This window comes from Rhinoraja longicauda, chromosome 5 (assembly GCF_053455715.1).
Source record: "Rhinoraja longicauda isolate Sanriku21f chromosome 5, sRhiLon1.1, whole genome shotgun sequence".
In the NCBI taxonomy this organism is placed as follows: domain Eukaryota; kingdom Metazoa; phylum Chordata; class Chondrichthyes; order Rajiformes; family Arhynchobatidae; genus Rhinoraja; species Rhinoraja longicauda.
This window is the reverse complement of record NC_135957.1, coordinates 26,288,153-26,360,241: the sequence shown is the minus strand read 5'-3', so window position 1 is coordinate 26,360,241 and position 72,089 is coordinate 26,288,153. Positions and strand designations below refer to the sequence as shown.

Here is a 72,089-nt window from a genome sequence, read left to right as displayed (position 1 = left end):
ATGAGGCGCTTGTCTCTTGGGGGCGGGTTTGCCGGCTCTGTAGCGGCGTGAGAGCCAGGCCTGGTGCCGGGGGAAGCAGCCGGAACCAGGGCCTGTACAAGACCGGCTAACCGTGAGCCTGAGGTGGGCCAGGGGGAAAGGCGGCAGCAGCAGCGGGGGTGAGGCCGGGCGTTGGTGGAGGCCTGGCGCTGGGCCTGCCCTCGGCTCCCCCACCCCCCTCCTCTCCCCGGCCTGCTCAGCACCTTCCCCACACCACCCAGAGTTGAGCAGCATTGGCGCAGCAACATGCTCTGGCCCCCCGAGGGCCATCAGTGGGAGAGCCACCGCTGTCTATCCACCGCGCTGAACATCCCAGAAACCAGGACGGGACAGGACTCTTCCTTTCCCCCCCCCCCCCCCCCTCCCCTCCCCCCGCCCACTCCCGCTCCACCAATGGCGGCCGCCCGGGCTGGGAGGCGGGTTGTTATGCAACCTCCGTTAGGCGGTGTCCGGGCCTACAGCGCCCAACCCCCCACCCCCCGGGCCTAATACGGGATATGGGCGGTCCAGTACAGGACAAGCCAAGTTAGCCCAAAATACGGGAGGTCCCAGCTAATATAATAATAATAATAATAATAATAATAATGCATTACATTTATATAGCGCTTTTCAAACACTCAAAGACGCTTTACAGGGATTTCTAGAACATAGAGAAGTGAATAAATAGATAAATAAGTAAACGAACAGAAAAAGGACAGAAGGTGAGGTGACCTTCAGTGGTTGAAGGCAGTGCTGAACAGGTGAGACTTCAGTGATGTTTTGAATGTGGTGAGTGAGTCTCTGATGGTTTGGGGTAGTGAGTTCCATAGGGTGGGAGCAGCGATGGAGAAAGCCCTGTCCCCCCAGGATCTGAGTTTGGTCCGGATGGGGGGGGGGACAGGAGATTGGCAGCAGCAGAGCGTGCAGGTGGGAGTGTGCCTGTGGAGGAGGTCAGTCAGGTAGGATGGGGCCAGGTTATGGAGGGCTTTGTAGGTCATGAGGAGGATTTTGTACTGGATTCTCTGGGGGATGGGGAGCCAGTGGAGTTTGTAAAGGACGGGGGTGATATGGTCACGGATCGGGGAGTGGGTGAGTAGACGGGCAGCGGAGTTTTGAATGTATTGAAGTTTACTGATGATTTTTGAGGGTGAGCCATAGAGGAGGCTGTTGCAGTAGTCCAGACGGGAGGTGATGAAGGCGTGGATGAGGGTTTCTGCAGCTGTGGAGGAGAGGGATGGACGGAGACGGGCAATGTTTTTGGGGTGGATGTTTTTATGTGGCAGTTGGCAAACCTAGTTAGCCTACACTGTCCAGGCCTACAGTGTCGGGACCTACAGTGGATAAACGTTTCTCTTATTATAATATTGCTTGTTCGGTTGGGTGTTTCCAGCATTTTTTACATTTTTATTTCATATTTCAAGCATCTTAGCTTTTAATGCATTTCAATCTCAAATTTGAATCAGTGTACAAAAAGTGACAAAGTTACAAAGCACGACGGTTCATCCTTTTGTCCCCCCCCCCCCCCCCACAGCAATTCCCCCACACCGGGTCCTCCATTGTTCTTACCCTCCCTTCCCTCACGGCGATCCTCCACGCTCTCATTGTCCGTCGACCACGGGTCGACCTGCGAGGCATCGCAGCCGCCGTGGCCCCATCTTCGCGGGGCTTCACCGCTGCCGCCACCGAGGCCTCACCGCTGACAACGCCCCATTTAATGCCTCTGCGGTGTCGACGCGCGATTGGGCTCTGTCGGCCTCTTTGCCCGACCCGGGCTTCTACGCGCGAGGCCCTGGCCCGGCCCCGACCTGGGCCGTGATCTGGGAGGCATCGATACTGCAGCGTCGCGATAAAGGCCTCCGACCACGTTCCCAGTCCACAGCCGCGGCCGGTCGGGAAGTTATGTGTTGGAAGAAGCTGCAGATGCTGATTTACACTGGAGACACAGAATGCTGGAGAAACTCGGCAGCATCTCTGGAGCGAAGGAATGGGTGATGTTTTGGATCAAGACCTTTCTTCAAACCAGAGGTGCCAGAGCTCCAGCAGCACTGCACCCCTGGTGTGGTGTGGGGGGTGAGGGTCTGTGTCTCAGGATTGGCAGTTGGTCGGCGACGTGCCAGCTGCCCTTTGGTCCGCGCAGTACCACCGCTAACACATTCTAACAGCGGCGGTTGGGATGCGGCGCACGTAACACAGCACGTGGCCCTCAAAAGCGCGGGGCCCGTAGCAAATGCTACTTTTGCTACTATGTTAATCAGGCCCTGGTTATGGGGAGGAGGCAGGAGAATGGGGTTGTCAGCCACGATTGAATGATGGAGTAGATTTGATGGGCCAAATAGTCTAATTCTGCTCCTATCACTTAAGAACTTATCAACTTATATAAAGTTATATCAGGAGTGTAGATGGTTGGTGCAGACTTGGTGGGCAGAGGGGCCGGTTTCCATGCTTTATGAGTATGTGAGTTCTAAGTGTAAAGAGTGTTTGCTGGTGACCTTTACATGGTCTCTTACACTACTCTTTCTCTCTTAGTTTTGATGATTCATGCCGCGTTTGAAATCCAGCTAGTTAATTAATCCCTGCGGTTTCTGATTTGCCAAGCAGTTTTGTTCTGTTCCTGCCTGTTTCTACCTGTCCCTCTCAATAAATGTGTTCTAAATTTTGCTATTAATTTCGACCTTTCCTGCCTCTGGCATAAATATCAACCTTTGCAAAACCTATCCCAACTTTTATTTGATGTTTCAAGTATTTCAGGGAGCCTGGGTGACTTTCAATCAGTCGTAGAAGCAGCTGCCACCAGAAACAGGCAGGAGGCTTGTAGTGTACACAAGTAAAGGATGACTGGTGCAGGTATAGCCCATGATGCCTAATTCACTGAAGATAGACACAAGAAACTGGAGTAACTCAGCGGGACAGACAGCATCTATGGAGAGGAGGAATGGGTGACGTTTTGGGTCGAGATGTCTCAACCCGAACGTCACCCATTCCTTCTCTCCAGAGATGCTGCCTATCCCCCTAAGTTACTCCTGCTTTTTGTGTCTATCTTCGGTTTAAACCAGCATCTGCAGTTCCTTTCTACACATTTCTAATGCACCTTTGCATCTACCCTGGGACTACCCTGGGAGAGGGGTGATATGGGTCACCATTTCCAGCCATATGCAAAGAACATCCGCATTATTCATTTGATTAGAATCCAGAAGCTACAGAAAAACTTGAGTTTGAGTTTAGTTTACTGTTAACTTTCTTGTGCAGAGTATAAAGCGTTTGTTGCCTGCTCACCAGTCAGCAGAAAGACAATATATGATTACGATCGAGCCATCCACAGCATACAGATACATGATAAAGGGAATAATGTGAATAACGTTTCGTGCTAGATAAAGGTGCGTAAAGTCCAATCAAAGACGTTGATAATCAATTAAAATAAAACAAGTCCATCATGCTGCAAGAGATAGACACAAAAAGCTGGAGTAACTCAGCGGGTCAGACAGCATCTCTGGAGAAAAGAAGTAGGTGACGTATCAGGTTGAGATCTTTCTTCAGTTTAAACCAGCATCTGCCGTTCCTTCCTACACATTTCGTGCTGCAAGAGGTGGTCGATTGTGTTCCTGTGATGAGGTAGGATTAGGATTGTGCGAGTCGATTCACGAATCTGGTAGTCGTAGGAGATTATCATGTTTCTGAACCTGGTGGTGGGAGACTTCAGGCTCAGCGACAAGAAGAGGCCCTTATCCGGATGGTGGGGATCCCTGAGGATGGATGCTGCCTTGTTGAGGAAGCATTGAGTGTGGATGCTTTCGATGGTGGGGAGGGCTGCGGTCATGATGCACAGAGCTGAGTCCACCGCTCACTGCAGCCTCATGCATCATTGCGCATTATAGTTGCCATATCAGGCCATGACTCAATTAGCCAGAATACCTTCCACACTGCATCCATTACATTATGTACTCCGTGTTTTGCAATCACATTTTGGGCGGCAGTCCTATTCCTCTCTTGTGCGCGAACCCATCACCATTCATGATTCGGCCAACAACAGTGATGTCGTCGGCGAATTTATTGAGGTCATTTGAGCAATGCTTAGCTATATAGTCTTTACTTTACTATAGACTTTAGAGATACAGCACGCAAACAGGGTCAGCCTACAGAGGTGCGTGCCAACCAAAGATCAACCCATACACTAACACTATTTAGTGAACAATTTTACCGAAGCCAATTAACCTACAAACCGATACATCTTTGGAGTGTAGGAGGAAACCAGAGCACCCGGAGAAAACCCACATGTTCACAGGGAGAACGTACAAGATTCATACATACAGCACCCGTAGTCAGGATTGAACCCGGATCTCTGCCGCTGTAAGACAGCGACTCTACCATTGCCCCACCATACCTCCCCACCCTGTGTTCCTGTTATCCAGATAGATCAGAGCAGACTGGAGAACCAGTGAGATAGCATCGACGGTGGACTTGTTGTGGTGAGAGGCAAATTGAGGCGAATCCAGGTAATTTTTAAAGCAGGAGTTGACTCATGCCAGAACCAGCCTCTCAAAGCACTTCATTACAGCGGATGTCAGAACACACATGGTTTTCCCACAAGAAAAATCACCCAAACAATGCACAGACATGCACATAGCACATGCAATATAGCATAATACAAAATTCAGATGTACACACATACACACTTCACACACATGTACAAAACCTGCACCTCGCAATGTAGTTACATAATAACAAAATTCTCATACGGAGTTAACTTGTGCATGTATATGCTCTAGACGAAAATGCTCAGAGGTTTTGACAAAGTAAGTGTGGAAAGAAACCGAGTTGATACAAAACGCTAGAACAGTTGTCACAGGCATGAACTTGAGGATTTGTTCCTTGAACTGAAGTTGGGCATCATTGGAGGAATGTGGGAGGTTAAACTCATTAGAGTAAGAGAGGACGGAGAATTAAAATTGCAACTTTAAGCAACTGGAGGCTCAGGGTCGGAGTAGGGAGCGGAACACCTCATTTGCCTTTGATTAATCCAGTGCAGAGAGGACCACACTGCGAGCATAGGGTGCACAATGCTGTATTAGAAGAAGTGCAAGTAAATTGTTGCCTCAGCTGGAAGAACTGTTTAGGTCAATGAATAGTCATAAGGTCATAAGGAATAGGACTATAATTAGGCCATTCGGCTCATCGTCTATTCCGCCATTCAATCATGGCTGATCTATCTCTCCCTCCTAACCCCATTCTCCTGCCTTCTCCCCATAACCTCTGACACCTGTACTAATCAATAATCTATCAATCTCTACCTTAAAAATATCCACTGACTTGGTCTTCACAGCCTTCTGTGGCAAATAATTCCACAGATTCACCACCCTCTGACTAAAGAAATTTCTCCTCATCTCCTTCCTAAAAGAACATCCTTTAATTCTGAGGCTATGACCTCTAGTCCTAGACTCTCCCACTAGTGGAAACATCCTCTCCACATCCACTCTATCCAAGCCTTTCACTGTTCTCTATGTTTCAATGAGGTCCCCCCTCATTCTTCTAAACTCCAGCGATTACAGGTCCAGTGCCGACAAACACTCATCGTAGATTAACCCACTCATCCCTGGGATCATTCTTGTAAACCTCCTCTGGAACCTCTCCAGAGCCAGCACATCCTTCCTCAGATATGGGGCCCAAAATTGCTCACAATTGCTCATAGGAAGGAAAATGGAAACAGGCAGTTGGTGCTCCTCTGGTGGCTTAGCTGTAGAATCATTGCCTGGAGACATGGGCTCGATCCTGACTATGGGTGTTGCCTGTACAGTGTTTGTATGTGTTCCCTGTGACCGCGTGAGTTTTCTCCAGGTGCTCCGGTTTCCTCCCACACTCCAAAGACTTACAAATTTATAGGTTAATTGGCTTCAGTAAAAAATTTAGGTTGCCCCTCGTGTGTAGGATAGTGCTAGTGTACGGCGTGATGGCAGGTCGGTGTGGACTTGGTGGGTCGAAGTGCCTATTTCTGCGCTGTACCTTTAAAGTCTAAAGTCCTATGGTTGGACAGGGAAAATGCTATCAGAAGTGTAGCTGGTGGAAATGAGAGAGTGGATAGGTATAGGCGCCAGCATGATTAAAGAAGGCCAATGATTGAATTGTGTAGGAAAATAACTGCAGATGCTGGTACAAATCGAAGGTATCACAAAAAGCTGGAGTAACTCAGCGGGTCAGGCAGCGTTTCAGGGAAGAAGGAATGGGTGACGTTTCGGGTCGACACCCTTCTTCAGACTGAAGGGTCTTGACCCGAAACGTCACCCATTCCTTCTCTCGTGAGATACTGCCTGACCCGCTGAGTTACTCCAGCTTTTTGTGATACCAATGATTGAATTGATCAAATGATACAGCACGGATGCAGGCCCTTCAGCCCATCGAAACCATGTTGATCATCTATCACCAACTGATACTAGTTCTATGTTATCCCACTTTCGTATCCACTCCTTATATGACAGGGGCATTTTACAGAGGCTAATTAACCTACAAATATGCACGTGTTTGTGAGGAAACAGTGGTGAGAGGAAGAATGTGCAAACTCCACATTGAGAGCACCCAAGGTCAGGATCAAACCCCGGTCTCTGATGCTGTAAGGCAGCAACTCTATCAGCTGTGTCACTGTGCACAAATTCTTTCCCAGGTAATGGTATGAAGAGCACTGACAATAAGTCACAAAACGTTAAAAATCTTGAGGCAGTACGCAACTGATTTCAGTGGATGTTTCTTCTATACATTCCCTGCCGACTCGCACTTAAAAACTTTTTACCCTCAACCATTCTGAGCAGCTCATTAACTTAACACTACACTTCTAATTAAAAGCTAGTGACAGGCAAAACTCGGGAAGGAATCCAATTACACCCCAGGGAAGGTGAATCATTATATGTTATGTTATGTTATGTTATGTAATGATGCTTCGTTATTTCTCGTAACTGGACAAAACAAATGCCGAGAGTTACCCAATGATGCTATTTTCCACAGGCGCAGTGTAAATATAACTACTTGTGCAGGGCTTGATGATAAAGTGGAATTAAATATTCCTTTTCTGTTAACAACATTGAGCCACAACACCGGTGATTCAGATTTGCTCTGTCGTTTACTGTAGAATAAAGCTCCAAGCATGGGGATGCACAATCCACTTTCTCTGTTACTTCCCGTCCACTTCTAAGTCTCTAGAGTTTATGCTGAACCTCTTTCTGATTAATTCATCTGTGGCTTTACTCCAAGGGCATCTTTTTGTCTCTCAAGAGTGAATTGATGGGATAATTCTTAATAAAAGACACACCAAAGAAATTGACAATGTAAATTCTGAACCTGTTAATCAATAATTATGGAGGTGACATTGTGACTAATAATGACCTGTTTTATATGGGGAGAGTTACCAACAGTTTATTGAGCAATATTTAATTATATTATACTTGGCAGGTTTCACAACCTGACTGGTTGTGAAATTTTCTGCAGTCTCAAACCTGTTCTCAGTAGATTTAGACAAGACACATTAGATAATGCAACAATATGTTCATGTATTCCCAATCATAATTCAGAATTTGTACATTTCTTTACGGGAAGTTATAGAGTTACACAGCATGGAAACAGGCACTTCGGCCCAACTTATTCACGTAGACCAAGGTCTCCAACTAAGCTAGTCCCATTTGCCTGCATTTGGTCCATGTTTCTCTCAACCTTTCCTGCCTATTGTAATTGTACCAACCTCTACCACTTCCCCTGACAGCTTGTACCACCACCCTCTGAGCGATACACATGTCCCTCTGGTCCCCTTTACATATTTTGCTTCTCACTTTAAACCAATGCTCACTATCCCACTATGTTTCAGAACTGAGGGCAAGACAATCAGAGGGAGGCAAAGGGGAGAAGAACTTTCCCCCAATGTGATGCTAGTTTTGGATGGGATTAACAAGGAATAAATATTCCATGGGATTACACTCTCATCTCAATCTACCAGTTTAGAAGTGAATCGACTTCAGGAAGCAGTATGGAATACATGTCCCAATCTGCATCAAGGGTGTCAATGTAGAAATGGTTGAGAGCTTCAAATTCCTTGGCATTAACACTGAACAATAGTTTAATTTAAGCTTTGAGAATCCAAACACTTGGTAAACACTCCTCAGTTCCTGGTTGATAGACATTTAATGGACATAACAGCATTTAAAAGACATCTGGACAAGTGCATCGATAGGAAAGATGTAAAGGGAATGTAGGAACAAGGAACAATGAAGAAGGGTCTCAAACCGAATCGTCACCCATTCCTTCTCTCCAGAGATGCTGCCTGTCTCGTAGAGTTACTCCAGCATTTTGTGCCTATCTTTGGAACTGCAGATATACACAAAAGGAAACAAAAATGCCGGAGTAACTCAGCAGGTCAGGTAGCATCCCTGAAGAACATGGATAGGTGACCTTTCAGGTTGGGTCTGGAGAAGAGTCCTATCCTTTTCATCTATCCACATTCTCCAGGGATGCTGCCTCACCCACTGAGTTACACAAACTTCTTGCACCTTTTCTTCAGTTCCTTGTTTCTACTTCTTCATTGAAAAATTGGTCTAGGTTGTGGGACCCTTGCGATGCACATTTGAATAGGTCAATATTAACATTTCAGTGACATTTTAATCAGCTGAGATGTTTGCTTGGGCATCCTAATGAAATGAGAATGTGTTTCTGAAGATAACTGTAAATGTGTTTTCCCAATCTTGCATCTCTGCTTCATGTTCCAAGGTTCAATTTACTTTGAATAATTATTCTGTCAGCTCTTTGTGGAACAAACTGTCAAATAACAAGTCCGCAGTTTTACTTGGAAATCTGAATTCTAGGAAGAAGCACTGATCATTTGACTCCGTTTGATTGGATAACTCACAGTAATCTGCAAGGATGTCATTTGAAGGCAAACAGCCAGCATGTAATCTCATTTTTATTAGGTGGAATCCACTTATCTTAACTCGGATCGCATTTGCAGGTCAGAAAATGTAGTAATGTTACTTGATATCATGTGATGATTGACTTTCAGTCATGTTGATCTGATCATATTTCATGTTATTTTACTTTTTGTTTATTAATGTCGCTTCCTCTTAACTTCAACTGCCCAGTGGTGCTACCAGTTGAGTCGCTGCCTCCCAGTTCCAGGGAATCCAGTTCAATCCTGACTTCAGGTGCTGTCTGTGCGGAGTTTACATGCTCGCCCTGGAACCGTGTGGGTTTCCATCGAGTACCCCAGTTTTCTCTCTTATCCCAAAGACGTGTGGGTTGGTAAGTTATTTGGCAGCTGTAAAAGTTGTCTCCAGTGTGGGTGAGTGGTGGAATCTGGGGGGGGATGGTTGATGGGGAGAATAAAATACATTGGTTAAAAAGGTGCTTGGTGCTTGGGGTGGACTTGATGGGCTGTATTCCATGCCGTATGAGAATCTATGATGTCTGTGTAACTAATTATGTACAAGCCACCAAAAGTCATGAGTTAGGAGAGTTTAATTGTTATCTGCACTGAGAATGTTACAATGAAATTCTGACTTCTGCAGCTTTCCAGGCACATTTAACACCACAAATAAATATGTAATAATCAATAATATTATAAATGATCAGTAATACGAGGTAATCAGATCATAATAGTGCAAACCAAGGTACATAGTTCAACCTTAACAAAGTCCATAGCTTGTTACTAAGGTAAGATCATAGAGTCATTGAGTCATAGAGTGATACATTGTGGAAACAGGCCCTTCGGTCCACCTCTCTGCATCGACCAGCGATCCCTGCACATTAACACTACCCTACACGCACTGGGATACCATGCCAATTAACCTGCAAACCTGTACGTCTTTGGAATGTGGGAGGAAACCGAAGATCTCAGAGAAAACCCACGCAGGTTACGGGGAGAATGTACAAACTCCGTGCAGACAAGCAAGACATCCGTGCAGGATCGAACCCAGGTCTCTGGCACAGTAAGGCAGTAGCTCTACCGCTTCGCCACCGTACCACCACATTATTACATGGAATTATACTATATTGGGATCCTGTGGCTATTTGAACTCTCTGCCATCTGTCTGACAATGATTTGAGTACCACTCACATCTTGTTAGCAATGCCATAAGTATTAACCTCACCTGCCACATAAACTGGTGTTCCTGGCTCCTCCACATCAGCCTGAATGTACGTTATGTGAGGGTAATTTGTCTCCTGACCATTTCTTTGCAGAATGATTTCTCCTTCTGTACTTGTAGTTTGTACATTACCAAGAACACAATTCTGACCAGTGTTCCACTCATATTCCCAATGCTATCCTGTCCTCAGGCTTTCTTTAGCCCTAGCATGTAGTTCTTAATCTGACACTTACATCCTGGCTTGCTGACGTGTTAATTACTTTAAATTCACCATCCACATTTTCTTATGCATGACAAATCTCTGCTGTTTTCTCTGAGATCAGGTTAGTTTCTCGGGGCAATTTTTCTTGATCTTGAGCTCTGAAATTGCACACACACACCCCTACCACCGACTATTGAGCAAACCGCGAGATACAGCATGTCAGTCAGCTTCTGTGAGGGAAAGGTACCGACAATGGTTTGGTTTACTCTGACTTCAGATACCACCCCACCTCAGACTAATTTCCTTTTATGAAGTTAAATAAAACTCACAACCTGTGGTGGATTTTTGCAATGTTGTTCTCTGCTGATGCCGCAAGCATCCTGCTACATTTATATTATGGAAGGAATTTTTTTTTGTTTTGCAGTTGGTAGTACTCAATGAATTTCTTCAATGCAAACACATTTACATTAGGGGTTCTAGACAAGGCTTTAGGCTAATTAGAGGGAGTTTATGTGTTTTTTCTGTAACCACGTGGGTTTTCTCTGCATGCTCCGATTTCATCCAATACCCCCAAAGACGTACAGCTTTGTAGGTTAATTGGCTTCTGTAAATTGTAAGAATTGTCTTTAGTGTATTGGATAGTGTTAGTGTATGAGGTGATTGCTGGTCGGCGTGGACACAGTGCGCCAAAGGGTCTATTTCTGTGCGGTATTGGTAAAATCTAAAGTATACTCTTCACCCCTGGGTTTTAAAGGAAGTGTGTCCTGTTGTGATATTCCAATGGCAACGTGTGCTTTGGAAATGACCTTGAATACAGGAACAGGCTTTGAGCCTGACGTGGTTACAACTTGTTGCATGAGGTGTAAGTGAGATTTTAATAGCACGCTGAGCCATAATTATTGTTCGGCAAACATTAACGTTAAAAATCTTGATGTTATTTACCTTGATTTTAATTTGTCCAAGTAAACCTAAATCTAATAGGGTGACGTCCACCTTTTTAGACTTTTAGAGAATTTTTTATGCCCTTGTGGGTTCTATTGCAGACATTGAGCATTCTCTGCTGTGTTAGAGCTTCAGTGGACATTACTGGTAACAGTTGATTAGTAGAGCAGCTGCCTCTCAGAGCAAGTGACCCAGGTTCAACCCCTGACCTCCAGTGCTGTCTGTGGCAATTCACACATTCACATGGATTTCCTTCGGGTGCTCCAGTTTCTTCCCACATCTCAATGATGTGCCGGTTTGTAGGTTAATTGGCCACTGCAAATTGACCCTTGTTTGTAACTGACGGGCAGAATCTGTGGGAAGATGATGGGAATGTGTGCAGAGTAGATAACAGAGAAAACGAAGTGGGATTGGGATTGCTCTGAGAGCTAGCATATTCTCGATGGGCCAAACATATGTTATAAAGCGATATGGAGCGCTGCCAGTCAAACATAATGCCTGCCTCTTTGTAGGATATGTTGAACAATTGCTGTTCCAGGCATACACTGGCCCTATCCCCGAACTCTATCTCCGTTACATTGATGACTGCATCGGCGCTGCCTCCTGCACCCATGCAGAATACATGGACTTCATCAACTTCACCACCAATTTCCATCCTGCACCCAAATTTACTTGGGCCATCTTCGACACATCCCTCCCATTTCTTGATCTCAAAGTCTCCATCACAAGAAATAGACTATCGACTGACATCTATTACAAACATACTGACTCCAACAACTATCTCGACTACACTTCCCGCACTATTTCCTGCAAAGACTCTATCCTCTACGCCCAATTCATCCATCTATGCCGCCCAAGATGAGGTGTTCCATACTAGGACATCTGAGATGGGAATGGGGGGTTCCCCCTGCCATCGTAGATGAGGCCCTCACTCGTGTCTCCTCGTACAGTGCAGCTTCGTCCTTGCTTACCCTCCCCCTAGTCGCAACAGAGACAGAGTCCCCCTAGTCTTTACCTTTCACCCCATCAGCCATCACATACAACACATAATCCTCCAAATTGGGATCCTCCAACGGGATCCTAACACCAGTCACATCTCCCCATCTCCACCACTTTCCGCCTTCCGCAGAGACCGTTCCCTCCGCAACTCCCTGGTTAACTCATCCCATCCCACCCAAACCACCTCCTCCCCAGGTACCTTCTCCTGCAACCGCAGAAGATGCAGCACCTGTCCCTGTACCTCCTCCCTTGACTCCGTCCAGAGACCTCGAAAGTCCTTTCAGGTTAGGCAGAGGTTCACTTGCACCTCCTCCAACCTCATCTAATGTATCCATTGTTCAAGATATGGACATCGGTGAGACCATTGGGTGATCGTTTCGTTGAACACCTTCACTCAGTCTGCCTGAACCTACCTGATCTCCCGATTGTTAAACACTTTCATTCTCCTTCCCATTCCCACACAGACCTTTCTGTCCTCAGTCTCCTGCTTTGTCAGAGTGAGGCTAAACGCAAATTGGAGGAACTCATATTTTACTTGGGTAGCCCAGTGGTATGAATATTGATGTCTCTAACTTCAAGTAATCCCGGCATACCCTCTCGCTCTATCTCTCCAAACCAGAGTCGCACCAGCTTCTCGTTTTCACCCAGCAAACAGCTAACAACGGCCTGTTTCCTTTATCATTGTTACTTTTTTCCATATCTTTCATTCATTGTTGTTTATCTCTCTACATTATCGTCTATATCTCTCGTTTCCCTTATCCCAAACTAGTCTGCAGAAGGGTCTCGACCCAAAACGTCACCCATTCCTTCTCTCCAGAGATGCTGCCTGTCCCGCTGAGTTACTCCAGTTTTTTGTGTCGATCTTTGGTTTAAACCAGCATCTGCAGTTCCTTCCTAAACATAATAAATCTGTTTGCTTTCCAATGAGGGGAACTGAGCTGGCAGAAACATCTGATTGCAGAGCAAACAAGGTTACTGGGTTCTGAAAACAGGGTGCACTTAAAGCGTGAGGAATCTGTGTTTACTTACAGTAGAAACTCCAGCTTCTTCCAGTGAGTGAATAACAATTCCATGTAAGTCACATGTTTCAAATCAATCAGCACCATTACAGCAATGTCATCAACCAGCTTGACTGATAGTGGAATTTCACAATCATCTGCCTTGGAATAGCATTGTTAATAACCTAAAATAATAAGCACTTTCAACGGTGCTTTTATTGTCACATATGTGAATTACAAACACACAATGAAGTTCTTTTCTTACAAACAGTTCAGTAGAGTATTGCCATACTCAAGCACATCCCCGATCAGCCAATTGTACAGAAATAGTCTACTGCCTACCTTAGCTATAAACCGTCTCTCGCGGTTCCTGGTTTATTGTTCTTGAACACTCTGCACTAGCACGCGTGACTGTGCTGGATGCGAGAGATACCACTGACCTGATCCCACACAGCAAAAGAGATGTCTCATCACTGAGATCATTAGGTGTTTGCGGTGGTTTCCCATGAGGTCAAAAGTGAGCACTGCTGCTTTGCTGCTCACCATTAAGTCCAGGCCAATGCATCTTTGGTGGACTTGGATGAGTGAACAAGATTTGGGAATTTGTTATTGGGCAGCACAGTGGCAGAGCTGGTAGAGCCACTGCCTCACAACACCAGAGACCTGGGTTTGATCCTGACTTTGTTCTTATATTCTCCCTGTTTCCTCCAGGTGCTCCAGTTTCCTCCCATATCCTAAAGATGTGCGAGCTCGTAGGTTAATTGTTTGTCTGTAAATTGTCCCTCGTGTTTAGGGAGTGGATGCGAAAATGGGATAACATAGAACTGGTGCCAACAAGTGATCAATAGTCAGTGTGGACTTGGTATGAGTGGACTCTACCAGCTGTGCCACTGCGCCACCCAATAACTAATTTTCAGATATTCTTCTCTCGTCCGAGTCCACAAAATATGTATTGACCTAGACTCAATGGCAAGTAACAAAGCAACAAACCTGCATGCCTTTTGGATGCATATGGATTATGTTTCCATGCTATCTTTTTCAATCAATCACTTTTCAAAATAACACTGCCGCTACAAAACGGACTTAGAAAGTAAGAAATGCTCAGCAATTGGGCAGTAGTTCTGCATCTCTCTATGGAGAGAGAAGCAGAACTAATGTTACAGATTGATGATTGGAGAGATCGTTTGATGAGAGACCATTTGAGTTAATGTGTGAGAAGGATCTGCTGCTTTATACCGAAGATAGACACAAAATGCTGGAGTAACTCAGCAGGACAGGCAGCATCTCTGGAGAGAAGGAATGGGTGATGTTTCGGCTTGAGGTGGACATCCCATTAGATCAGATGCAACTTGTGGTGTTATTTGTGGTCTGAGAATAGTCTGAAGAAGTACAAAATGCCACCAAGCTGAACTTGCACATTCTTGTTCTGGGCATCTAGGCTGATACTTCAATGCAAGGAGATATATCCTAGCCGGACAATATTTAAACATGATACGTCCCAGGACATTATTGTAGAAGTATGTGAGATAGGGTAGACAGTCAGAACTTTTTCCCCAGGGTAGAAATGTCCAACACTAAGGGACATAGCTACAAGGCGAGAGGAGGAAAGTTTAATGGAGACATGTGTGTTTTTTTACATAGTGAGTATTGGGGGCTGGAATGTTTTGCCAGGAGTGGTGGTGGGGGCCGGTACAATAGTGGCGTTTAAGAGGCTTTTATATAGGCGATAGGAATCGAGGGTTCTCTGGTTCTCTATTCCCCTACTCTGGGCAAGAGTTGGGGAATAGAGAACCCGATCTATTCCTCTCATAATTGTGTACACCTCTACAAGATCAACCCTCATCCTCCTGCACTCCATGGAATAAAGTCCTAACCTGGTCAACCTTACCCTACAGCTCAGGCCCTTGAATCCTGGCAACATCCTTTAAAATTCTTTTTATTTCTTTATTCCCTAATAATCCATCTATCTATTACTAAATATTACTAAAACTCTGTGTCGCTGTGAGGGATCATGTTTGTTTGGCTGAGGTTAGTTAGTTTGGCCGTTAACCGTATTTGTGCCCCCATCACACGTAGCGTCTCACGTAACGTGACATTTTTAGGACAACCTTACTCACCCTCATGTGCCCCGTGCCTGACCGTCCTCCCGTGGTGCAGTGTGGCGGCTGAGGGTCCAACAAGATGGCTGTCGCCGCCGTTCACTGAGGTGTGTGTGTGTTTGCGTGTGTCTGTGTGTGTGTGTCCGCTGGGAGGTGTAGTCCCCGCTCCCGCCCAGCGCCCCGGACCATCACCGGATTACAACCCGCAGCGGGCAGCGCGGCACACACACACACACACACACACTGCCGCCACTCTCCTTCTTCTAACTTTAAAAATATAAAAACAATTTGAATGAAATTTGAATGAAACTTGGACAACGGTGAGTAAGGTGGTCTTAAAATTGGCGCGTTATCGTGTGACAGGGGCACAAAGATGCGGTTTGATGGAACATGACTCGAAATAACAAACAGAGAGTTTTAGCAATATGTAGATAGATGGAAAACCAGACCCGTATCATTGTTAGACTGCTGCTTCATCAGCATTCCCAACAGTGTGACAGGCATAACATTAGGTTCGCAACCCAGAGTATCTATAAGAAGAAAAACATGAATGGAAGGGAAAACTAATTTCTGTTACTCCGCAGGAGCTAATAAGGCAACTTGGAACTGCACGAGATAAATAAATGATTTGGGTTTGTCAGTGTTCCCGTGCATGCGCCTGTTCCCCGACATTATTTGGAACTTGTTGGGTTCATACACTAATGATCAATTAAACCCAGCACAAAAAGTTAAGTCTATCTATTCACAGTAACTTTTTATGACTTGATAAATGTTAATGGAGGCCAGTCAATGTCTTCAGTTCAGGAATCAACCAATTTAAACTATTGAGTCGTATTCTTTCAGGCAGTGAATTGTTCTCAGTAATTTTAGGAATTTCAGATCTTAATCTCTTCCTTCCAGGCACTCTCATTCATTTTTAGTCCATGTTTCTTTCTTACTCCCTTTACTTCTTTGATTAAACTCTCATTCGTCTTATCCCTCAGCTATTCGAAGAGTTGAAGAATCATAGACCGACCGAGACCAGGCAGAAACAGGCCCTTCAGCCCACCGAGTCCACACTGATCAACAGTCACTCATTTACATGAATCCTTTGTTTTGATTCTACCCAATTATTCTTATCAACATTCCCCAGATTCTACTGAAACTGCACGAGATAGCAGGAAATTGAAAAGAGTTGTTATCGCAGCCCCAGTCCATCATAAAAATCAGCAACCCCCGCCATCGACTCCATCTATACTTCATGCTTCCTTGAGAAAGCAGCCAATATAATCAAGGACCACTCACACATCAGTCATTATTTTATTTGCTCTTTTCCATGGGGAGTATGTAATACCAGACTCAGGAGCAACTTCTCACCTGCTGTTATCAGACTCTTGAAAGGTCATGTCTTATATTAAGGTTGTAGCTCCGATCTGCCAATCTATCTTGTTTCAGCCCTTGCACCTTTGCTTATCTGTACTTTCCCTGTAGCTGTATTTAGTAATATAGAGTCATAAAGTCATGCAGGGTGGTTGCTGGACCTTTGACCCAACTTATCCACGCCAACCAGTATGCCCCACTTACACTAGTCCCACCTGCCTGCGTTTGGGCCATGGCCCTCTAAACCTCGATGGTTGACAGGCTACTTCAAATCAGCCCTTAGTGTAGGTAGGTATACAAGAATACAAGGAGCAATGCAGGCCATGTAAGAGAGAGCAGGGCAGCAGGGAAATAAGAAGATGGGGCATGGGATAATGATGTTGTTCTGCTAGCAGCCGGCATGGATCTGATGGACTGAATGGCCTCCATAGGTATCATAACAAGTAGAATATGTAAATAAATAAGACGTGTTTTGACTGTTATCAGGCAACTGAACCATCGTCTCATCGACTAGAGTGCAGTGCTGACCTCCCATCTACCTCATTGGCGATTTTCAGAAAGCCTTTGATAAGGTGCCACACGGGAGGCTGCCAAGGAAGATGAGAGCCCATGGTATCAAAGGGCAGATACTAGAAGGGATAGCAGGTTGACTAGATGGCAGAAGTCAAAGAGTGGCAATAAAGGGGGCTTTTTCTGGTTGGCTGCCAGTGACTAGTGGAGTTCCGCAAGGGTCGGTACTGGGGCCGCTACTCCTCACGTTGTATATTAATGATTTGGATGAGGGGATTGGAGGCTTTGTGGCCAAGTTTGCGGATGATATGAAAATAGATGGAGGGGCAGGTAGTGCAGAAAAAGCAGGGACTCTACAGAAGGACTTGGACAGGTTGGGAGAGTGGGCCAAGAAGTGGCAGATGGAATATAGTCCAGCAAAGTGTGGAGTCATGCATTTTAGTGGTAGACTATTTTCTAAATGGGGAGAGATGCCAGGAATCGGTTGTGCAAAAGGACTTGGGAGTTGGCTGGTGCAGGATTCCCAAAATGTTAATCTGCAAGTTGAATCAGGTGCAAAGAAGGCAAACGCAATGCTAGCTTTTATTTCGATAGGGCTAGAATACAAAAACAGGGATGTAATGCTGAGGTTCTACAAGATGCTGGGCAGGCCGCATTTGGAGCGTTGTTTAGTAAATTTGGGCACCATATATGAGGAAGGATGTGCTGGCCCTGGAGAGAGTCCAGAAGAGGTTTACAAGAATGGAGAGAGAAGCAGAACTAATGTTACAGATTGATGATTGGAGAGATCGTTTGATGAGAGACCATTTGAGTTAATGTGTGAGAAGGATCTGCTGCTTTATACCGAAGATAGACACAAAATGCTGGAGTAACTCAGCAGGACAGGCAGCATCTCTGGAGAGAAGGAATGGGTGATGTTTCGGCTTGAGGTGGACATCCCATTAGATCAGATGCAACTTGTGGTGTTATTTGTGGTCTGAGAATAGTCTGAAGAAGTACAAAATGCCACCAAGCTGAACTTGCACATTCTTGTTCTGGGCATCTAGGCTGATACTTCAATGCAAGGAGATATATCCTAGCCGGACAATATTTAAACATGATACGTCCCAGGACATTATTGTAGAAGTATGTGAGATAGGGTAGACAGTCAGAACTTTTTCCCCAGGGTAGAAATGTCCAACACTAAGGGACATAGCTACAAGGCGAGAGGAGGAAAGTTTAATGGAGACATGTGTGTTTTTTTACATAGTGAGTATTGGGGGCTGGAATGTTTTGCCAGGAGTGGTGGTGGGGGCCGGTACAATAGTGGCGTTTAAGAGGCTTTTATATAGGCGATAGGAATCGAGGGTTCTCTGGTTCTCTATTCCCCTACTCTGGGCAAGAGTTGGGGAATAGAGAACCCGATCTATTCCTCTCATAATTGTGTACACCTCTACAAGATCAACCCTCATCCTCCTGCACTCCATGGAATAAAGTCCTAACCTGGTCAACCTTACCCTACAGCTCAGGCCCTTGAATCCTGGCAACATCCTTTAAAATTCTTTTTATTTCTTTATTCCCTAATAATCCATCTATCTATTACTAAATATTACTAAAACTCTGTGTCGCTGTGAGGGATCATGTTTGTTTGGCTGAGGTTAGTTAGTTTGGCCGTTAACCGTATTTGTGCCCCCATCACACGTAGCGTCTCACGTAACGTGACATTTTTAGGACAACCTTACTCACCCTCATGTGCCCCGTGCCTGACCGTCCTCCCGTGGTGCAGTGTGGCGGCTGAGGGTCCAACAAGATGGCTGTCGCCGCCGTTCACTGAGGTGTGTGTGTGTTTGCGTGTGTCTGTGTGTGTGTGTCCGCTGGGAGGTGTAGTCCCCGCTCCCGCCCAGCGCCCCGGACCATCACCGGATTACAACCCGCAGCGGGCAGCGCGGCACACACACACACACACACACACACACACACACACTGCCGCCACTCTCCTTCTTCTAACTTTAAAAATATAAAAACAATTTGAATGAAATTTGAATGAAACTTGGACAACGGTGAGTAAGGTGGTCTTAAAATTGGCGCGTTATCGTGTGACAGGGGCACAAAGATGCGGTTTGATGGAACATGACTCGAAATAACAAACAGAGAGTTTTAGCAATATGTAGATAGATGGAAAACCAGACCCGTATCATTGTTAGACTGCTGCTTCATCAGCATTCCCAACAGTGTGACAGGCATAACATTAGGTTCGCAACCCAGAGTATCTATAAGAAGAAAAACATGAATGGAAGGGAAAACTAATTTCTGTTACTCCGCAGGAGCTAATAAGGCAACTTGGAACTGCACGAGATAAAGAAATGATTTGGGTTTGTCAGTGTTCCCGTGCATGCGCCTGTTCCCCGACATTATTTGGAACTTGTTGGGTTCATACACTAATGATCAATTAAACCCAGCACAAAAAGTTAAGTCTATCTATTCACAGTAACTTTTTATGACTTGATAAATGTTAATGGAGGCCAGTCAATGTCTTCAGTTCAGGAATCAACCAATTTAAACTATTGAGTCGTATTCTTTCAGGCAGTGAATTGTTCTCAGTAATTTTAGGAATTTCAGATCTTAATCTCTTCCTTCCAGGCACTCTCATTCATTTTTAGTCCATGTTTCTTTCTTACTCCCTTTACTTCTTTGATTAAACTCTCATTCGTCTTATCCCTCAGCTATTCGAAGAGTTGAAGAATCATAGACCGACCGAGACCAGGCAGAAACAGGCCCTTCAGCCCACCGAGTCCACACTGATCAACAGTCACTCATTTACATGAATCCTTTGTTTTGATTCTACCCAATTATTCTTATCAACATTCCCCAGATTCTACTGAAACTGCACGAGATAGCAGGAAATTGAAAAGAGTTGTTATCGCAGCCCCAGTCCATCATAAAAATCAGCAACCCCCGCCATCGACTCCATCTATACTTCATGCTTCCTTGAGAAAGCAGCCAATATAATCAAGGACCACTCACACATCAGTCATTATTTTATTTGCTCTTTTCCATGGGGAGTATGTAATACCAGACTCAGGAGCAACTTCTCACCTGCTGTTATCAGACTCTTGAAAGGTCATGTCTTATATTAAGGTTGTAGCTCCGATCTGCCAATCTATCTTGTTTCAGCCCTTGCACCTTTGCTTATCTGTACTTTCCCTGTAGCTGTATTTAGTAATATAGAGTCATAAAGTCATGCAGGGTGGTTGCTGGACCTTTGACCCAACTTATCCACGCCAACCAGTATGCCCCACTTACACTAGTCCCACCTGCCTGCGTTTGGGCCATGGCCCTCTAAACCTCGATGGTTGACAGGCTACTTCAAATCAGCCCTTAGTGTAGGTAGGTATACAAGAATACAAGGAGCAATGCAGGCCATGTAAGAGAGAGCAGGGCAGCAGGGAAATAAGAAGATGGGGCATGGGATAATGATGTTGTTCTGCTAGCAGCCGGCATGGATCTGATGGACTGAATGGCCTCCATAGGTATCATAACAAGTAGAATATGTAAATAAATAAGACGTGTTTTGACTGTTATCAGGCAACTGAACCATCGTCTCATCGACTAGAGTGCAGTGCTGACCTCCCATCTACCTCATTGGCGATTTTCAGAAAGCCTTTGATAAGGTGCCACACGGGAGGCTGCCAAGGAAGATGAGAGCCCATGGTATCAAAGGGCAGATACTAGAAGGGATAGCAGGTTGACTAGATGGCAGAAGTCAAAGAGTGGCAATAAAGGGGGCTTTTTCTGGTTGGCTGCCAGTGACTAGTGGAGTTCCGCAAGGGTCGGTACTGGGGCCGCTACTCCTCACGTTGTATATTAATGATTTGGATGAGGGGATTGGAGGCTTTGTGGCCAAGTTTGCGGATGATATGAAAATAGATGGAGGGGCAGGTAGTGCAGAAAAAGCAGGGACTCTACAGAAGGACTTGGACAGGTTGGGAGAGTGGGCCAAGAAGTGGCAGATGGAATATAGTCCAGCAAAGTGTGGAGTCATGCATTTTAGTGGTAGACTATTTTCTAAATGGGGAGAGATGCCAGGAATCGGTTGTGCAAAAGGACTTGGGAGTTGGCTGGTGCAGGATTCCCAAAATGTTAATCTGCAAGTTGAATCAGGTGCAAAGAAGGCAAACGCAATGCTAGCTTTTATTTCGATAGGGCTAGAATACAAAAACAGGGATGTAATGCTGAGGTTCTACAAGATGCTGGGCAGGCCGCATTTGGAGCGTTGTTTAGTAAATTTGGGCACCATATATGAGGAAGGATGTGCTGGCCCTGGAGAGAGTCCAGAAGAGGTTTACAAGAATGATCTCAGGAATGAATGGGTTAACATATGATGAAGATTTGACGGCACTAGGCCTGTACTCGCTACAGTTTAGAAGAATGAGGGGGGGGGGCGGGACCTCATTGAAACGTACCGAATAGTGAAAGGCTTGGAATAGAGTGGATGTGGAAAGGATGTTCCCACGAGTGGGGGAGTCTAGGAGTAGAGGTCATAGCCTCAGTACTAAAGGACGTTCCTTTAGGAAGGAGATGAGGAGAAATTTCTTTAGTCAGAGGGTGGTGAATCTGTGGAATTCTTTGCCACAGAAGGCTGTGAAGGCCGTCTATGGATATTTTGTAAGGCAGAGATAGATAGGTTCTTGATTAGTACTGGTGTCAAGGGTTACGGGGAAAAGGCAGGAGAATGGGGTGAGGAGGGAAAGATAGATCAGCCATTATTGAATGGCAGATGGGCCAAATGGCCAAATTCTGCTCATATCACTTATGACCTTTGAACCTTCCTTAATCGGACTTTATCAGATTTCAATGTTGCATTTTTGCACTGAATGTTGTACCTTTTATCCTTTTTCACTGTGGATGACTGGATTGTAATCGTGTATAATCTTTCATTAACTGGACAGCATGCAAACAAAACCTTTTCACTGTACCTCGGTACACATGACAATTTTTTAAAAACATTCATAGATGGACACAAAGTGCTGGAGTAACTCCGCGGGTCAAGCAACATCTCTGGAGAACATGGATTGGTGACGTTTCAGGTTGAGACCCTTCTTCAGACAGATAAAATATTCCACAGACAGAGAACTGGGAAGTTAAAAGATCTAATGTTATTAATTATTGTTCCGCAGCCAAGTAAGGATTGGGAAGGAGTATTTGTAACAGATGCTGAAATGATTTCAAACTTTAAAAAAAAAGTGTAACTCAAAATTGTAAGATATACTCCAGGGAAATTAAAGTTCTCTAATACTTTAGGGGAGCATCGTCGCACAGATATTGTGGCACAGTGATGCAGCTGGTGGAGCTGATGTTTCACAGCGCTGGAGACCCGGGTTCGATCCTGACCCTGGGTGCTGTCTGTGTGAAGTATGCACGTTCTCCATTTGATTGCATGGGTTTCCTCCAGGTACTCCAATTTCCCAAAGATGTGTGAGTTTGTAGGTTAATTGACCTCAAATTGCCCCAAATCTGTAGTGAGTGGATGCAAAATTGGAATAACATAGCACTAGTGTGAATGAGTAATCGATGGTGGGCCAAAAGACCTATTGCCATGCCAAGTTCCTAAATTGGTTGATAACTTCTCCAGTCTCACTCATAACCAGACCTCATCACAGCCTTGGTCCAAACTTGGACCAAAGGGCTGAATCGCAGAGGTTAGGTGAGATTGTCTGGTCTTGCATTAAGGCAGCATTTGACCAGATTATGCATGCCTGGTGACACTAAAGTCAACGAGTATCAAGGAGATGATGCTCCTGTGTTTGGAACCACGCCTCGTATAAAGGAAGAGGTGTTGCGATTGTTGAAGGTTCATTATTCCAGCAATAAGGCAGTGTCCTTAGACAGTCCCTAAGGCCCGACCATCTTCGGCTACTACATCAATGATCTCCCTTCCAATGTAAGGCTGGGGGCAGCGCGGTGGCACATGGGGCGGCACGGTAGTGTAGCAGTAGAGCTGCTGGCTTACAGTGCCAGAGATCCAAGTTCAATCCTGACTACGGGAGCAGTCTGTACGGAGTTTATACATTCTCCCCGTGACCACATTGGTTTCCCTCGGGTGCTCTGGTTTCCTCCCACACTCCAAAAACTTGCAGGTTTGAAGGTTAATTGGCTTTCGTAAAAATTGGAAATTGTCCCTCGTGTGTAGAATAGTGCTAGTGCCCGGGGATCGCTAGTCAGTGGATACTGAATGGGCCGAAGGTCCTGTTTCTGCGCTGCATCTCGAAAACCAAAAAACTTTAAAAAACAAACTAAATGGACGGTTGTTATTTGTAACTCATTCAGCGATTCCACTCCTCAGCAAGTGAAACCGTCTAGACAATAGACAATAGACAATAGGTGCAGGAGGAGGCCATTCGGCCCTTCGAGCCAGCACCGCCATTCAATGTGATCATGGCTGATCATTCTCAATCAGTACCCCGTTCCTGCCTTCTCCCCATACCCCCTGACTCCGCTATCCTTAAGAGCTCTACTCTATCCAGCTCTCTCTTGAATGCATTCAGAGAATTGGCCTCCACTGCCTTCTGAGGCAGAGAATTCCACAGATTCACAACTCTCTGACTGAAAAAGTTTTTCCTAATCTCAGTTCTAAATGGCCTACCCCTTATTCTTAAACTGTGGCCCCCTTGTTCTGGACTCCCCAACATTGGGAACATGTTTCCTGCCTCTAACGTGTCCAACCCCTTAATAATCTTATACGTTTCGATAAGATCTCCTCTCATCCTTCTAAACCTTCCATCCGTCTATACCTGCACGCAGCTCTTTTGCAGTGTGAATGTTGCTTACCCGGACTTGCTGCATGCAGGTATAGACGGCTTCACTTGCTGAGGCATTGACTGCTTGCAACAAGAGAGGGTCTAGCCCACTCCTTGACATTCAACGGTATTGCGGTTGAAAGTTTTCTACAATCAACAATTCGGGGTCATTACTGAGCAGAAGCCCTTTTAAACCTGTAACATAAATATAGTGGCTGCAAGAATGAGTCTCAAGCTACATACCCTGCAGTGATAACCCCGCCTATTGAAGCTCCAATCATCTACAGAAATATGAGACACTAAAAGCTGGAGTAACTCAGCGGGACAGGCAGCATCTCTGGAGAGAAGAAATGGGCGGCGTTTCGGGTTGAGACCCTTCTTCAGACTGATTTAACCCACCATTCCTTCTCTCCAAAGATGCTGCCTGTCCCGCTGAATTACTCCAGCATTTTGTGTCTATCTTTGGTTTAAACCAGCATCTGCAGTTCCTTCCTACACATCCACAGAAATTATGTTGGAACACTCACTGCTTGCCTGGATGAATGTAGTACTGACAACACTTAAGAAGCTGGTAAAAGCCAGGACAAAACAGCCCGCATGTTTGGTATCCCATCCGCCACCCTGATCATCCATTACCTTCCATTATCAGCACACGGTGGCCATGGCTAGCTACAGAATGCACTACGACCACTGGCTAAACCTCCCAAACACATGACCTCTATCATCAAGAGGGACAAGGGCAGCAGACACACAGGCACAGCATTACCACAAAAAAACCCACATGGTCCCTGCCCCATCAATATGTCTTGGAAATTAGGGTCTCGTCACATATTACATCTCTCTAGAGATGCTGCCTGTCCCGCTGAATTCCTCCAGCATTTCGTGTCTATCTTAGATTAGTGCCCTCGCAGACTCCTTCACATCAGGTGGCAGGACAAAATTCCCGACCCAGAGGTCTTGGAACGGGCCGGAATCCCCAGCGTCCACGCCCTCCTACGGAAAGCCCAAGCCAGATGGGCAGGCCATGTCGTCAGAATGCCCGAGAGTCGACTGCCAAAACAGCTTCTGTATGGAGAACTGTGTCAGGGCAAGCGCTCAGTTGGAGGACAGAAGAAACGGTTTAAGGACTGCCTCAAAGTGTCCCTCAAAGACTTGGACATCAACCTCAGCACTTGGGAGTCTCTTGCTCTGGACCGTCCAACTTGGCGTAGCAAGCTCACCACAGGAGCCCGTGCAGCAGAGAACAGAGGCCCAGAGGAAACGCACCGCGCGCAAGGCCCGGGCTACCTCCACTTCCACTGCAGCACCCATCCACTTGTGTCCTATGTGTGGGCATGCCTTCCGGGCTCGGATTGGCTTCACCAGTCACTTCCGGACCCACAGTCACCAATCCTCTAACTGAAAGTGAAGTTATGGTCATCTTCGAACCCGAAGGACAAACAACAACAACAGATTAGTTTAGTTTAGAGATACAGCATAGAGAAACAGGCCCTTCAGCCCACTGGGTTCGCGCCTACTAACGATCACCCACACACTAGTTCTATCCTGCACACTACGGACAAATTAAAAATTAACCGACAAACCTGTGTATCTTTGGGAGCACCCAGGAAAAACCCACGTGGTCACAGGAAGAACGTACACGCTCCTTACAGCCAGCACCCATAGACAGGATCGAACCTAAATCTCTGGCTCTGTGAGACAGCACCTTTACTGCGACGACACCGTACCAACTGTGATGGAGCGTCTTTCCTTCCTTGATGACTCAAAATCCAGGCAGACTCTCCCCAACACCACATGATGAGAGCATCTTCACTGGAAGGACTGCAACACGGATAGTTAGGAGACACAAGGAGAGGAAAGTTGGGGATGGGCAATAAATACTGGCTGCCTGAAAATTAATAAGTAACAAAAAGTACGCGTGGAAGGTCCTGATATTTTTGAAAGACCAGGGGTTCAGTAAGGCAAACCAAGGTCAGGGTAGAAACATAGAAACATAGAAAATAGGTGCAGGAGTAGGCCATTCGGCCCTTCGAGCCTGCACCGCCATTCAATATGATCATGGCTGATCATTCAGCTCAGTAACCTGTACCTGCCTTCTCTCCATACCCCCTGATCCCTTTAGCAAAAAGAGCCACATCTAACTCCCTCTTAAATATAGCCAATGAACTGGCCTCAACTACCTTCTGTGGCAGAGAATTCCACAGACTCACCACTCTCTGTGTGAAGAAATGTTTTCTCATCTCGGCCCTAAAAGACTTCCCCCTTATCCTTAAGCTGTGACCCCTGGTTCTGGACTCCCAGCAGACAGTCTAGAAGAGAGCAAAATGTCCAGGTTCAGCCTGAACTCAGCAGGGTCGCAGAGTCACATCCAGAATCTTCTTTTAGTTTACAAACATGCTTGAAGGAGGGAGTTTGAGTGGACAAGCAGTTCTGGTGAATTGTGTTGAAAGGAACTGCAGATACTGGTTTAAACCAAAGATAGACACAAAAGCTGGAGTAATGCAGCAGGCCAGACAGCATCTCTGGAGAAAAGGAATAGAAGGGTCTCGATCTGAAACGTCACCTATTCCTTTTCTCCAGAAATGCTGTCTGACCCTCTGGTGAATTGTAGTTAGCTCACCATTCAGGAGCAACATTGCAGAGGCATTTCAATGGACTCTGGACTCACTTGGTAATTTTAGCCTGCGATGAGATTTCCAGCACAACGTTCAGGTAAAGCAGCTGGGAATTGCCGTGCCACACCCTGTCCCGGATGAGTCTTAGTGTCATCCATGACATAATTGGCCAGTTAGTGGAAGTCGTGCAAGTTTCAGTGTTAAGTGTTGCCCTGGTAACAGTGACTGCACAGACAGAAATTGCAGAGTGTTTACACCAGGATGTTGCCCAGACCTGACCATACCAGGTGGGGATACAGCATGGAAACAGGTCCTTCGACCCACCGGGTCCACACCGGCCATCGATTCACACTAGTTCTATGTTATCCCACTTCTGCTTCCACTCCTTACACACTAGGGGTAATTTTCAGTGACCAATTAACCCGGATGTCTTTGGGATGTTTGTGGAAACCTGAGCACCTGGAGGAAACTCATGCGGTTTCCCAGGAAGTACATGCAGTACATGCAAACTCCACACAGACAGCACCCGAGGTCAGGATCGAACCCGGGTCTCTGGCACTGTGAGGTAGCAACTCTACCACTGCACCAGTGTACTGCCATGAACTTTGAAAGGGAAAACATGGGAAAACTAATACCGGCCAAATGACAAGTAAGTGCAGGTTCCAACCCTGTTCTCCAGTCTTCATAATGGGACCAACAGCCGTGCTCTCTGTTTGATCTTCAGCATTTGTGTACACAATTTCCTTGTGAATAAATCTAACGCAGTAAATTTTAAAGCTGAAGGTCTTTGTGAAAAGGTGTCAATTTCCACTGGCCAGTGATTTAAGGCCCTCACGAGGGTTCCGGGACATAATGCCAAGGTAAAAGTGTCAACCTGTAACATGCTTTATTCAGGAAGGATCTGCAGATGCTGGTTTATAGCTAAGAGAGACACAAAATCCTAGAGTAACTCAGGCAGCATCTCTGGAGAAAAAGAACATGTGAAGTTTTGGGTCGAAACCCTTCTTCACACCTGACCCGTTGAGTTAATATTCGTGTCTAATTACATGTTTCATTTAGTTTAGTTTAGTTTAGCTTAGTTTATTGCTGTCATCTGTACCGAACTACAATGAAAAGCTTTTCTATTCTACATTTCCCTTGAGTCCCATCCCCTTTGATGTCTTTTCACACCTTACACTTCCTCATCCCTCTGTCTCCCTCTCCCCTGACTCTCAGTCTGAAGAAGGGTCTTGACCCGAAACGTCACCCATTCCTTCTATCTAAAGATGCTGCCTGTCCTGCTAAGGTACTCCAGCAATTTGTGTCTATTTTCAATGAAAAGCTTTTGTTTGCATGCGATACAGTCAAAGAAAAGGCTATGCATGAATACAATCAAGCTGTCCACTGTGCACAGACAAAGGATGTCATGAATAGGCTGACACAAAAGATGTGGAGCACCGAAGATGAACACAACAAAGCTGGGGTAACTCTGTGGGTCAAGCAATATCTCTGGAGAGTAGGAATACAGTAGGCTGCGGGAGCGGCTGCGACTCGCCTTAGGCTCGGGCCGCGTGGATGCTGACATCGGGAGCTCCGGCAGCGGCAGCGTGTTCGCCCGCCCCGGATCGAGGGGCTTGGGTCGGCCCGCTGCGGACCTTTCACCCTCCGGCGCGGCCTGCAACCACAACAGCCTGCAACCACAACAGCCTGACCGCGGGAGAAGACGGAAGGGGAAGGGAAAAGACATTCTGGCCTTCCATCACAGTGAGGAGGGGACTGGAGGAGACTCACTGTGATGGATGTTTCTTTTTTTTTGTGTGTGTTGGTTGGGGTTGTGTAATTTGCTTATTTTATTGCTTTTATTGTTGGACTGTGGGTGACTAAATTTCGTCAAAAAAACTTGTTTTTTGGATGACAAATAAAGATATCTTGAATCTTGAATCTTGAATAGGTGAAGTTTCGGATGGAGCACGTGTCATTTTACTATATGTGGTATCACTGCTAGCCTGTACAATATCATCTATCCTACATTATTATTGTTAGTCTGCGATTTACAGCAGTGTTGTTTATGGTTTGCCATGAATGCCATTTGCATTAAAATGGGACAATGTTAACTCTGGAATTCCCTTCCTGGACCTCTGAAAAATAGAAGAGTATAACACAGGAACCAGCCCCTCGGCAACAATGTCTGTGCTGAACATGATGTCAGCATAAGCTAATATCCTCTGCCTGCATGTGATCCATATCATGTCTATTCCCTGCATAGATCCATGTGGCTATTTCAATCGTCTCGACCCAGAACGTCATCCATTCCTTCTATCCAGAGATGTTGCCTGTCCCGCTGAATTACTCCAGCATTTTGTGTCTATTTCTATCATTATTTCTTTTTTGAGAAACTTCATTAAAATTAATGCAATGATTAGTTATTTCCATTCTGCTCTTTGGAAATCATGGGGAATTTTATAAATTTTTCACCTTAAAAGATATGAAACTGCAAGTGGTTTGTGAAGATATCAAGGTATCAAAACAATGAGAGTAATGACATTGAACCTGACATGCACACATCTTTAGACTTTGGGTATACAGAATGGAAACAGGCCCTTGGGCTCAACTAGTCCGTGCCGACCAGCAATCACCTTGTACATTTGCACTCTCCTACACACAAGGGACAATTTATAATTTACAGAAGCCAACCCCATGGAGTGTGGGAGGAAACCCACAAGGTCATAGGGAGAACGTGCGAACTCCACAAAGTCAGCGTCTGAGAGCAGCAGCTGTGGAATTAAGTATAATTTAGGATTCGTTTATCCCAAATTATCTACATCCTATTGAATTCTATCTTTTCCTCTGAGCAATCTGTTCCTTTATGCATTTAAATCGTTATTCATGTAGATTTAAAAAAAGCACTAGACCAAGTGGGCCCAAACCTCTCATGCATTGGTGCAGCTTCCTCTCCTCCTCTCCTCCCCCTCCCCCCACTCCCCCATCCCCCTTACCCCCCTCCCTCCTCCCCCTCCTTCCCCTCCCCTCCCCCCCCTCCTTCCCCTCCCCCCTCCCCTCCCCCCCCCTCCCCTCCCCCCCTCCCCCCTCCCCTACCCCCCTCCCCATTCCCCCTCCCCATTCCCCCTCCCCATTCCCCCCTCCCCCACTCCCTTCCCCTTTCTCCCCTATTTCCCCTTCCCCTCTCCCTCCCCCCAGTCCCTTCCCCCCCACTCCACCCCCCTCAAACCCCCTTATCCTCCCTCCTCCCACTCCCCCTTCCCTTACAGCACCAGAGACCCTGGTTCGATCCAGACTATGAGTGCTCTTGCTACGGAGTTTGTACGTTCTCCCTGTGACTGTGTGGGTTTTCTCCGGGTGCTCCGGTTTCCTCCCACATTCCAAACACATGTGGAATTGTAGGTTAATTGGCTTCTGTAACAATTGTCCCTATTGTGTAGGATAGAACTAGTGTACAGGGAATTACTGGTCAGTGCGGACTCGGATGGGCCGAAGGGCCTGTTTCCATGCTGTATCTCTAAACTAAACTAAACTTATAATTGTGCATAGATCAAATACAGATGAAATATTTGTGCATTATGAAATTTTTACTTTCAAAACTCCTCTGCTCAAAATTGTTCTTGAGGGAAAGTGCCCTTTGTCAATAAATCCTCATTAAGGAAATGACCTATAAGTACTTTAGGTCACTTAGTGGTTGATTAATGATGGCTTTGAGGCTTCTGAAAACATGCCAGCCCTTAGTGAGTGAACATAATTTTCCTGTTTTACTGTGACATTCAATACACCTTGGCAAGCTATTTGGAGCGAGGTATTTTGCATGTTTGTATTGTGTTGGTAAGTATCGTGTTGTTGTAGTATTGTTATATTATGCAAAGTACATTGCTGGATAATACCTTCGATTTGTACTAGCATCTGCAGTTATTTTCTTATACTACTTGTTGCTCCACTGCGATTTCTCCTCAAGGTATGTCCACTTTGAAGAAGTTCTCCTCCTCTCTTCGACGAGAGTTTAGCAACATGCTCTCTCGCTGCTCCCCCTCTGTGATTTCTCCTGCCCTCCTACTCTACGACCACATTCTCCACCTATATCCTTCCTTTGTCCCGCCCCCCTGACATCAGTCTGAAGAAGGGTCTCGACCCGAAACGTCACTCATTCCTTCTCTCCCGAGATGCTGCCTGACCTGCTGAGTTACTCCAGCATTTTGTGAATAAATTGCTGGATAAGAGGAAGGTTTATGAAATTACACCATATGCATTGCGGTTGCATATATTTTTCCAATGGAAACAAACACCATGGGGTGGAGGCAAATCAATGCAGACAGCACTTGAGGACAGGATAAAAGCTGGGTCTCTGGAGTTGAGGCAGCAGCTCTGTCACCTATGCCGCTGTGAATGCCTACCATTATATCACAGCTATGTATGTTCAGCATATGTCTTTCAATTGTGATGTTACATTGTCATTTGACATTGCCATAAAAAATTCAATCCCAATAACTGGGATACAGTGGATGTGGAGAAGATGTTTCCACTAGTGGGAGAGTCTAGGACCAGAATAAAAGGACATACCTTTAAAAAGGAGATGAAGAGGAATTTATTTAGTCGGAGGGTGGTGAATCTATGGAATTTGTTGCCACAGAAGGCTATGGAGGCCAAGTCAATGCATATTTTAAAGTCAAAGATTGACAGATTCTTGATTAGTACGGGTGTCAGGGGTGATGGGGAGAAGGCAGGAGAATGGAATTGAGAGGGAAAGATTGATCACCCATGATTGAATGGTGGAGTAGACCCAGTGGCTTAATTCTGCTCCTATCACTTATGACGTTATGAGCTTAAGAATGGAAAGGTGCACTTTTGATTTGCATATGGAAGGCATGACTTCTGCCCAACTGTTGTGACAAAAAATATACAAATGAGCAACATACTATCCCTTCACTTATTTTCTTACTTTGCTCCACCCAGCAAAACAGGAGCCACTTTTGCACCTGGCTTTGGTAGCCACACCTTTGCAATGATTCTATCATTAGCAGGTTCAGACTATCAATACACAAGTTGTTTCTCGTCTGGAACAGAAAGCAATCTAATCCATCCAAACGGACCATTTTGTGCCCAATTTGATTTTCTAAAGCAGAAAGATTTATCACTCGCACAAGCAGGGTGAGGCACTTCAGTGCTTGGTGGAAAACAATACTCCTATTGTCCACTTGCTGGTATAGAAAGCTCTGACTCATCCAAGCCAATCATATCATATCATATCATATATCTACAGCCGGAAACAGGCCTTTTCGGCCCTCCAAGTCCGTGCCGCCCAGCGATCCCCGTACATTAACACTATCCTACACCCACTAGGGACAATTTTTTTTTACATTTACCCAGCCAATTAACCTACATACCTGTACGTCTTTGGAGTGTGGGAGGAAACCGAAGATCTCGGAGAAAACCCACGCAGGTCACGGGGAGAACGTACAAACTCCGTACAGTGCAGCGCCCGTAGTCAGGATCGAACCTGTGTCTCCGGCGCTGCATTCGCTGTAAAGCAGCAACTCTACCGCTGCGCTACCGTGCTCCTTCATCCATAAGATATGTACGAAGGAACTGCAAGTGCTGGTTTATACTGACGATAGACACAAAGTGCTTCAGTAACTCACTGGGTCAGGCAGCATCTCAGGAGAAAAAGGATGGGTGATGTTTCTGCTTGGAACCCTTCTTCAGATCTGGAGAAGGATTCTGACCCAAATCGTCACTTGTCCTTTTTCCCCAGAGATGCTGCTTGACCCACTGAGTTACAATAGACAATAGGTGCAGGAGTAGGCCATTCAGCCCTTCGAGCCAGCACCGCCATTCAATGCGATCATGGCTGATCACTATCAATCAGTACCCCGTTCCTGCCTTCTCCCCATACCCCCTCACTCCGCTATCCTTAAGAGCTCTATCCAGCTCTCTCTTGAAAGCATCCAACGAACTGGCCTCCACTGCCTTCTGAGGCAGAGAATTCCACACCTTCACCACCCTCTGACTGAAAAAGTTCTTCCTCATCTCCGTTCTAAATGGCCTACCCCTTATTCTCAAACTGTGGCCCCTTGTTCTGGACTCCCCCAACATTGGGAACATGTTATCTGCCTCTAATGTGTCCAATCCCCTAATTATCTTATATGTTTCAATATTACTCCACCATTTTGTGTCTATCTTATGTCACAAGATACCCAGCTTCACAATGATGATGTGGAAGCTAACTAGATGATGTTAAGACTAGATGATGTCTTGTAACTCTGGAAAATTACTGAACTGTGGAAAATTACTGGATGTACTTTTTGCGCTGCTTTGAGCTGTATAAATATTGCCTGTATTCGGGGTATTCTTTGAGAGGACAGAAGCAGGTGCTTGAGTGAACAACAGTGCACTCAGGTTTCTGTGTCTTCTCTCACCTTGGTGTTTCAGTAAAAGATTTAACTGAGTCTTGTGTTTTACGTACTTATTTTAGAGATAAGTCGAGCTGACTTTCACATTGACACTAAATGATTAAGGTTTTCCTCACTGACCTTTACTTCATTTCCCAAAAGCATTGGAAGCCACTTCTGGAAACCACAGTGGTGCAGCTGGTTTAGTTTTTTAGTTTGAAGATACAGCATGAAAACAGGCCCACCAAGTCCGTGCCGCACACCAGTTATATGTTATCCCAGTTTCGCATTCTACACACAAGGTGCAATTTCACTGAAATCAATTAACATACCAACCTGCAGGTCTTCAGAATGTGAGGGGAAACCAGAGCACCTGGAGAACCCCACAAGGGAATGCATACATTCATACAGACAGCACTATAGTCGGGATCGAACACGAGTTTCTGCTGCTGTAATGCAGCAACTCTACTCTCCCTAACAGTGCCAGAGACCCGGGTTCGATCCTGACAATGGATGCTGCCTGTATGGTGTTTGTATGTTCTCCCTGTGATTACGTGGGTTTTCCCAAGGGGGCTCTGGTTTCCCCCCACACTCCAAAGACGTGCAGGATTGTAGGTTAATTGGCTTTTTTAAATTGTCTCTAGTGTGTGTAGGATAATGTTAGTGTATGGGGATTGTTGGTCGGCGCAGACTCGGTGGGCCGAAGGGCCTTCTTCCATGCTGTATCTCTAAACTAAACTAAATACAATCAAGGCAAACTCAAGGGCAAAAGGTAGAGCAAACGAGAAGATGAAAGAGTGCAGTTTTGAAGATACAGAGAGTGTTTTGATGTGAGAGCAGAGAAAATAATATACCCACAAGCACATTTTTCGCTGTGTTCTTGGAAATGGTGGAGTGGTTTATAAATACCCATATCTAGAAATGCTGCAGCTCTTGAGTACGGGAAGGAGGGATTAGAATGATTCTACAGAACACTAATCTCAGCAATACAGTATGAACTTGCATTACTATCGTTGGTTGCACAAGGGACTTCAGTTTTTGCACTCGTATTACGGTTATTTATTTGTAATGGGCCTGGTGCGATTTAGGCTGCACAATGGGCACAGTGGGCATAGTGGGCACAGTGGGAACAATGGGCACAGTGGGCACAGTGGGCACAATGGGCATAGTGGGCACAGCTGCTGTCTCACAGCACCAGAGACGTGCCTGGGTGCAATCTTAACCTTGCATGCTTTCTGTCTGGAGTTTGCATGCTCTCTCTGTGACCATTTGGGTTTCGTCCGGTGCTCTGGTTTCCCCCTATATCACAAAGATGTACGGAGTGAGGAGAGGAGAGAGGGGGTGTGGGGGGAAGGGGGTGGGGGGAAGAGGGACAGTGGGTCACCAGGACAAACCTGGCAGTTCGATGTACGAAGGATCTGCAGATGCTGTTTTACACCGAAAACGTACACAAAAAGCTGGAGTAACTCAGCGGGTCAGACAGCATCTCTGGAGAAAAGGAATAGGTGACGTTTCTGGTCGAGACCCTTCTTCAAACTGAGAGTCAGGGAAACTAGAAGTATGAAAAAGGTACAAGGAATAAATGAATGGAAGGTTTGAAAACATGGTCGAGCAAAGGCCAGAGATAGAACAGTAGGTGAGACTGATTTGAAGGGTTGTGGATTGTGAAGGAGGGGGAGGAATTGTTTTTAATGTTGTATATTACCCGTGCTATTGTGTTTCCAGGCCTGATAAATTACTGCATGTAAAAATGTAATTGTTACCTGGTCGAAATAATCAGGAATATCATCCCTAATTGGCTGGGAAGTGAAACTCGAACAAAGGTTTGTTTGGTTAAACATTACCGGGAATAACACCCCGTAGATTTTGTCGGCAGAATGTATTTCCAATTAACCGGGGTCGGTTTGGAGAATATCCTTCCTGACCCTTGGCTCGATTAAAGCGAAAGGGTGGTGCACGGAATGGGAACAGGTTTCGCATCACTTCTGGCACGAATCCAAGTGCCAGACGGGTTAGCGCACAGGTTACATGTTGAAACTGGTTTCCACGCCCAGAGTCCCAGTACCGTGCGTGCCCCGTCGCCTCGTTAGTTCACTTTGGAAGGTGCTACACAGAAAGTACCCGCACAGCGAGGTCGAGCTGGCTTCTCCAAGGAGGGAGGATCGGGCAAAGGTTTCCCCAGATACTCGCCGGGCCTGTGCTGACAAAGTAAGTCAATGCTGTTTTAAAAAAAAAAAAAAAGCGCAGGAGTAGACACAAGAAACTACAGATGCTGGAAACTTGGGCACAAAGTGTTGGAAGGACACAACGGGTCTGGCAGCATCTGTGGAACGAATGGAAAGACAACGTGTCCCTCCCTCCCTCCCTCCCCTCCATAGATGATGCCTGGCCCGCAGAGTTACTCCTCCAGCACTCTGTGTTTTGCCCAAGATTCCCGCACCTGCAGTTTCCTGTGTCTCTACTCTGCAGTATCTCTCCCCCCCCCCCCCCCCCCCAAGTCAATGTTTGTTGTCTCTTTCGAAACTTCTCCACCTGCCGCGGCCGCTCTTGTGCTTAAATTCTCCCATCTCCCTGCGATTAAAGGAAGACTCGTTTAAAGGCAAAACAATGTTTCCTTCACCTCGTTATAGCCAGGGGATGGAAGGCGGAAATGGGACCGCGTCTGCGTCGGTGCAGGCAGGCAGGCAGGCAGGCAGGTAGATTGGATCGCCAAGTCAGATCTCCGGCAGCTACTGAAGCCACTCTTTACACAGTTGTTCAGAGGAGGGCCGTTTGGAATCACTAATCTATAATACAGCAACTGGCGACACAGAAAATGTTCCTTGGTGTGTGTTTATAGTTTCGACATGGTTCTGTTGTTTCATGTGTAGAGATCTGTGGCCCAGAAAGTTTGGGGATAGAAACATAGAAACATAGAAAATAGGTGCAGGAGTAGGCCATTCGGCCCTTCGAGCCTGCACCGCCATTCAATATGATCATGGCTGATCATCCAGCTCAGTAACCTGTACCTGCCTTCTCTCCATACCCCCTGATCCTTTTAGCCACAAGGGCCACATCTAACTCCCTCTTAAATATAGCCAATGAACTGGCCTCAACTACCTTCTGTGGCAGAGAATTCCACAGACTCACCACTCTCTGTGTGAAGAAATGTTTTCTCATCTCGGTCCTAAAAGACTTCCCCCTTATCCTTAAGCTGTGACCCCTGGTTCTGGACTCCCCCAACACCGGGAACAATCTTCCCGCATCTAGCCTCTCCAACCCCTTAAGAATTTTATATGTTTCTATAAGATCCCCCCTCAGTCTTCTAAATTCCAGCGAGTACAAACCTAGTCTATCCAGTCTTTCTTCATATGAAAGTCCCGCCATCCCAGGGATCAATCTGGTGAACCTTCTCTGTACTCCCTCTAAGGCAAGAACGTCTTTCCTCAGATTAGGAGACCAAAACTGCACACAATACTCCAGGTGCGGTCTCACCAATGCCCTGTACAACTGCAATAGAACCTCCCTGCTCCTAAACTCAAATCCTCTTGCTATGAATGCCAACATACCATTCGCTTTCTTCACTGCCTGCTGCACCTGCACGCTTGCTTTCAATGACTGGTGCACCATGACACCCAGGTCACGTTGCATCTCCCCCTCTCCTAATCGGTCACCATTCAGGTAATACTCTGCTTTCCTGTTCTTGCCGCCAAAGTGGATAACCTCACATTTATCCACATTATGTTGCATCTGCCATGCATTTGCCCACTCGCCCAATCTATCCAAGTCGCTCTGCAGCCTCCTAGCATCCTCCTCGCAGCTAACACTGCCACCCAGCTTCGTGTCATCCGCAAACTTTGAGATGTTGCATTCAATTCCCTCGTCCAAATCATTAATATACACTGTAAATAACTGGGGTCCCAGCACTGAGCCTTGCGGTACCCCACTAGTCACTGCCTGCCATTCCGAAAAGGACCCGTTTATTCCTACTCTTTGCTTCCTGTCTGCCAACCAATTTTCTATCCACCTCAACACTGAACCCTAAATACCGTGTGCTTTAAGTTGTACACCAATCTCCTATGTGGGACCTTGTCGAAGGCCTTCTGAAAGTCCAGATACAACACATCGACTGGTTCTCCCTTATCCACTCTACTAGTTACATCCTCGAAAAATTCTATAAGATTCGTCAGACATGATTTGCCTTTTGTAAATCCATGCTGACTTTGTCCGATGATTTCACCACTTTCCAAATGTGATGCTATCACATCTTTAATAACTGACTCTAGCATTTTCCCCACTACCGATGTTAGGCTAACTGGTCTATAATGCCCCGTTTTCTCTCTCCCTCCCTTTTTAAAAAGTGGGGTTACATTAGCTACCCTCCAGTCCTCAGGAACTACTCCAGAATCTAAAGAGTTTTGAAAAATTATCACTAATGCATCCACTATTTCTGAGGCTACTTCCTTAAGCACTCTGGGATGCAGCCTATCTGGCCCTGGGGATTTATCTGCCTTTAATCCATTTAATTTACCTAGCACCACTTCCCGACTAACCTGGATTTCCCTCAGTTCCTCCATCTCATTAGACCCCCGGTCCCCCGCTATTTCCAGCAGACTGTTTATGTCTTCCTTAGTGAAGACAGAACCAAAGTAGTTGTTCAATTGGTCTGCCATCTCCTTGTTCCCTATGATCAATTCACCTGTTTCCGACTGCAAGGGACCTACATTTGTCTTAACTAATCTTTTTCTCTTGGCGGGGGTTAAATTCAACTTGACCAGTTATAGAAAGATACTGAACAGATGTGGGGGAAATCGGAGCACCCGGAGGAAACCCTCGCGGTCACCGGGAGAACGTGCAAACTCCACCCAGACAGCGTTGGCGTTGTGAGGCAAGCTAATGATATAACACTAATTTCCTCATAGGCCTGTTCACTTCCCACTGATTGATATTGGTTTATTGTTTTCACATGCACTGAGATGCGTTGGAAACGCTTTGTTTTGCAGCCACTTCGTCAAATTATACCGTAAAAGCATGGTTTGATTTTCCTGTTATCCTACTACGCTGCTTGGTAATTTATGGATGCCAATAAACCTGCCAATCAACGTCCTTGGGATGGCAGACAACTGCAGCTCATGGTGAGCCAGAGATCCAGGTCCAATCCTGACGTCGGGCGCTGTCTGTGTGGAGTTTGCACGTTCTCTCTGTGACCACGTGGGTTTTCTCAGCCTGCTCGGGTTTCCATTCACCTCCCAAAGATGTGCGAGTTTGTAGATTAATTGACCTCTGCGAATTGCACCTAGTGTGTAGGGGAAGGATGAGAAAGTGGGATAATGTAGAAAGAGTGGGAATGGGCGGTCGGGGTGGAATCTCTGGATCCAAGGACCTTTTTGACTCGCATCACTGCTTTCCTGAGGTTTCCATAAACTTCTACAACTCTATATGTTTCTCATGGGAGTTCATCAACCTGAAACCCCAGCCCAGTTTCTGCCTCTGCACATACTGCCTGACCTGCATTTCTGGTGTCTTATGTTTTTATTTCAGATTTCCAGCATCTGCAGCATTTTGCCTTTGTGACAAAATACAAGTCCTTTCCAGCCTTCTTTGTTGCTCCCCATATTTAAGTTTACAGCCCTCGCAACATCTTCTTTATTGAGTACAGTTCTGGTCGTCCCATTACAGGAAGGATGTGGAGAGGATTCAGAAGTGGTTTACCAGAATGCTGCCTGGATTAGAGGGAATTAGCTATAAGGAGAGCTTGCATTGGACTGCCAGAGATTATGGGGAGACCTAATGAAGTAAATAAAATTATGAGAGACACGGATAGGGTAGGTAGTTGGAACCTTTTTCCCCAGGATGGAAATGTCAAATATGAGAAGGTATAGATTTTAAGGACGGAGGGGGAAAGTTTAACAGATAGGTGTGGGACAAGTTTTTTTTTACAGAGTGCTTAGAAGGTACTTCCAGCGGTGGAGGTGGGTACGGCAGTGTGGTTTAAGAGGCTTTTGGATAGGCACAGGTAAATGCAGAGAATTGAGGGATTAGGGAGATTAGCTTAACTTGGTTTCATGTTCAGCATGGACATTGTGGGCCAAAAGGCCTGAATCTGAAAAAAGGTCCCGACCCGAAACATCACCTATCCATGTTCTCCAGAGATGCTACCTGAGTTACTCCAGTACTTTGTGTCTGTTCCCATGTTCTAGGTGATAATCTCCTCTACTGATGCCATCACAGAATGATATAGTATTTTAGCTGTGGCCTGGCTAGATTTCCTCGTCTTGTATTCTAAAAGCGCTTTGTTTATAAATGTACTCTTGGCTACCTAAAATAATTCTTTTCCGTATGTCCCTGCAACATGGAAGGAAGCCATTTGGCCCACTGAGTCTATGCCAACTCGCAGTGCAATCCCATTCCACCACATTAATTTCCCTGAACCTATTCTTCCCATATTGACTCCTACCTCCTCACTGTCCCCACCCAGATTGTTCCACTCACCCACACAGTAGGCACAATTTACAATGCTCAATTAAAGGTACACAAGGTCACGAGGAGAACATGCAAACTCCACGCAGCCAAGATCAAGATTGAACCCAAGTCACTTGTGGTGTGAGGCAATAGTTCCACTGGCCCTGCCACCACACTACCTATCTATATATCCGTCCAGCCCACTTATCCAGTGCTGCTGTGGCTGGTATAGTCATTGACTGTACATTTAATAAGAAATGTCTCACTGAAACTCCTAGTACACTGTAAACAGCATGGAAGCATCAAACATGCTTTGACAAGTACCCCTTAAATCCTTAAGTACTTAAAATCAGCCAGTATTTTAAAAGCTCAAATCTTTTGGCTTCTAACTACAGTCTATTCATGTCAGATGGACACAAAACGCTGGAGTAACTCAGCGGGACTGGCAGCAACTCTGGAGAGAAGGAATGGGTGATGTTTCGGGTCGAGACCCTCTTCAGACTGAGAGTCAGGGGAGAGGGAGATAGTCTATTAATTTCAATCTGTTTCAAGTCAACCTGGAACAAACTTCTTTTCATAAGGAATTCTGTAAGGGTTTGTCCTTGTAAGATGTTTCCATTGTCTGCTCTGGTGTGCACTTTCTGCTGTTAGTATGAATCCTGAAATTGTCTTTTTTCATCCCGCAGTAGGTGCAGCGAATCAACCCTGGATATTCCACGTGAACATCTGTCAACATGAACTTATCTTCCCACATCTCTTCCCTGGGAGATGACTACAAATCCAATGATTATGTTGAGCCGCACTATAAGGAGTGGTACCGTTTGGCTATTGACAAGTTAGTGGATGAAGATATTTCTGGCTATGAGAAGTTTCTGGCAAACGAAGGGCTGTGCCCATTCCTGGCTGAGGAGGAAATTTATTTCATCAAGGACAACATCAGGAAGTTGGCTCCAACGAGCATCAGTAGTCCCGAGGAAGATACGGATGGCTCGTCCTCTGGCACTTACTGGCCTCTTGAGTCCGATTCAGAAGTCCCCGACTTAGACATGGGATGGCCGTATGTTGTAAAATGCTTGGAGAACCAAACCAAAATTGAATTACGTTTTCATCCTCCAAGAGAAGATTCGCCCACGATCAAGGAGATAGTGAGGAAACTCATCAAGAATGGACGACAGGTATCAGAATTATATACCATTAAACATTACTCGTGAATGAGAGAGAATGGCCTATATATTGTATCATGTAGCACAATCTTTATGACCTATTGCACACTCGATGACATAGAATTACCTCTCGGCCACTCATGCATTTGGCACATTATAACAAGAAGGTTCCTACATGCACATGCAGTGGCTTCCATATTGTCCCGGCCTTTGAGTCGCCCTGCTCCTATTCTAACCCTGTTTTATCCTCCCCACATTCCCATCCACTCCCCCCCCCCCCCCGATTCTTCGCTCACCCACACAGTTTGGGAATTTACAGAGGCCAATTAACCCACCAATCTGCAATTCTTTGGGATGTGGGATGAAACCGGAACACCAAAAGAAACCCACGTGATTGCAGGGAGAACGTGCAAACTCCACACAGACAGGACCAGGTAGCGGGAAAGAACCCTTGGTCTCTGGCACTGTGAGTCAGTGGCTGTATTAGCTATGCTGCTGTGTTGTCACCAGTTCTTAGGCCAAGATCATTTCAAGGCAAGAAACGGCAGCTCTGATAAAGTTGTGGTTAGGATTGGGCTGTGATTGAAAATAATCTGAGCTCAGCCGAGAGAATTACATTCGCTGATCACAGCAGAGTAATTTTCAAAGCATGGTGGAATTATGGTTTATGCTTATTGTCATGTGTACCGAGGTGCAGTGAAAAGCTTTGTTTTGCATGCTTTCCAATCAGATCCGGTAATGCAATACATAAATACCATCAAGTCAAACAACAAGTGCAATAGATAGAGCAAAGGGGGATACAAACCGCAGAATATAGTTCTCAGGCTTATAACACGCCAGTTCCAAAGTCCAATGTCTGCAATGGGGTTGAGGTGAATTGGATGGAACCTGGGCTTATGGATGGACTGTTTAGAAGCCCAGTAACAGAGGGAAAGAAGCTGTTCCTGTGTCTGGTCATACTTTCATACTTCTGCGTCTTCTACCTAGCAGAAGCAGGGAGAAGAAGAAATGACCGGTGTGAACTGATCTTTGGTTGTTTTTCAGGGGTAGTGTGATGTGCAGATGGAGTCAATGGTGAAGTAACAAGCAGAGTTTGCAACATGTTTAAAATAAGTGTTTGCTATGTTTGTAATATGACCTAATCAGTAAGAAGTTTAAGTTAGTTACACTCCAAGTAAAGTTGTCAAGGGTGCAAGGAGGGGAATGCAGCAGAACAGGCATTCAGAGTTGGACAAAGAAACACCAAGGTCAACATGATAGAAAAAGGAAAGTGAAAATCAACAAAATAAAGTGCATTTATATAGTCTTGAAAGGAAAAAGGACATTCCAAAGTAGCCTGGGTGATATTGTCTTCAATTCCAAAAAGCAATGGTCTGCCCAGTGTTGTTTTGATTTAACAATTAAGGACCCTAAAAGATCAGGATTGGAGTCCAAATTATTGCAGATTTTATTTTGGCAGCAAGTGGTGTATTTGAGGGTTGGCAGGAGTAGGCTGCTGGAATTTCAGCTAATGAGAGACACAAAATAATACTGCCCACCTAGACTGCATTCCCCTCTCCATTCCAAAACCCTCACTGGCACCTACCTCCGGAGTGGTGAGTAAGCCCATGTCTCTGCTAAGGAGGTATTTCACTAGCATATTGAAAGGAGAGAAGTCTGCTCCTGCACACTGCAGATGCAACTTGCTTCTTAAACAGATTTTTACTCAATACTTAGGCCGGTGCATGATGTGCAGCGGTAGAGTTGCTGCCGTACAGTGCCCGAGACACTGGTTCGATCCTGACAATGGGTGCTGTCTGTATGGAGTCTGTACGTTCTCCCCGTGACCGCGTGGCCTTTCCCTGGGTGCTCCGGTTTCCTCCCACACTCCACATGTACAGGTTTTTAGGTTAATTGGCTTTGGTAAAGATTGTAAATTGTCCTTAATGTACAGCATAGTGCTAAGGCGTGAGGGTTGCAGACTCTGTCGGCCGAAGGGCCCAGACACAGACTCGGTGGACTGAAGGGCCTGTTTCTGCATTGTATATCTAAACTAAACTAAACTGATCCTTTCCTTATGGCTGAAGTTATCACAAAATAATGGAGTAACTCAGCAGGTCAGGCAGCATCTTGGAGAGAAGGAATGGGTGACGTTTTGGGTCACAACTTTCCTTATGGCTGGATTCACTCTGAATCCAGCCCACACATAGTGCCCCACCCACATTGCCTCTTTCCTGCTAAACTAGTTCTTTGTAACATAACATCCTCAGGTGTCTCCCATCTCTGAGACACAATGTACCAAGTACAGCGATCAGGTCATTGAAAGATTAGAACAATGCCCTCTTCCCCAAAGGCCTTTCACCATTTTGCAAATGAAGATGCAAGTTGACGAGAGTTGCATAAAAAAAAGAGATAATTAAAATTTTGTGTCCAGTTCTGGTCTCCCCATTACAGGAAGGATGTTCAGTTTAGTTTATTGTCCAGTGTGTCGACTTACAGCAAAAAGCTTTTGTGGATATTTTTTGTTATGGATGATGTAAATACTTTGGAGAGGGTGAAGAAAAGGTTGCATGGATTTAATAAGTTTAGATTAGTTTATTGTCCAGTGTACTGAGGTACAGTGAAAAGCTTTTTTAGTCCAGTCAGCAGAAAGACTATGCTTGATTACAATTCAAGCCGCCCACTGTGTACAGGCACAGGATAAAGGGAAAGTCCAGTAACGTCCAATTAAAGATAATCCGAGGGTCGCCAATGAGATGGTTGGAATCTCAGGGCCGCACAATAGTTGGCGATAGGATGGTTCAGTTGCCTGGTAACAGCTGGGAAGAAATTGTCCCTGAACCTGGAGGTGTACGTTTTCACACTTCTATACCTCTTGCCTGATAGGAGAGGGGAGAAGAGAGAGTGTCCAGGATGAGTCTCATCCTTAATTATGCTGGTAGCCTTGTCGAGACAGCTTGAATTTGAGGGTATTGGCTATAAAGAGAGTTTGGACAAACTTGGATTGTTTTCTCTGGAGCGTCAGTGGTTGAGGGCGACCTGATGGAACTATATAAATTATGAGAGGCATAGATAAGGTTGACAACGTTCTTCCCAGGGTGAAAATGTCAAAGACTGACGGGTATAACTTTCAGGTCAGAGGGGAAAAGTTTAAAGGAGATGTGCAGGGCAAGTTTATTACACTGTGGAGGGTGGCTGGAACATGCTGCCAGGGGTGGTAGTGGAGGCCGATATATAGTGACATTTTAAGAGGTCTTTAGCCTGGCACATGGACACGCAGGGAATATGGATCATTTGCAGTCCGAGGCGAATAGTTTAACATTGCATCACATTCAGCACAGACATTGTGGGCTGAAGGGCCTGTTCCTGTGCTATAGTGTTCTAGGTTCTATTAATTATAAAGCAGTCCATTGCCACCATTTGTAGGAATTGAAAATAATAGGACAGCGCAGTAGCAGAACAGGTAGAGCCGCTGCCTCACCATGCCGGAGACGAGTTCAATACTGACCGTAGCTGCTGTCTGCGTGGAGTTTGCATGTTCCCCCTGTGACCGTTAAAGAGTTTCCTCCCATAATTCAAAGATGTCTGAGCAGGTCAGTAGGTTAAATGGCCCAAGTGTGGTAGGTAAGGGATAAAATCTGGGGGGAGTTGATGGGAATGTGGGGAGAATAAAATGGGATGAGTGTTGAACGGCACTTGATTGTCACGTGCAAACGCACAGTGAAATTATTTTCTTCCATCGAGTTCAGTAAAGTATTGCTATACCTAAGCATAATCAGCAAAGTACACAATTAGCAAAGTGTACAGAAATAGTCCACTGAGCACACATGCAAAAGACACCAGGTTTTGGTGCCATATTCAAATTCCATTCCTCGCTCTGTCTTATGCACGGTGCCCGATCCAGGCAAGCAGCAGGCAGCTGCTGGGCCTCCAGCCATCGCCTTCCTTGGACATGTGGAGTGCTTGATGGCCACCCTGGACTCAGTGGGCCAAAGGGCCTATTTCTGTGCTGAATGACTCTTTGATACTTCCTACTTCTCCTGATTCTGGTTCTGTATTTCTCTGCCTTTCCCCTCCTCTGTGATATGCAACTTCATTCTCACCTTCGGGAATGGGTACTGAGGGAAAAGAACTTCACCCCACCCCCTTGGTTAATCAACTGATAGAATGTATCTGTGATCAACCATGAGTGAGAATGCCTATCCAAATTTTCTTTAAAATGCAGATACTGGAAATCTGAAATAAAATTAGACAATGCTGGAAGCACTCGGCTTCTGTGGAGAGAGAAACAGTTAACATTTCAGGTCATGGCCCTTCTTCTGAAATGGGATAAATGGTCCTGAATCAGGCTCTGCTCATTCAGTTCCTATTTAGGGTTGACTGCATTGATTGAAAGATACAGTGTGGGACCAGGCACCTGTAAGCCCACTGACCCCATGCTAACCATTGATCACCCATTCACATTAGTTCTATGTTTGTCCATATATCGATCTTGACCTCCGAAGCTGTCTGTGTGGAGTTTGCACGTTCCCCCTGTGACTGCATGGGTTTGACCAACATCTCAAAGACGTGCAAGTTTGTATTTACTTGGCCTCTAAAATTACCCCTAGTGTGTTGGGAGTGGATGCAAAAGTGGGATAAGATAGAACTAGTGTGAATGGATCATCATGGTGTCAGTGAGCCAAAGGGCCTGTTTCCATGCTCTATTTTTCTATCAATCAATCAAAAAGAGGGGATGTCATTGATACATTATGACCAGGCCTCTCCAGATTGGATATATGGAACTTTATCCACAGTTCTGGAACAAGGGTCATAATCTCAGGACATGGGGAAAGACATTTAAGATGGAGAAGAGAAGAAATGAAGTGTTCACTCAGGAGGGCGATGAAGTTTAGAATCTCTGCAGCTGACATCAATGGTTCCCAGATCCCATTTCTGCTCAAACCCAACTCCAGAGTTAGTCATCAAGTAGAAGCCCTTCAGCCCAACACGATCATGTTGACCAAGATGTCTATCTGAGCATGTCTCAATTGGCTGCATTGGGCCCATATCCCTCTGAACCTTTCCTATTCACATGTCTGTCTAAATCTCTTTTAAATATTGTAATAGTATCTATTAATCCTCTGGCAGGTGATACCATATACCCTGCACCCAATATGCAAAAAACCTGTTTCTCAGGTCTTGAAAAGCTTTTCCCTCTCATTGTAAACATATGTACTTTTGGTTTAGACTAAATGTCAAATATTAGGGTGCATAGTTTGGTGGTGAATGGGGAACAGGTTAAAGGAGATTGGCAGGCCAAGTATATTACACAGACAGTGGCAGATGCTTGGAATGTGCTGCTAGAGCTCATGGTGAAAACTGGCACAATAGTGGTATTTAGGAGGCTGTCAGATAGGTGCATAAAATGCAGGGAATGGAGGGATATGGATCATGTGCAGTCAGGAAGGATTATATTTATTTGGCATCATGCTAGGTGCAGGTATCTGCAGTTCGTTGTTTCTACATCTAGGATTAAGTTTTGGTTTAATTTCAAAAGGACCAACTGGCTGGAGTTTTCGCGGATATTTTCAACCTCTTATTACTGAGGTAATTTATTGCCTTATTATTACTCTTATTACTGAGGTCCGAGGTTCCCACCTGCTTTAAGACAGCATCAATAATACCGGTGCCCAAGAAGAGTAAGGTGATGTGCCTCAATGACTAATGACCAGTGGCACTCACGTCTGTGGTGATGAAGTGCTTTGAGAGGCTGGTTATCGTGGATATCAACTCCTGCTTCAACAAGAACCTCGACCGATTACAGTTCGCCTACCATCACAACAGGTCGATGGAGGATGCGACCTCACTGGCTGTCCACTCTGCACTGAACCACTTGGACAATAAAAACACTATCAGGCTGTTGTTTATGGAGTGCAGCTCAGCGTTCAATACCATCATCCCCTGCCCCTGTTCCAATATCTAAAGGGGCTGCTCCTTGCCTTCTGGCTGCATTTCTCACACACCATCATCATCTTTGGACACCCTGTGCGTAGGGGAGAGAGTAGGGCTGAAGATGTCCTGGTTAGGTTGCTCCTGGGCCTGGCCAAGCTGGCCATCCGAGAGTCACGGCGCCAGGCGGAAGAGGGCTCTGCCCGAGCCAGCTGCCTGCCCCTTTTCCGGGGTTACGTCCGCACCAGGGTGGTGTTAGAGAGGGACTACGCGCTGTCCACGGGCACCCTGGGGGATTTCCGGGACCGCTGGGGTACCGCAGGGGTTTGAATGCATCCCTGACAAGGAGTGTAAGATAGTTGTATAATAGTTTATTGTTTGTCTTGTATTGTGGTGGTGGGTTCTGTTTTGGTTTTATTGTGTTGTATATATTATTTTAACATTTGAATAAATATTTTTGAATAATAAATAAAAAGCTGGTTACCAAGCTCACGGAACTGGGTCTCAGTGCATCCCTCTGCAATTGGATCCTTGACTTCCTCATCCAGAGACTGGTTGAATTGGCAGAAATACTTCTTCCTCATTAACAATCAGTACGAAAGCACCTCAATGCTGCGTGCTCAGCTCACTCTATACTCCTGACTGTGTAGCCGGACACAGTGCAAACTCCATCTTCAAGTTTGCCGACGACACCACTGTTGTTGGATGAATTATAGATGGTGATGAGTCAGAGTATAGAAATGAGATCGATCGATTGACCAAATGGTGCCAGCACAACAACCTGCCTCTCCATGTCAGTAAAACCAATGAACTGATTGTGCACTTTGGAAGAGGAAGGATGAGGGCCCACAATCCTGTTTATATCAACGGGACGATGGTGGAGAGAGTCAAAAACTTCAAATTCCTGGGCGTGCATATTTCCGAAGATCTTTCCTGGACCCAGCACACTGATGCCATTATAAATAAAGCACATCAATGCCTCTACTTCCTGAGAAGATTATGGAGATGCAGTATGTCAGAGAGGATTCTCTTGAACTTCTACAGGTGTACAGTAGAGAGCACATTGACTGGTTGCATTGAGGCCTGGTTCGGCAACTTGAACACTCAGGAACGGAAAAGACTGCAAAAAGTTGTGAACCCTGCCCAGTCCATCACCGGCTCTGACCTCCCCACCATCAAAGGGATTTATCGGAGTCGCTGCCTCAAAAAGGCAGCCAGCATCATCAGAGACCCACACCATCCTGGCCACACACTCATTTCATCCCTGCCATCGGGAAGAAGGTACAGGAACCCACACAATCATTTCACCTGTAACATCCAGGTTCAGGAACAGCTTCTTCCCTACAGCCACCAGGCTATTAAACACTGCAGCCTCAAATAAGCTCGGAACTACAACAGATTATTATTATTATTGCACTACTATTGTTTTTTTGAGTATGTGTGTATGTGTAAATATATATACATATATGTCCACATATGTGTATATGTGTATGTGGACATGTATGTATGTGTGTGTGTATACATACTGAACTTTTTCTCTCTTTATCATATTATTTACAGTGTTTACATATTCTGTTGTGCTACAGCAAGTAAGAATTTCATTGTTCTATCTGGGACATATGACAATAAAACACTCTTGACTCTTGCAATAAATTGTATGTTATCTTCTCCATGGTTGATTTGGAGCAGACACTCTAAGTTGTTAAGAAACTTCAGTTGTATCAGTCGCTACATCTATGCTAGTTGCCTAAGATGAGATATATTGTCCACGCTCATAATTTCAGGAAAAATCTATTTTCCATGAAAGGATATCATTGCAAAATTGTGGTTATAATTGAGAATTTCAGTGCAAAAATTAACCAGTTTTATTTTTGTTTTCCGAACAGGTCATTGCAATAGTTATGGATATGTTTACTGATATAGACATCTTCAAGGAAGTGCTGGATGCGGCTGCCAGAGGTGTTTCAGTCTACATTGTGCTCGATGACTCCAACTTCAAACACTTTACCACCATGTGTGAGAAGCAAGGGGTTCACCTCCAGAGGCTCATGGTAAGAGTTTCTTGCTTGGGAGTGTCCGGGTAGAAATTAGTTGGTCCACTATTTTATTTACCATGCATCAATGGAACAGCAAAGCATACACAAACCGAGGGCTATGAAACGCTGTTCAAAGTTTACTTTATTGTCATGTGTACCGAGGTACAGTGAAAAGCTATTGTGTAAAGTGTGAGAGATGCCAATCACTGGGCTGCCCACGTGATTCTTGAACCAAATCTTTGGCCCTCGATCTCTCTGGTGAGTCTACAGAGGACATTAAAGAAGAGGAGTAGGGTAATCGCGCTTCAGCCTTCACTGGCCACGTTTATAAGTCATTGTTCATTAGAAATGCAACTTATGCCCAACATCATGATGTGTAGGAAAAAAACTGCAGATGCTGGTATAAATCGAAATGTTTAGCTTAGAGATACAGGGTGGAAACAGGCCCTTCGGTCCACTGAGTCCATGCCAACCACCGATGCGTCTTACACTAGTTTTAGGTTATCCCACTTTTGCATCCTACACACTTGGGGAAGTTTACAGAAGTCAATTAACCTACACATCCTTGGAATGTGAGAGGAAACGGTCACAGGGAGAACATACAAACTCCACATAGACAGCAGCCCAGGATTGAACCTGGGTTTCTGGTGCTGTGAGGCAGCAGCACTACCGATGTGCCGCTGAACAGCAAAGAAAGCAGTCTTGGTTTATTGGTGGAGGACGGCGAGATTGAGAGACATTTTCCAGGCTGTGAGAGCAATCCATTCTTCAAGAGTTATTGCTTCGAGTCCGGACTCCCTTATACTCGGGTCAGTATTGATGTACTGCCACACAATTTGCCATTAGTGGTGTTGAGTTTATAGGTTTATGCATTAGTATGGTGATGTACAATTACAATAAAGAAATCTTGGTTGCAGCAACATCATGAGTAAACAGACAATGTACAGAAACAAATTGTGAGCAGTTTTGGGCCCCATATCTGAGGAAGGATGTGCTGGCATTGGAGAGGATCCAGAGGAGATTTACACAAATGATCCCAGGAATAATTGAGTTAACATATGAAGAGCGTTGATGGCACTGGGCCTGTACTTGCTGGAGTTTAGAAGAATGAGGGGGGACCTCATTGAAACTTATCGTATAGGGAAAGACCTGGATAGAGTGGATGTGGAGAGGATATTTCCACCAGTGGGAGAGTTTAGGACCATAGGCCATAGCCACATAATAAAAGGACGTTCCTTTTGGAAGGAGATGAGGAGGAATTCCCGAGGGTGGTGAATCGGGAATTCATTGACACAGAGGCTGTGGAGACCAAGTTAATGGATATTTCTACGGCAATGATTGACAGATTCTTGATTAGTAAGGGTGTTGGGGCTATGGGGAGAAGGCAGGGGAATGGGGTTGAGAGGGAAAGATAGATCAGCCATGATTGAATGGCAGAGTAGAATGGCCTAATTCTGCTCCCAGAACTTATGAAATGATACATAAATTACACGTAATTTCTGAAAGACAGTTGAAGGCAAAGACCTTTCCAAAAATACTAGTGTTAGTGCAAAACCCAATTGGAAAAACAAGTCCAAGACAATGGCCGGTAGTGTTCAATGCGAGGTTGGATTAGGGTCATGCAGGTCATAAGAAATAGAAGTAGAATTATGACATTTGGCCTATTCAATCATGACTGATCTATCTCTCCCTCCTAACCCCATTCTCCTGCCTTCTCCCCATAACACCTGCACTAATCAAGAACCTATCTATCTCTGCCTTAAAAATATTCACTGACTTGGCCTCCACAGCCTTCTGTGGCAAAGAATTCCACAGATTCACCACCCTCTGACTAAATATATTTCTCCTCATCTCCTTCCTAAAAGAACGTCCTTTAATTCTGAGGCTATGACCTCTAGTCCTAGATTGTCCCACTAGTGGAAACATCCTCTCCACATCCACTCTATCCAAGCCTTTCACTGTTCTCTATGTTTCAATGAGGTCCCCCATCATCCTTCTAAACTCCAGCGACCACAGGCCCAGTGCCGACGAACACTCATCGTAGATTAACCCACTCATTCCTGGGATCATTCTTGTAAACCTCCTCTGGAACCTCTCCAGAGCCAGCACATCTTTCCCTCTCAACCAGATTCTCCTGCCTCCTCCCCATAACTGTTGACACCCATACTAATCAAGGGTTAGTGAACATGGGATGAATTGTTGATGTAATTGCTGGGATGTAATGCTGAAGCTGTATAAGGCACTGGTCAGGTTGCATTTGGAGTATTGTGAGCAATTTTGGGCCCCATATCTGAGGAAGGATATGCTGGCTCTGGAGAGGGTCCAGAGGAGGTTTACAAGAATGATCCCAGGAATGAGTGGGTTAAAAATATGATAAGTGTTTGACAGCACTGGGCCTGTTCTCGCTCGAATTTAGAAGAATGAGGGGGGACCTCATTGAAACTTACCGAATCGTGAAAGGCGTGGATAGAGTAGATATGGAGAGGATGTTTCCACTAGTGGGAGAGTCTAGGACCAGAGGTCATAGCCTCAGAATTAAAGGGCGTTCCTTTAGGAAGGAGATGAGAAGGAATTTATTTCATCAGAGAGTGGTGAATCTGTGGAATTCTTTGCCACAGAGAGCTGTGGAGGCCAAAATCAATGGAAGGAAGGAAGGAAGGAAGGAAGGAAGGAAGGAAGGAAGGAAGGCAGGGGGAGAGGGAGAGAGGGAGAGAGGGAGAGAGGGAGAGGGAGAGGGAGAGGGAGAGGGAGAGGGAGAGGGAGAGGGAGAGGGAGAGGGAGAGGGAGAGGGAGAGGGAGAGGGAGAGAGAGAGAGAGAGAGAGAGAGACTTGATTAATACAGGTGTCAGGGGTTATGTGGAGAAGGCAGGAGAATGGGGTTAGGACAGAGAGATAGATCAGCCTTGATTGAATGGTGGAGGAGAATTGATTTAGATTTTAGATTTAGAGATACAGCGCGGAAACAGGCCCTTCGGCCCACCGAGTTCGCTCCGCCCAGCGATCCTTGCACATTAACACTATCCTACACACACTAGAGACAATTTTTACATTTACCCAGTCAATTAACCTACATACCTGTACGTCTTTGGAGTGTGGGAGGAGACCGAAGATCTCGGAGAAAACCCACGCAAGTCACGGGGAGAACGTACAAACTCCGTACAGACGGCACATGTAGTCAGGATCGAACCTGAGACTCCGGCGCTGCATTCGCTGTAAGGCAGCAACTCTACCGCTGCGCCACCATGCTGCCCATGGGCCGAATGGCCTAATTCTGCTCCGATCGCATGACCTCCTCTGTGTATTTCAGTGTGCACGCAAGCATTCTGAGAACAGTCTATTCTCTCTCCACTGCTCCAATCAGACTATGGATTAGAGATACACAAGACTGCAGATGCTGGAATCCTGAGCAAAAAAACAAACTGTTGGAGGAACTCAGCAGGTCATGCAGCATCTGTGGAGGGAAATGGACAGTCAACGTTTCAGGTTCGCCTGCCTCGGACAATGGAATACCTTGCTCTCATTTTTAACACCAGCTGTACCTAAACAGTGTTCTGAAACTACCTGATGATATGGAGCAGCCAATGAAAATGAGGGGCAGCGGAGTGGCACAGTAGTAGAGCCGCTACCTCGCAGCACCAAAGACCCAGGGTTGATCCTGACTATGGGTGCGGTCTGTGCGCAGTATGTAGGTTCGCCCTGTGACCACGTGGGTTTTCCCTGGGTGCTCCGGTTTCCTTTCACATTCCAAAGATGTGCAAATTTGCAGGTTAATTGGTCCTAGTGTGTAAGATGTGAAAGTGGGATGACATAGAACTTGTACATGGGTGATCAATGGTCGGCGTGGATTTGTTGGGCCGAAGGGCCTGCTTCCACATTGTATCTCAAAACTAAAAACAAGGTGATGCTTGTGTTGTGAGTCACTTTACAGTTTATTTTGTTGCTTTATGCTCTGGAATTAAAATAGTTTTATTTACCTTGACAACCACTATGTTGGAATTCACCTCCGCCCTGTAGTGGGCCAAGTAGGCCAAAATAACGACAAGTAGGCAAGGTTAACGAAAGCGTGTTTACTGTATCTCTGGAACTCCAAAAGGGAATGAGAGTCATGCGGTCCTTGACCTTTATACTCCCGGCCGAAGTCCGCCTCCTTGGCTCGACCTATTCCCGTGCCGAGGGGTCGTGAGTGGTATGGCCCGACCCTCGGGAGCCGCCACAGGACCCCCCCCCCAGAACCAGAGGCACGAAGCGCACCGGTGGTCGCACTAGTCGACCGAACCGTGTACGGTACCCGTCCGACGGGGGGTCTGGCGGGGGCTCAGCTGAAGGGACAACCGGGGGGGCTGGCGGGGGCAGAGAAGGGGGTACAAATACCGGTCGAGATGAGGGGATCGGCGGGTGCGGTGTTGGAGGCACTTGTAAAGGGGGGCGCCCGCGCGGCCGAGGCTGTGCAACCCGCACCGGCTGGTCAATGTCCAAGTGCGCCGGCTTGAGGCGATTAATTGACACGGCCTCCGGTCGGCCCCCCATGTCCAACACAAAAGTTGTCTCACCGTGCTTCAGCACCTTGAAAGGGCCCTCATAAGGTCTCTGAAGCTGTGCTCGATGGGCGTCGCGGCGGAGAAAAACGTAGGCACAATCTCGAAGGGCCAATGGGACGTGCGGGTGGAACGTCCCATGGTGAGACGTAGGGACGGGTGCCAGTTTTCCCACTCGCTCACGAAGGCGCTTTAGGGTGGACGAGGACGGTTCCTGCTGCCCCGGCGATGAGGGCACGAACTCCCCGGGCACGGTGAGCGGCGACCCGTAGACGAGCTCGGCTGATGACGTTGCGAGGTCCTCCTTGGGTGCCGTCCGGATGCCTAATAAGACCCACGGCAGTGCGTCCATCCAATCGGGGCCGGAGAGTCGTGCCTTCAACGCAGCCTTGAGCTGCCGGTGGAACCTCTCCACCAGGCCGTTAGCCTGCGGATGGTAGGCCGTGGTGTGGTGAAGCCGAACCCCTAACAGCTCAGCCATGGCTGACCACAACTCAGAGGTGAACTGTGGTCCCCGGTCTGATGTAAGGTCCACCGGCACCCCAAAGCGTGCGATCCAATTTGCAGCCAACGCTCGAGCACACGTGGCCGTGGACGTGTCGGTCAATGGTATGGCCTCTGGCCACCGGGTGAACCTGTCAACCACCTTGAGGAGGTGAGTAATGCCCCTCGAAGTCGGGAGGGGACCTACAATGTCCACGTGCAGGTGGTCAAATCGGCGGTTTGGCAGACCGATTTGCTGGAGAGGCGCCCGGACGTGGCGCTGGATCTTCGCCGTCTGGCACGCGACGCAGGTGCGGGCCCAATTGCCAACCTGCTTGCGGAGACCGTGCCACATGAACCGTGTGGCCACCAGTGCGACTGTCGTCCGGATGGATGGGTGAGCCAACCCGTGGATTATATCGAAAATCCGCCTGCGCCAGGCAGCAGGCACGATGGGGCGTGGTTGGCCCAATGACACATCGCACAAAATTGTCGCTCCATTGGGGCCGAGAGGGACATCCTCAAGGCGGAGGCCGGAGATGGCAGTCCGGTAGGCGGGTATCTCGTCGTCCACCAGTTGAGCCACCGCCAGGGCTGAATAGTCAATGCCAGGCGCCACATCCAAAACTACCTCGACGGCGGGGCGCGACAACGCGTCGGCCACCCGGTTTTCTTTCCCCTCCACGAAACGGATGGAGGTTGTGTACTCTGAAATGTACGCCAACTGACGCTGTTGTCGGGCGGACCACGGGTCTGCAACCTTCGTGAAGGCGAAAGTTAGTGGCTTGTGGTCCGTGAATGCTGTGAACGGACGTCCCTCCAGAAAGTAGCGGAAGTGACGTACCGCCTGGTACAGGGCCAGGAGCTCGCGGTCAAATGCACTATACTTTTTCTGGGCGCTGGTAAGGTGTCGGCTGAAAAAGGCCAGGGGACACCAACCCCTGTCTGTCAGTTGTTCCAGCACGGCGCCGATAGCTACCTCTGATGCGTCCACTGTAAGGGCCGTCGGGGCATTTTCCCGTGGGTGGACGAGCAGCACAGCCCGAGCCAGGGCCTCCTTTGCGCCATCGAAAGCCGTCGCCGCCTCATCGGTCCACGCAATGTCCTTACGTCCGCCTGCCAGAAGATGATACAGCGGCTCCATGATGTGGGCCGCAGATGGCAAAAAACGGTGGTAAAAAGTCACCATGCCCACGAATTCCTGCAGGCCACGTAACGAGAAGGGACGGGGAAACCGGCGGATGGCCTCAACTTTGTCCGGCAGAGGAACCGCACCCTGCGAAGCCACGCGGTGGCCGAGGAAATCGATGGTTTCCACGCCGAACTGGCACTTGGCGATGTTGATAGCCAAGCCGTGCTCACTCAGCCTTTGAAACAGCTGTCGAAGGTGGGCACAGTGCTGCTTCCGCGAGCGGCTGGCTATCAATATGTCATCGAGGTACACAAATATGAAGTCCAGCCCACGACACACGCCATCCATCAGGCGCTGAAATGCCTGCGCCGCGTTTTTGAGGCCGAATGGCATGCGCACGAACTCATACAGGCCAAACGGTGTGATGATCGCCGTCTTTGGTACGTCGTCCGGATTGACGGGGATCTGGTTGTAACCCCGCACCAGATCCACTTTGGAGAATATAGTAGCCCCGGCGAGGTGGGCGTTGAAATCCTGAATGTGGGGTACGGGGTATCGGTCCGCCGTGGTAGCGGCGTTCAGTCGCCGATAATCCCCGCAAGGCCGCCAGCCACCGCTTGCCTTGGGGACCATGTGAAGTGGGGACGCCCATGGACTGTTCGATGGTCGAACGATCCACAAGGATTCCATGTCGCGGAATTCCTGCCGCGCCAGACGCAATTTATCCGGCGGAAGTCGGCGCGCTCGTGCGTGGAGGGGTGGGCCGGTCGTGACGATGAAATGCACCACCCCATGCTTGGGGTTTGACGTACGAAATTGCGGCGCCGTGATGTCCGGGAATTCCGCCAGGATTCGAGCATAGGTGGATTCGACCGATGACAGCGGTCGAGCAACAGGACAGGCCAACCCTAATGTAATGGGCTGCATTGTTGCACTGTGGACCAATTGCTGCCTCCTGACATCCACCAGGAGGGAATGCGCCCGCAAAAAGTCCGCCCCGAGCAACGGTTGTGAGACGTCGGCCACGGTGAACTGCCAAGTAAAGTGGCAAGAGCCGAAGGTGATCTTCACCGTGCGCACGCCATAGGTGCGAATGCTGGTTCCATTCGCAGCGGTGAGGGCGGAACCGCGCTTCCCAGAATGAATGTCCTGCATCGAAGGAGGCAGCACGCTCAACTCTGCCCCAGTATCCACAAGAAAACGATTACCCGAAACCCGATCCCAAGCAAAAAGGCGGTGAATCTGGCCGGCCGCCGCGGGGTCTACTGGCAGCCGGCCACAGCGTTTCCCGGATACGCACATGGCAGGCGGCATCGTCGGGCTGCAGCACCCCAGCGCTGGTGGTAATAACACCAGTTCTTAACCAAGGTGTTGTCTGAAGCCTGCTGTCGTTGAAAAGCAGGTGCAGTACCTGCGGCTGCCGCCGGGGGAGCCCGTGCAGGCCTCCGGGGCGCAGGTTTGACTCCTTCCACAGCCGCCCCTCCCGACCTCTTTAAGCGCCTTGTATTTACCTTGGGTCGGTAGGTCGGCGAGGAACTCGGTTACCCGCTGGACCGTGTCCTGGTCCAGGGCTCCAACCAGGTAGAAAAACCGTGTATCATCCGACCGGATGGATTTGAGCTGGAAATATACCTCAGCTTGCTGGAACCAGACGTGGGGTCGGTGGGTCCAAAAGGTAGGGAGGGCTACAGAAATTGCCTCGATAGCCGGTGTAGCGCCCTCGGACAGCGAGGCGAAGGCTGAGCCCCATGTCTTGTCCATTTTTCTATAATGGACCGTTCGGGGTCACCAATGTAGTGGGCCAAGTAGGCCAAAATAACGACAAGTAGGCAAGGTTAACGAAAGCGTGTTTACTGTATCTCTGGAACTCCAAAAGGGAATGAGAGTCATGCGGTCCTTGACCTTTATACTCCCGGCCGAAGTCCGCCTCCTTGGCTCGACCTATTCCCGTGCCGAGGGGTCGTGAGTGGTATGGCCCGACCCTCGGGAGCCGCCACAGCCCTCAAATTATCTTGTGCTGTTGATTTTACAGCAGCAACATACTCAGAAGTCAGAGCATGTTGACTGCCCATTCAGTGTGGGGGCCATGTTTATCAACATTATGAAAATGCAAAACTAATCTCATTTAACTGACAAAATTGCACCTTGCCTGTTTACAACCTGATGTATTTAAGTTAATTGAAAAAGTCAATAGGGTAAATTGAAACATTTTTTACTGGTGGGAGGTTCAGAACAAAGGACTGGAATCTGAAAAGTAGAGCCTGATTATGCAGGCGTGTTCCCACAAGGTGATTAGCAGGAGAATTAATTGAATTGAATTGAATTGAAAGATATAACATGGAAACACGCCCACCAGGATAGAAGGCGTTGCAAAATTTCAAGGTCACCTACACGCTAAACATTAAAGTAGCGAGTTCAGCAGTCCCACTTTACAAGGAGTCTACTATATATTGCTTGACGGGGATGGTGGACATTCAAGTAGCTAACAGGAGAAGGATGTTCCAGTCAATCTCGACCATTATGCAGCCTTTTGGGTTCAGGAGACAGGACGGAAGTCCATAGTTCAGGAACAAGGCCTGAGGACCACAATGTTTGCGTCAAACATGATGCCAATTTAAATTGATCTCGTCTGCGTGTATCTGATCTATATCCCTCTATTCTTTGCACTTCATGTGCCTATCTAAAAGCCTCTTCATTGCCACTATCGTATCTGCCTCCACCACCACCAATGTGGGCAATGTGTTCCAGGCCATCATCGCTCTCTGTGCAAAAAAACCTGCTCCGCACATCTCCATTAATAATTTCCCCCTCTCGCCTTACAGCCATGACCTGCAGTGTTGGTCTTTTGCACCCTGGGTAAATGGCTCTGACTGTCCACTCTTATCTATGCCTCCCATAATTTTATATACAAGTCTCCCCTCAACCTCTGATATTCCAGACAAAACATCCCAGGTTTATCCAACCTCTCCTTGTACCTGAAACCCTCTAATACAGGCAGCATTCTAGTAAACCACCTTTGCACCCTCTCCAGAGCTTCCACATTTTCCTGTAACGGGGGGTGACCAGAACTGCAGAACTCCAAATGTAGTCCAACCAAAGTCTTGTAGAGCTGCATCATGAGTTCCTGGCCCTTATACTCAATGCCCCTAGCAAATCAGGCAAGAATATCATATGTCTTCTTTACCACCCCACTTACTTGAGCTGCCAACTTCTTACCTCCAATTTTGGCACCATCAGCAAACGTACTCACCAACCCATCTACATTTACATCTAAGTCTTTATTTATATATATACAATTATTATATCTTTGCAGGAACCACAGATAAAAGTGTTGAGTAGTGCGGTGTCAGGTTTCTCAGCATCATTGGTACACAAGTTTGCACAAGTTGTTCGATTCCACGGAAGCAGTAAGATCATTGAATACAAAAGATGCTGAAAATGATCTCAGCAGGAGTGCTAACGTCTAGGTGGCATTGGTAGCACAATCGCACTTTATTATCACGTGCACCTCAATACAGTGACATTCCTTTTTTGCATACAATTTAGGAAAATACTTACTATATGTAAGCACAATCATACTAAGTACAGGAGTGTAAGAATAGTAGATTACACTGAAGCAGTACACAAGGGTCACCATGTTTTTGGCACCATCTTGTTTATTTCAACTTCCTAAAAATATTGTCTTAACTTGACCATAAAGGCCTGGTGTCGTTGTGGCAGCACCGAGTTAGAGTTGCAGGGTTCGGCCTGGCCTGGCAATGTTGTCGATGCTCTGTGCCTCTGCAAGCGGCGTCTGCTCTGCGTTCTTGGCCTCTTGGAGTGGGGCCCGAGTCAATCACACCCCCGGCTGCTGCGAGGTCCCCACCGTGGAGCCCCGCCTCTGCCTTGGAGACCCACCTCTGCCGTGGAGCCCCGCCTCTGCCGTGTAGCCCCGCCTCTGCCGTGTAGCCCCGCCTCTGCCGTGTAGCCCCGTCTCTGCCTTGGAGACCCACCTCTGCCTTGGAGCCCGCCTCTGCCGTGGAGCCCCGCCTCTGCCGTGGAGCCCCGCCTCTGCCGTGTAGCCCCGCCTCTGCCGTGTAGACCCGCCTCTGCCGTGGAGACCCGCCTCTGCCGTGGAGACCCGCCTCTGCCATGGAGCCCCGCCTCTGCCGTGGAGCCCCACATCCACTGTGGTGCATCTAGTAGAGCTGTTGCCTCGTAGCTTCAGGAATTGGGTTCAATCCTGACCTCCGGGTACTCCGGTTACCTTCACATCCCTCAGACGAGTTGGTGGGATAATTTGCTTCTGTAAATCACCAAATCATCATCATCATGTAAATCATCATCGTCCTGTAAAAGAGAGATGCCAAAAACGTATCAAAGTAAAATAAGACGGGTGAATAATAGAAAGGCCGCAGGTTCAAGCGGAGAGGGGAATGGGCTGATGAGATCTGTTCTGTTGGGAACTGGCATTAATCCAATGGACCACATGGCTTCCCTCATTGTGTCTCAGTTGGAGACACTTTCACTCTGAGTTAGGTTCAAATCCCACTCGAGAGAACTGGTCTCATAATCCAGGTTTTTACATCAGAGTATGGTCGGGGGCACTGTGCATTTGCAGAGATGTCAGGACTCAAAGAATTATGTGGCACAGTGATACAACTAGAAGAGATGCTGCTCATATCCCCCGGGTTCGATCATGTTCTCGGGTACTGTCTGTGTGGAGTTTGCAAGTTCTCTGTGACTGCACGGGTTTTCTCCTGGTAATCCAGTTTCCTCCCACATCCCAAAGACGTGTGGGTTTGTAGGTCAATAGGCCTCTGTAAATTGCTCTTCATGTGTAGGGAGTGGATGAGAAAGAGGGATGACAGGGAACCAATGTGAAGGGGTGATCGATGGTCATCATGAACTCGGTGGGCTGAAGGGCCTGTTTCCATAGTATATCTTTAAAGTAAATCAAACTAAACTTCTTGACTCTGAGAATAGCTGAGAAATTGTTTGAAAGGTGAAATGTTAATTGTTAATGGTGTTAGGGACAGGGTGAGAAGTAGTGAATGGGATAACCCAGAACTTGTATGAAGATCGCTTATCGCTATTATTCTAATATACTTCATTGAACTAAGTGCACAAGCTCTATGGGAAGTGGGTAAATATACTGATGATGTCAGCTCAGAGCTGGAACTGATGGGATGCTTATCACTTAGAACTAAGGATGCCTTTTGTGGCATCAACAACTTTCTACCCAATCTTCAAAATGTTATTTGATCATTGTTTGGATGTGAGCATCACCAGAAAAGCCAAGCAGTGATTGCTGGAGGAGCTCAGCAGAACAGGCAGCATTTCTGGAAAGAAGGGACCGATAACAGAAGGTTCCTGACCCGAAAAGTCATCTGTCCATTCGCTCCACAGATGCTGCCTGACCTGTTGAGTTTCTCCTGCATTTTGTGTTTTTCTCAAAGTTCCAGCATCTGTAGTTCCCTGTGTCACCAGAGAGACCAACATTTGTACACTTATATAATTCTCTTTAAGATTGTAACCTCAAATTTTCTAATCCTTGCATTGATACATTTTCATAGCAGCAATAATGAGAAAGATAGAAACAAAATGCCGGAGTAACTCAGCGGGTCAGGCAGCATCTCTGGAGAGAAGGTGATGTTTCAGGTCGAGACCCTTCATCAGACTGAGAAATCAGAATGAGAAAGTCCAGCATTTGAACTTGGCAACCATGTAGTGGTTGGTTATAAAGCAAGTGATGAGTGGGACCCAGAAATAGCAATGTTTCCATCTCCTTGCTCACACATACCAAAAAATAAAGGATATTTCCTAAAATGGTTGTTATTAATTATTAAATGCTCATGAAGTTTCATTTCGATCTCTCAATCCCCTTGATCTTTTATTGCTGGGTTGACGTGGTTTCTAATTTCAACTCAAACCTCTTTCAACAGAACATTAGGATCCGAACAGTCAAGGGAATAGATTATCTTTGCAGATCGGGAAGCAAGTTCCATGGAAAAATGATGGAGAAGTTTCTGCTGGTGGACTGCAAAACAGTGGTATATGGAACATACAGGTATGTTTTCAATTTCAATTGATAACACACACGAGGAAGATTAAAAACTTGGGTCTGGAAATATTAGCATAAAAATCATCAATAAACCTAATGAATAATTCAGCTGGAGCTTCCTTACCCAAAGGCTGGTTAGAATTTGGAGCACGCGCTCTCTAAAGACCAATTCAGGCGATAAGTTTAATGAGGCTGCAGACCCACTTTTCCCACTATCACATCCCCTTTTCCGTCACCCCCCCCCCCCCCCCCTCCACTTCTACCTTTATCCCTTCCTTGAGCTTCTTTCACTTCTATTTCACTTTGCTTCTCTCCTTACCTTGTATCTTTGTCTTCGTTTTTTAAATCTCTAGCCTTCCTCAAGATTCCAGCATCTGTGTCACCAGAAAAGCCAACTTTGGTACAATCACAGTGCAATTCTCCTTGAGATTTGAACCTCCTGAAGCAGACTACTCCTTGAGTTGAAGTAATGTCAGGGAAGTGTAAATGAAAAAGTTCCAGCACCCATCTGCTAGTCAACCCCCCTTCCCCCTCACCTGTTTTCACCTCTTCCATTCTTATATCCTTAACTCTCATCTTTGACTTTTCATTTCTGGCCTTTGTCTAACCTTCTGCCTATTAAAACCTGCCCCCTCCCCTCACCCGTACCCACCTATCATTTGCATGGCTTTGTCCCGTCCCCATCTCGTTTACAGCTTTCTTCCCCCTAACACTATTGGCCTGAAGAAGAGTCCCAACTGGAAACATCATCTATCCATGTTCTCCGGAGATGCTGCCTGACCCGCTGAATTCCTCCAGCACTTTATGTTTTTTTATAAAGTTTAAGAGATAGCTGAATGGACATGAGGGAGAAAGGAATAGAGTCCCATGCTCATTGGTTGACATGATATTTAGTGGGAAGAGGCATGTGTGGTGCATGAACATAGAATGAATCTGATAGAATAATGAGGTGGCACACTCAGCAGAACTGTTGTATCATAGCTCTGGGTCTGATCCTGACTTCTAGTGTTCTCTTCTGGAGTTTTACATACGGACAGGCATGGAGGTTGGATTTTAGACCTGTTCTCATGCTACATCTCTCTATCACCATCTAGTTGTGCGGGAATGGAGTCACACATCTTGGAAATAAGCCACCCCGGCCTTCCAAGATCTGTGCTGACCATCAAACATTCCTTCACACTAATCCTACATTAATTCCATTAACTAATTTACCCCAAATTCCCATCAACTCCCCCAAGATCCTACCAATCACCTACACACAAGGGTCAACTACCCTCCAATCCTTTGGCAGCACCGGAAGGAACTCCCTGCGGTCACAAGGAAAATGTACAAACTCCACGTAGGCAGCTCCGGACGTCAGGATCGAACCCAGATCTTTGGTGCTGGAAGGCAGTGGATCTCGCCTCTTTACTACGCAGTCGATGGAATTACCTGTGCAGCTATTAATAGTTAATATTGCTAGCTATGTGGCAGAGTGCACACAGGGGTGGCACTGTGGTGCAGCGGTAGAGTTGTTGCCTTACAGCGCCAGACTATGTTTTGATCCTGACTATGAGTGCTGACTTTATGAAGTTTGTACGTTCTCCCTGTGGCCATGTGGGTTTTCTCCGGGTGCTCCGGTTTACTCCCACACTCCAAAGACGTATAGGTTTGTAGTTAATTGTAAATTATCCCGAATGTGTAGGATAGTCCTAGTGCATGGGGAATAGTGCATACTGCACAGGTCGGCACTGACGCAGTGGGCTGAAAGCTCTTTTACCACGCTGCATCACTAAAGTGTAAAGTCAATGCATTAGCCATGTTATTACATAATGATGTTGATCCAGCAACCTAAACTTACTGATTTATCCTATATTTAAAACATTTAAAAAAGGCAGACCATTAGTACAGGTTAAGAGTTCAGGTGGTATCCTTAAAGCTCTGCATTTGAGAGTGTCATCACACCCTCAGATGGAGATTTATTTGTAAATGTAAGTAAACGCCAATAATTCTCTAATATTACATAGTGGCTGTGCAATAACTGGTCACTTAAATTTCATTATTATTATAATGCACATGACACTCTCAAAGCCTAGTAACTGTATCTTTTGACTGTTGGCAGACCAATTTCCCTCCAGAATAAATAAAGTATCGTATCTGACTATGTGAAACTCATTTTGATTTGGCATCTGGCTTACTGGGTGATGCTTGTAATGATGCCCAATCCCTTATCTGAAACAGTCATCTGTCCATTCCGTTATGGATGCTGCCTGACTCACTGAGTTCCTCCAGCAATTTGAATTTTGTTCTGGTTCTCATACTTTTTCCTCACACTGTTCTTAAAAAATAGTTTATCTTAGTTTAGAGATACAGCGTGGAAACAGGCCCTTTTGCCCACAGAATCTGCAATCATCCGTACATCAGTTCTATCCTACACACCAGGGACAATTTACTGAAGCCAATTAACCTACAAACCCACACATCTTTGGAATGTGGGATGAAACCCTCGCAGTCACGGGGCGAACTCCATACAGCACCTGTCGTCAGGATCGAACTGGGGTCTCTGGCACTGTAAGGCAACAACTCCACTGTGCTGCCCTAAACTTCCCTTAAACTAACCTGGTCTCTTCATCCGCTTCCTTTAAACTTACTAGCTCACTGAAGTAACACTCCATCCAAGGACCCAAACAGTTTTTCCAGGTGAGACAGAGGTTCACCTGCACCTCTTCCAACTTCATCTATTGTATCCGCTGCTCTAGATGTTAACTTCTCTACATCAGCAAGACCAAATGCAGGCTCGGTGATCGTTTTGCTCAACACCTTCGCTCAGTCCGCCTTAACCAACCTGATCTCCCGGTTAGCTGAGCACTTCAACTCCCCCTCCCACTCTGGCCTTTCTGTCATGGGCCTCCTCCAGTGCCATAGTGAGGCCCACCGGAAATTGGAAGAACAGCACCTCATATTTCGCTTGGGCAGCTTACAGCCCAAAGGTCTGCACATTGACTTCTCCAACTTTAGATAGTTCCTCTGTCCCTTGCTTCCCCTCCCCCTTCCCAGTTCTTCCACTGTCTTCCTGTCTCCACCTATATCCTTTCTTTTTCCTGCCCCCGACATCAGTCTGAAGATGGGTCTCGACCCGAAACGTCACCCATTCCCTCTCTCCTAGATGCTGCCTGTCCTGCTGAGTTACTCCAGCATTTTGTGATACCTTCAGTATAAACCAGCATCTGCAGTTCCTTCCTACACAGAGTATTGGCTGAACTGATTTCACCAACGTCTCAAATGTGGCAAATATTGGAGTTTTACTATAGCATGGCTACATAATTCTGAATTGGGTTTACATGATTTTCCTTTAAACATAGAAAAAACATAGTACAAGAACAGGGTCTTTATGCAACTAAAATGAATGAATTATTCTTTTTCAGTTTCATGTGGTCCTTTGAAAAGATACACCTTAGTATGGTGCAGGTGATCACTGGGCAGCTGGTGGAATCATACGACGAAGAGTTTCGGACAATATATGCCCGTTCCGATGTCCCTAGCATGTTCGAGACAGAAAATAAAGTAGAGAAAAGGCAACCACTGACCTTTCGAAACGGAATTAGCCGTGACATTTTCCAACATTCGGTGAAGTCGAATGCTTCATCTTCCAATCCGCACCAGCCTTTCAGCCGAGCGAACCCCACGAGGCACACCCTCGACACCTTGTATCAAAAGCTTAATGTAGGACGCAATGTACAGCAAAATGAGTGGGATAACACCAACAACAGATTGAACCCTCGGACTGTGTTCACCAAGCCTTTCATTACAAATGAAATGGATCCAATGAATAGAGTGGGTCGTTACCAGGGTTATGAGAAGAGTGATTATTGGAAAAGGCACAGCTATGCTGGGGAGCAGCAGGAAACATCAGCCAAACTTCTGTTGAATCAATCAGCAAATCACCGACCCTTATTTCAACGAAGCAGCCATAATTTACTGGAGGAAAATGAAAGCGCAAGTTCTTCAATCCGAGGTGATTTTATGCAACGAACACATGGGAAATTCTTTGAGCAGCGGACTCAGGAAAGAAAGATGCCAAATTTCGAAAGGAGCTCAAGAATGCGGAACACTTACCACGGGCCCAATATGCTCCAATTGCCCTCCACCTACAAGCTGCCCACTCTGGAGAGCATGAAAAGGACAGGGCTGCAGAACGGGAGGATAGAAAGTTACTTAAATGAACCCAATGCTTCACAAACAAACTCCATCGTTGACCCATTTGAACATATGGCTCCCAGCATGATGGACAGGGGAGTGAACTCCATTGGCCACAGAGTGCAAGGACATTCAGAATTAATGGGCAAAGCAGAAGTCGAAACCAATCCAAGTCTGGTGCATTCCAGGTTGCGTGCTTCAATTATATACAAGACTTCTCAATTAGGGCAGGAGGGCACCAGCAGTCATAACTCTGACTCAACATCTTCAACAACAGGTCCAGGTTCCATGCCAACAACTCCACAAGGCCTTGCAGCAAACAAAACCATACATTCATTGTTTATTACAGATAAAAAGAACTCGCTGGATTATTTGAAAGCACCAGGTGAGGCAGTGTTGGACCAGCGATCTGCAGCTTTAAACACTTTCCAAAGTGACACAGAGTTGAATCAAACTTCCAACCTCCAACGTCAACATAGTTTTAGTCAGAAGTTCCAAACGCATGAAAATGAACAAAGCTCAGCTGTGCCCAAATCAAACATGAACGCTGCTGTTGGCAGGACATTATCAATCCCAACTCTGAGCAATATGACGGGGAGTGAATCTCCAAGGATCTGGCATTTGCAGGGAAACGGCAAAACGCACGACCAACATTCGACTTTCATTAAGAAGAGCTCAAACAAAATCAGATCGCTACTCAACATCTCGACTGAGAAGAGAGATCACGGATCGAGAAGCAGAGGATCCGCTGCATCCTACAAAATGGGTAGCAGCACTGATACGTTGACCTCAGAAGATGACCGTCACGAAAGGAGAAATCTTACTTGGAATGAGGAAAGTGTTAAGAGGGCGAGCATATCTTCAAATTCCACAAACACTCCACAACTTGCTCGATCCAGTAAGAACGTGCAGCAAAATGCAAATACCCACTTGCAAGCGAAAGATTTTGGGTCGATGGGAGAGGAGTCCACTCCAAGATTTTCCACAGAAAAAGTGCAGATCAGACAGGAGAACACAAGTTCCAGTTCCACAGTATCATACTCTTCTCAGGTAAATAGGACCTACACCGAGGAGACCCAACCCAAAATCAACACCACAAAGATGCAGCCCAATGAGCGGAGAGTTTTCAGCCGTTTTGAAAAGCAATACACAACACAAAATAGTAAGCCGACCCTAGAAGAAACTGTTTCAAATCCATTGCCAAAACATCCACTAAATCGTAGCAACAATACCTCAGCTGCCAATGACGGACACCACAGTTTACGATTGTTTACGGTTCAAGGAAATCATGCACGCCCAGCGGCATCCCATCATGAAAACAAGTTTGAAAAATTGATGCAGAAGTTTGTGGGGACATTCAAATCTAAAAAATAAGAAATTAAAAACATTCCCATTGAAATTGCTGTAATGCCACGCTGATGCTGATGTTAACAAGTTTAATACATCAACAGCAACCCAAAATATAATGTGCTAAGCTTGCACTCAATGTGATTGTATTTTGAAGGCCTCAGTCTAAAATGCAACAATGATGTGTAAGAGATACTGCAAAAGGCAAAACCTTCTGTTCAACTGGTTCTTTGTTTTGAACTTATTGTAAAAAATTTTTTGGAGAAAGTGAGGATTACATAATGCCATTGACTTAGTATTTGAGATTCTTGTTCTGTTTATTGCACTGGAGGTGTGAACTCCTGCAATCACTAACAGGGGATGCACATTTTGCCGAATCTCTGAGACGCAAGAGTATTAAAGAGATGTCTATGATGAGGGATTTGAGCCAAAAACACGAGGTTATCTGCCATTTAGGTCAGAAGATCACCTTGTGTAAAGGAGCTGGAGTCAAGGCGGGAAACAAATGTCTGAAGGTAGTGGAATAGTTTCTTTCAACATCGGATGCCTGCTGGCACTCTTTGGAGAAGTTTAATGGTATTTTGCATTGGTTTGTGCTTCAATTTACAACCTTTCCAGGTTGGGGATATCCCCCACACTCTCAAGAACTCAACATCTATTGAGCAGCATTCACTGGAGAACTCCTAGAACTTCACCTGAAGACAACGAATGCATTGCCACTCCTGGCTGACATGCCAGTTTTCCACAAAAGCATCTTTTGTAGAATGGAGGTGAGGAGGAAAGGATGTTTCCAATAATGGGAGAATCTAGGACCAGAGGGCACAGCCTCAGAATAAAAGAAAGTAGCTTCAGAATGGAGTTGAGGAAAAATTTCTTTAGCCAGACGATGGTGAATTCGTGGAATTCATTGCCACGTTCTGCTGTGGAAGCTAAGACATTGGGTATATTTAAAGTGGAGATCGATGGGTTCTTGAGTAGCAAGGGCGTCAAAAGTTATGGTGAGAAGACAGGAGAATGGTGTTGAGAGGGAAAAATAGATCTGCCTTGATCGAATGAGCGAGTAGACTGGATGGGCTGAATGGCCTAGTTCTGCTCCTGTGCCCATTGGTCTTGTGCTGTGTCACGAGGTATCTTTGTGACTTGGCTTCAAGGGGAGACTCACTGTTTAGCATTTGTTGCTAAACTCACTCTTCACAGTGGCTCACAGTCCAACGAAGAGGCTGCGGTCAGTGAGCGTGACAGTGGGAAAGGTGGAGGGAGGGCCTGCATCTGCAAGAGACCTCTGTGCACGCCATTCTCTTGGCCTCACACACTGTGAGACATGGTGTCTTTTACAGGACCCACTCAGAATGGCAGAGGGATGGAACAGGCAGAGGACCAAGCGGAGCAGCAAACACTTGTGCAGGAGGGACGAGCGGGAGAGGGGGCGGGAGGTCTCCCACTGACACAGACCCAGACCCTCCCCTCTCCTCTCCTCTCCCACTGCCACATTGACACCTGTGCCCTCTCTCCCTCGGACAGTGAGCCATGGTGCATTCACTGTGCACCAACCATTGCCTCCACACCAACCGTGAAAACAACTGCCACTGTTCTACTCCACAGAAGGGTCTCGACCCGAAACGTCACCCATTCCTTCTCTCCCGAGATGCTGCCTGACCTGCTGAGTTACTCCAGCATTTTGTGAATTAATTGTATTCCTTCAATCCAGGCACTCGTCCTCAGGGAAATTCTCCCTCAGTCAGATGCTCTCAGTGTTCAGTAAGGTTACGTTTGTTCTCCTTCCAAGGTTTGTCCTTTGCACAGACAAGTCAAATTTTGAATGTGGAGTATTATTTACACCACCATATTGTGCATGTAGTACATGCAGTTAAGGATACATTTCTACACTGAAATTCAAGAATCTATTTCGGTGAATCTGAACAAGTTTAAATTATGGTGGTCAGCAATTACCAAGGAAACCAGGTTTTTAAAAATAGTTTTGTTCAGGGATACAACATGGAAACAGGCCCATCGGCCCACCAAGTCCATGCTGGCCATCCATCATGCGTTCACACAAATTTTATATTATCCCAATTTCTCACCCACTTGCTGCACACTAGAAGCAATTTTATAGAGACCAATTAATCTACAATCTTATTGAAACATATAAGATAATTAGGGGATTGGACACATTAGAGGCAGGAAACATGTTCCCAATGTTAGGGGAGTCCAGAACAAGGGGCCACAGTTTAAGAATAAGGGGTAGGCCATTTAGAACGGAGATGAGGAAGAACTTTTTCAGTCAGAGAGTGGTGAAGGTGTGGAATTCTCTGCCTCAGAAGGCAGTGGAGGCCAGTTCGTTGGATGCTTTCAAGAGAGAGCTGGATAGAGCTCTTAAGGATAGCGGAGTGAGGGGGTATGGGGAGAAGGCAGGAACGAGGTACTGATCGAGAGTGATCAGCCATGATCGCATTGAATGGCGGTGCTGGCTCGAAGGGCTGAATGGCCTCCTCCTGCACCTATTGTCTATTGTCTACAAACCCTCATGTCTTTGGGATGTGGGAGGAAACTGGATCACCCGGAAGAAAGCCAACTGAACCCAATACAGGGAGATTGTGCAAACTCCACACAGATAGCACCCAAGGTCTGGTTTGAACCCGAGTGCCTGGCACTGAGGCAGCAGCTGTCCACCCTGTATGTAAATCCACACTTTTAAACATAGTTCAGTGCCCATGTGTGCACCCTTTATTTCCCTGTGTGTCTGCTCTACATTCAAATCCCCCACGTTTGCTTTGATAGACTTCTTTCCATTTTACTCCAGTGGTCTACATACTGAACTAATGATATTTGAATATGCACGTTCAGAGAAACTTCAACCTCTACATCATCCAGTATTCTTGAGAAACTGAGCATCATCATTTCTGGGATGGGATGATCCTGGAATTTTCACTGATTACAACAAAAATTATATTGAATGCAGGCACAAAATGCTGGAGTAACTCAGCAGGGCAGGCAGCATCTCTGGAAAGAAGGAATGGGTGATGTTTCGGGTCGAGACCATTCTTCGACCCAAAACGTCACCCATTCCTTCTCTCCAGAGATGCTGCCTGTCCCACTGAGTTACTCCAGCTTTGTGTCTATCTTTGGTTTAAACCAGCATCTGCAGTTCCTTTCTACACATGATATTGAATGTGTTGTATAAATGCTTCTGTCTTGTTTCCTGCAGTATATCCAAGGCACAGAAATAGAAACATTTTTGTATTACAGCTGCTATCTTTAACAAATTTTGTACGGAGGGGTTTATGAAAAAATTGATTTATTAAACTTTTGGGATTTTTATTGAAATCTGCGACTCTTGGTATTTTTTTTAATGCTGATGGCAAGAACCACTCTTGTGCCCATTTCAATGTTCAGTTTTCATCGTAGAGGACTCAGCAAATATCCCCAAGATAACCGAAGGTGGACACGTAAATGCTGGAGTAACTCAACGGGACAGGTAGCATCTCTGGAGAGAAGGAGTGGGTGAGGTTTTGGGTCAAGACCCTTCTTTGGTTTAAACCAGCATCTGCAGTTCTTTCCTTCACATTTTGTCTTCTCCCCATGATAACCGATGAGCTCATTTCAAATAGCCGACAATGAGGGATAAACTCACAGGGCAAAAGGCAGACAAATCACTGGGACATGTTGAAACTTCGCCAAATGATTTTAAAGGAAGTGGCTGCAAAAATTTTGTGGAGCCATTGAATGAAATTTTTCAAAGCTCATTAAATTACGTAGGATGCCAAAAGAATGCAAATATGACTTTCTTGTTCAGAAAGGGCAGAAGGCAAAAAGGAGTGGAATTATAGGGCAATGAATCAAGTCAAAGTCATTGTCATTTGTGCAGGCAGGGTGCGGTGCAGGTACAATAAAAATCTTGCTTGCAGCAGCAGCACAGGTATGTGGACGCAGACAACACACAAAATATAAATTCTATACAAATTATGCATAAATTACACAAGACAGTGAAAAGAAAAAGACCAAAAACAAAATCAAGACGTTAGTGCAAACACAATTAGAAAACAAGTCCATGGTAGGGCAAGAGGTTTAGTCTGGTTTAGTTTAGATACATCGTGAAAACAGGCCCTTCAGCCCACAGAGACCAAGCTGACCATTGATCATCCATGCACACTCGTTCTATGCTATCCCACTTTCTCACCCACTCCCTATATGCTAGGAACAATTTACCATAAGACCATAAGCTATTGGATAAGAATTAGAGCATTCGGCCCATCAAGTTTACTCCGCCATTCAATTATTGCTGATCTATTTACTCCTCTCGACCCCATTCTCCTGGCTTCTCTCCATAACCTTTGATGCCATTATCAATTAAGAATCTATCAATCTCTGCTTTAAAAGTACCCAATGTCTTGGGCTACAAACCCACATCTTTGAGATGTGGGTGGAAACCGGGACACCCTAAGACAATCCATGTGATCAAAGGGAGAACATGCAAACTCCACACAGACAGCACCTGAGGTCAAGGTTACACCCAGGTCTCTGGCGTTGTGAGGCAACAGCTCAGCCAGCTGCGTCATTGTGCCACTCTACAGAGGTTGGCTTTTCCGATGAAGAATAAGGGTTATGCAGTACCTTCAAGAACCTGATGATTGGAGGAAAGTGGCTGCTCTTGAACCTGGTGATGTGGGACTTCAGGCATCTGTACCTTCTGCCCGATGGCAGCAATGAGAAGACCGCATAGCCTTGATTGCCCATCTATTGTAGGTGAGGTGCCAGAGTCAGTATTCAAAAAGGAAATAACATAATTTAGGAAACCTGAAGAGAATCAAACTTCGTCATTACAGATCATTAGACAGATTCATGGATAGGACAGGTTTCGAGGGATATAAACCATGGTGGGACATGTGTAGCTGGAACATGTTGGCCGGTGTGGGCAAGTTGGGCCAAAGGGCCTATTTCCACACTCTATGACTATGACTGAGAGATAGATCTCGATTATTGTAGGATAATGGGGAGCAGTTCCATTGCATCTAGATGGCTAAAATCACTCTCAAATTCAGAGTATAGTTCATGAGCTGTTGATCGTTGCTTCCCAACACTAAGGTATAATTAGAATGTTTCAGCTATGAGGAGGAACTGGAGAGACTGAATTTGTTTTCCTTGCAGCAGCCCAGGCCAGACTCCTTGATTTATGTATAATTTATCAATAACCTGTATTACATGTGTCTATGGGGTGCTGTTGCAAGCAACATTTTCATTGTACCCGCACCTCACCCTAGTTGTGCAAATGATAATAAGCTCGACTTGACGCCTTGGCTGGAGGCACTGTTAGTTCAGGAATGCATGTTTTCAGCCAGGACACTGCCTGATCCCAGAGCTTTGGTGCATCCAGTGTGCTCAGCTGATGAGATTGGCGAGTACATGGAATACACTGCTTCCACCACACTCTCTGGCAGAGTGGCTGACACCAGGTCAAAGGTGTCTGGATAAGCACTTGAATCAACCAGGCATGGAAAGCTACGGCACGGTAGCGCAACGATAGAGTTACTGGCCTACAGCCAGAGAACCGGGTTCAATCCTGACTACTGGTGTTGTCTATATGGAGTTTGTACGTTCTCCCCGTGACCACATGGATTCTCCCCGGGTGCTCCAGTTTCTTCCCACACTCCAAAGACGTACAGGCTTGCAGGTTAATTGGCTTCAGTAAAAATGGTAAATTGTCCCTAGTGTGTAGGATAGTGTTTGTGTATGGGGAGCGCCGGGTCGGCAAGGACTCGGAAAGCTGAAGAGCCTGTTTCCGCACTGTCTCTCTAAACTAAACTAAAACTAAGCTACGGCTCAAG

The 72,089-nt window shown here is 46.2% G+C and overlaps 1 protein-coding gene across 1 annotated transcript; it reads left to right on the top strand.

The window, feature by feature from the left end:
* The first annotated feature begins 40,173 nt into the window (after nucleotides 1-40,173).
* LOC144593947 (protein FAM83B-like) lies at nucleotides 40,174-66,294 on the top strand. The gene is made up of 4 exons (XM_078400079.1): nucleotides 40,174-40,617; nucleotides 48,402-48,566; nucleotides 60,626-60,750; nucleotides 64,149-66,294. Exons 1-4 carry the CDS (start codon nucleotides 40,177-40,179, stop codon nucleotides 66,292-66,294), a joined length of 2,877 nt encoding a protein of 958 aa, XP_078256205.1. The 5' UTR covers nucleotides 40,174-40,176.
* The last annotated feature ends 5,795 nt before the right edge of the window (nucleotides 66,295-72,089 follow it).

Excerpts from the sequence above, each read along its gene's own strand:
- LOC144593947 (XM_078400079.1), top strand. The coding sequence starts at position 40,177 with ATGAACTTATCTTCCCACATCTCTTCCCTGGGAGATGACTACAAATCC. Across the intron at positions 40,618-48,401 it reads TCATCAAGAATGGACGACAG|GTCATTGCAATAGTTATGGA; the intron begins GTATCAGAATTA and ends TTTTCCGAACAG. Across the intron at positions 60,751-64,148 it reads GTGGTATATGGAACATACAG|TTTCATGTGGTCCTTTGAAA; the intron begins GTATGTTTTCAA and ends ATTCTTTTTCAG.